Here is a 54,294-nt window from a genome sequence, read left to right as displayed (position 1 = left end):
TCAAGTTATAATTTTGTAGTTGAAATTTGAGTTTAATATATCAACTATGAATTTTTAAGTGTGAGATTACGGGGTGTTACCGTAAATGTAATGTTACAATATATAAATTATGAATTTTCAAGTGTGAGATTATGGGATGTTACATTAATGGTATCAGAGCAGTTCGTCCTTAGGATGACCTTTGTGTTGTGGGTCTATCGTGTCTTCTCTGTGAAGAATTGAGTTTAAGTGGTATAATTTACCATTTCCTCCTAGTCTAGATAGTTGAGTATTGTATCTAACTAGAGGTTTTGAGAATAGAAAACATCTTTATAGGAGTGATGAGGGTGCATACTCATGACTTTTACCAGAGATGATTTTCCTTTCTTAATTCTGAAGGTTTAGGGAAAGATAGAGTTGTGGTTCCAGTGTGGTTGTATTTAGAAATCTTTGTCTTCTTCTTGCCTTTGTGGTAGTGTACTATGCTCTATAGTGGTAGAGGGATGCATATTCAAGGACAACTTGACATGTATACCTTCATTAGAATTGGTTAAAGCCTTTGAGGCAAATTCTTGCCTCGAAGATAAGGAGATAAAAGACCAGAGTTTAGGTTTCAAAGGATGGGTGAAGATGTTGGTGTTTAGAAGTAATGTTTTGTGTGAAAAAGTTTTCAAGAACAAAATCAGGAGATCAGATATCTTACGTTTCACAAGAAGAGTTGAGTTCAAAGGCTAGAATAAGAGGAGCTTTGGGTAAGCATTGATGTAGCAAGGTTTAAGGAATCAGCTTGGTTCTGTATATCAGTGGTGTCAGAAGTGGATTTATCCTACGAACTCATTATGAATCATACTGACAATAATTCTCTGTGTGAATAGAGAAACTATCAGAGCAGTTCGTCCTTATGACGACCTAAGGTTGTGGATTTATCCTATGAACTCATTATGAATCATAATAACAATAATTCTCTGTGTGAACAGAGAAATAACACGCACCCAACCCAACTGTGAAACCTCTGATATGCCTAGCTTGGCAAGGGCTTTAGGGAGTGAGCTCATCTAGTTTCTAGTACGTGTATCGAATGAGCAAATTGAACTTAATTACTTTGGCATTACGATGCGTATATGTTTGACTGTTTATTGAAATGAATTATAAATTAATTAGGTAAATGAAGTCAATCTTTTGCTATTGATTTCCACATGATATTATCTTTGATTATTAGTCTATGTGGAATTTACATACATTATGTTTAGTATAGGACTGATCATGATTTCATAATTCACATGATGAACAAATACTACTTGTCATTGTTTTATGGTATCAGTGTAGCGATTCATGGTTGTTTTGAGTGAACTTCAATTCTATAAACATGTTTGATGTAGTCTCAACTATTACTTGTCATTGATTTGTTGAATTTATAAATTTTATGGTGTGGATACATGATAGGATTAGGAGTTATAACTGTAAGTTACTGCTGGATAGTGTACTAAATTATATTAGAATAGGTCTTAATATTATAAGTGTAGATACCAATTAAGTGAATTAATTAATAACTAGCATTACATGTTAAACCCGTTAGACACATATATATAGGTAAGTAGGATATGTTTAAAATGAATGAATCAAGAAAAAAAATATAAGATTTAATTAATTTCATCATCAGAGTAAAAATTTACAATAAGAGATTTTCCTTCCTAAGCCTTTGAAAATTTCACTTCTGGCTTGAGTCTTGTAAACACCCAAAATCAATACAACTCTTCAAGTGTCCAATTTTACCTTAGTATAGACTGGGGAAGGAAGATTGAACATCTATAGAATTATTGGGGAAGAAACACCAAATTGAGTAGAGTTATAAAAAAAAAAATCAAATGTCTTAACCATTACACCGAAGATGGTCTTACCCTTGTGATAAATAAAATTTATCTTACACTACTTAAACAAAATAAATAAACAAATTAATGCTCCTAGATAAAAACAAACCGACAGATCTGACAGTAAGGACGCAAAGTTACCTTACCGTGAATCAAGGAATCAACTTTAAACCAAAAAAAAGGATGATTAGCTAGTTTACGTTAGATTTAAGTCTATAGATAAATATATAATAATACTAGTAATAATAATAATAAAGATGTTCAAGAGTCGATCACAAGTGATCGTTAAAGATTACAATCCATAATAGAAATACATAAAGACAATTGTAGTCTCCTCGAGGAGACTAGTCCTCGACGGAAGGTAATCGTAAGGAAAGCTCAACGGAAGGAGCCTTCACCTGGAACTGAAGGGGAGGAGAAATCTCTCTTTTTTCAGGAATGAAGGGATTGGAAAAAGATCCAACGTCACCCGATCTGGAACCAACAATGCTATCCATGAAAGATCTCCAAATAAATAAAATTAGAAATGTTAAGGTAATAATAAAAAAAAAAATACAACATATCTTACCATTCATAAAAGGCGGCAAGAGGGGTAGTGGAGAGTAAGATGTGGTGGTGGTGCTTTGCTTCAAGCATCGTTGCTTTTCACGATACCCATAATTTTGAAACCAACAATAAACGATGTACTCTCCAATTTCCCCATAAACTTTAAGTCTCGTTGCAATCTCGTGTACTTGATCTCTATTTGGATTTCGTATCCCAAATGCATAAATGGCCTCTAGTAAAGCAACTTGTTCTTTAGTAGGACTCCATCGTTTATATCCCAGTTTGTCTTGAACTTCCAAATTTCTTAAATTTTTGTTCATTTTTCTAAGAGGCAAAAGTGAAGGAATATTATGTTTGTGTCAAAGAGGGTTGATACAATTAGTTTTCTTTTAACTCAAATTTGTCAATAGTCTAGTTTGAAGTCCAATCTAGATGTATTCTCCGGTCCTCGCAAAGGATCTTACTAGATCTAAGTCCAACAAGTTTATATCCATGATTTGTTTAAGTTAAATTAAAATTTTAGGGTACGTAGTATTGTTCTACCCGAATTCCACTATCATACCTTCAAACGAAGGAAGGTTAACAATGGATTTCTAGCTTATATACCCCATTATTAGTTTATTGGTATAAAAAAAAGGTGAAGAGTGGTGAAATAACAAAACAAATAAACAAGTATAAGAAGAACAAGGAACGAATGTAAATGCAAAATAACATGGATTAAAAGAAAGCTTAAAGGAAAGAAAGAACAAAACGAAAGATTGAGAGGATGAAACACTTACACGGATGCGAAAAACAAAAGCCACACTTAGAGAGAGACGCTCCTCACAGAATTAGGACACTCTCGAAGGACACTCAAGGAGAGTAAACTCACGCTCCACTATGAGACTCAAGTATCGCTCAACGCGGAGGAATACTCTATTTATAGCCAAACATTTTCATTGTAGCAACAGTTTCGGTTGTTGCTACCGGTTGTGTCACAGTGTCGGTTAAAAAATAATAATAATAATAATATTGGTATACGTGAGGAGTAAGGGAAATTATTGGATAAATTTCTTGTATAAGGTATTTTGATTTGTGAAAGGGCTAGATGTTTGTTATATTTATTTATTTTTTTAAAAAAAAAATGCTCTAGTATTTGTATGTAGAGTAATTAGTATAAATTGAATTGACTAGGTAACCTATAAAGGAAGTTAACAGTGATATACACTACATCTGATATATATATATATATATATATATATATATATATATATATATATATATATATATATAACTCATAGTATGACTTATGTGAATAAATTTTTTTGAAGAATCTAAATATATTACCATAATCATTTTGTACTAACACTTAACTATTAGAAGTTGTAATTGACTTGAAACTAAATAAATAAATTAATATATATATATATATATATATATATATATATATATATATCGTACTATCATAAATTTTCTTAAAGTATAGAATTTTCGAGGTCGAAAAGTTTTTGTTGTTGGGGAGAATGTAAGATCCATGAAAAATATTTACCTTAATTGTAACAATTTTATTACTAGTAGTAATAAATTTCTTTGTGAATGGAAAATATAATTAATAAGTTAAATATAGAAATTTTGGTAGCTTAAATGATAGAAAATTGTAGTGACTTCAAACGTGTCACACAAGGGACTTGACATCTGATAACAAATTTTTTTGCAAAAATTAAAAATATCACAGATTGACACATGGCATGTCGTTAACGCCATTAGCAATTTTTTTTTAAAAGGACCTAATTTAGATACTTTTCCAAAATTTTGGAGGTAATGAAACAAAAATGAGAATGAGGACCAACTTAAAACTTTCCAACCAAAGTGGAGATCAAGCGAGTAATTAAACCTATTTTATTTCATTAGACTTCTCGCTCTAAGGCCGAATCGACCACAACCTCAAACTCAAGCCTTCAAGACGAAGAGCTTGAGAAGGACAAGAAATTATAATTAGTAATTTGGTCTCTATATTTAAGCTTTTTATTCGTTTTTGTCTAAATACTTGTTTTTTACTCAATGAGTCCTTTTTTTTTAAAAAGACTAAATATGACTCATTTTGTTAAATTAGCATAACACGGTTTAAAATTGTCACATGCCAAAATCTAGGTCTGTATCATGTCAAAATTTGGGTCATATTCTACCTTAGAACCCTTCTTATTTTGATATATGGGAGTTTCAAGTAGAAGATAATATTAATTTTGACATGTGACAAACCCATATTTTGACACGTGACAATTTCAAGTATTGTCAATACCAATTTAATGAAAAATGTTACACTAAATGTTTTTTTTCGAAAGTAAGGACTCTATGGAGTCCATTTTAAAAAATAAGAACTTAATTGAGTAAAAATAATATAGTAACCAAAACGAATCAAAATCCTAAATTTAGGGACCAAAACTAATTAAACCAATTATAAGAGAAAGATTGATAGTGCTTTTTCATCTCCTATTAAACTTAAAATTCTTCCACTTATCATTATGCTTATTTTCACGTGTTTGATCTATATCTTTTCTAGATGGGTTAAATATGTTTTTTATCCTTTAATTTTAAGTGAAAATTGAAGTTAACCCTCTTCAAAACTTTGGTCCACTTTAGTCTTTCATATTAAGAAATGTGAAGATTTAGTTGTTTTAACCAACTTTTGTTAAATTTATGTCACTTTCAAACATGTTTCATGATAGCATTTAAGCTACATATATCGTTTAACATATTTGAAATGTCAAATAAACTTAATAAAATTTAGTTAAAAGACTAAATCTACGCATTTATAAAGTTTGGGGATTAAATTAAAATCAAGACACTACCACGTGGCATTATCCTGTGGCATTGCACTGTCATGTGGCATTGCCCTACCATGTGGCATTGTCGTACCATGTGGCATTGCCTTACCATGTGGCATTGCCTTATCACGTGGCATTAACAGTGCAACGTGTCATACAAGGGACTTGACACGTGATATAACTAATTTTTTTTGCAAAAATTAAAAATTAAAGAAACCACAGATTGACACGTGGCATATCATTAACGCCATTAGGAATTTTTTTTAGAAAGACCTAACTCATGCACTTTTTCAAAAATTTGAAAATAATTAAACAAAAATGAGAGTGAAGACCAACTTGAAACCTTTCAACCAAAGTCGAGATAAATGAGTAATTAAGTCTATTTTATTTCATTAGACTTCTAGCTCTAAGGCCGAATAAATTGCAGCCCTCAAGCTCAAGCCTTTAAAACGAAGAGCCTAAGAAGGATAAGGAATTATAGTTAGTAATTTGGTCTCTATATTTAAGCTTTTAATTCATTTTGGTTCATATATATGTTTTTGACTCAATTGAATTTTTTTTTGTAAAAAGACTAAATATGACTCATTTTGTTAAATTGGCATAACACGGTTTGAAATTGTCACATGTCAAAATCTAAGTCTGTAACATGTCAAAATTTGAGTTATCTTCTCCCTTAGAACCCTTATGATTTTGATACGTCACTAGTGCAGTCAAGGGAAACGACAACGGTTATTTTCACTTATAGACGCCGATACCGCAACCAAGGCATATACAGACGAGATAAAAAGTCTACCACTTTTTGCCTCGGTTCTGAACCGAGGCAAAAAGGTGTATGTTTTTGTCTCGGTTCAAATGCAACCGAGGCAGTATATGGTGTTCCTCTTTTCACTTTTTTTTTCGTGGTTGGGTCTTGTGCTTGAGTTTGAAGTTGAGCCGAGGCATTAGAAGGGTGTTTTTTTTTAATTTACACCAACACGTTAAAAGGACATCAACGAGCATGCACTCTTATGAGTCTGTTATGTGGAAATATTTTAATAGTTTCTAATGTTTTGTTAAGTCTAGAGTATGAATTTTACTTATCGTAAAAAAAACAAGGTAGGAAGAAAAATGGTCATGAATTATCCATACTCTCGAAGAATAAAGACTGAACAGTTGTAAAAAGCTAAGAAAGAGGGAGCTAGCCAATGCATTACTCTTAATAATTTAGGTAGAAGACGTATAATTACAGAGGAAAAGGGAAAAAGAGACTATGACTACATTTGTATAAACAAAATTAAACGGTTGGATAAACTAATTATAGTAAGCGCACCATGTAATTTTTTGGCTGGAATTTGAAGGCTATGTATGTCGAGTATTTCGAGTTGTTCTTGAATGTAATTGAGGCTTCCATTCTCCATCAAATCAGATCCATAGTTTGCCTCATAAACATCGTATGTGACTGTGGACATGAAAGAACAATCAAATGGGTTATTGGCAACCACAGAAGCTTCTGAACTGGTCGTAAGCTGGTAAGAAGAGGCTACATCAGGGGGGATTGAACATCCAAAGATGCTGGAGTTAGATGGTTCTATCAGTTCTTCTGTTTGAGAGTCATGGAAGTACTTCTCATAACTCTAACAGCAGTAGACCTAACTAATGACATGATTCTCCTATTATACAATTCAAGTAGAATTTTAGGCTTATATTGAGAAATAGTACAGTAGACAGAGTTGCTCAGTGATGTAATCTTGTTGAACCTTCTAGGATGACTATAATCTAGTAAGAGAAACAAAAGAATAAGAAAAACAAAGCAGGTGAACTTTCAGGCACAACTATTAATCCATGTGAATTTGAAAAAGAAAAAAAATACTATAAACACTAGTGAGTTTTGTTGCCTCAATCAACAAATATAGTAAAGATGCATCACAAAGGAAAATCCTCAAAAAATTTTAAAAATATGTACATACATATCCTGACCCTCCCACCCCGACGAAGATTCACCTCCACCTCCACCTCTCAACGCCTCGCCCTCCTCGACCCCAACAACAACAACAACAGCCCTGCCACTGCCCGCAAACCTCCATCCATCGCCGCCGCCGCCCTTAAAGCCTTCTTCTGCCCACCCGCCCTCCTGGAGCTATGCCGCACAAAGTCATTTTCCGCCTCCAAAAGCGAACCTTTCTCTACCTCCTTCGAACCTCAACGCAAATCTTGCGACGTTTGCGTCCACAATACCTTCTCCAACCTTTTCCACCAAGACCTCAAGCCCCAAAACGAAAAACTCCCACAAACTAAACGGCATTCGCCCACGAGAAACTCTGACGCTGCACCACCGCTAGAAAGTCAAAACGCGAACTAGATCCGCCATCCTTTGGCGAGGACGAGGGAGAAGGAGAAGAACTCGCCGCCGTAGTCATTGGGCTTGGCGATGACAGTAGACAGGCTGCCATCCGTGATAGCGACGCTTCGTGAAGATGGCCATGGAAGATGAAAAAGAACAAATAATCGATGAAGAAAGTTCCAATCGGTGGAAAATGAAGGAGGAAGTAACTAATCGGTGAAATCAGTGGAGGAAGGCATTTAATCGGTAGGGATGGAGATATTCAATGGTTCAAATGGCCAAAATGGGAAGAAAGTAGACGAGAGACGAAGAACCCTAACATAGGTGAAGAATAGGGGGAATGAAGACAAACCTTGAGAAAGCGTGAATGAATATGTGGGAGGAAAGTGTTGAGAGATATGAAAGAGACCTATATGCCTTGGTTAGAAGGAGAACCGAAACATAAATGTCGAATGTCATCGGTTCATAGAAGATGGAAGCAGAAGGGCTTTGTCGTAGATGATTTTATACTTCGTAAATAATTGAGGCACTAGAGTTCATAGGCTTCGGTTCTCACTTAACCGAGGTATATAAGTTCGCCTTAACTACAAAAATACCACTGTATTTTAATGTGTTTTAATTTTGTAAAAACTAAGACGTATTAGACACGTTAAAAGACTATTTTTAACCTCTGGAAAAGATGCATCACTAACTGTTACTGGCGGTTTTTACTCAAACCGCGGCTATTTCCAGGGGTTTTTCAAAACCGCCAAGAATTGAAAGTTTCAGGCTTCAAAGTGTACTAATTGAAACTAAACATGGTAGAAAGCGAAGAAAACCTGCTTGGACCCTTTCCAAAGCTAGGTCACCAACAAATGCTCCGAAATCGAACACATTCTTTTGTGCATTGTTGGTTTCACCAATAAGTGACATCAAAATTCCATTTTCGGACTCGTGAAAACAGTGCATAACACATTCCCCCAAACATACAATTATACCCGAAAGAACATTAACATAGGGGACAAGCAAATTGTACCACATACAAGCACTCAATCACACTAAAATAGCTCTCCATACCTGGAATTTCTTCTTCTCCATGGCCAAACCCAAAATCACAAGACACTAGAAGAAAACCCCATTAAAATCCCTAAAAACAGAACCCGAATTCAAACCCTAAATCAATCGCGAATTCCATCCAAATATCTACCGCTGATAAGACGCTGGAAAACGAGATTCTTGCGTCGTGAAAACACCACGCCTAAGCCACCGGAAACTCGCCGTGAAGACGCTAAAACATCGTTGTCGCAAAGTAAACGTCGTTGCCGCCACACCCACGGACGGAGGCCATCACACCGCGGATTAGGTATGACTCTATCAGCTTCTCTGCAACAGGGCATCCTTGTTTCTCTTCTTGACAAATTTGTTTCCAAGTTGAATTATCTTGATTGCGATCAAGCCCCAAGCGCTCCACACCATCTTTGAAGATGAACAAACATAGGAGGAAAATGATATGATTGAGGGAAAATGAGATCACAAAGGTGAGAAGCGGGAATGAGTTAATAGAAAATGAAGAGGCACGGGAGCAAACTAAGGTTAGTAGAAAATGAATAAAAAAAATGTTAGAAAGGATTATTATCAACAGCAGAAAAATTTTAAAAGTTAATAAAGAAAAAAAACATTACGACGGTTTTAGTTATAAATCACAGGAAATTATTGGGGTTTTAAAACCCCCGAAAAATAACCCCTCTTAAAATATATTATTTTTATAGTGAGTGTCACCTATTAGTGATGCCTTTTCATTTTTTTTAAACAAAATTTATGTGTAACTAATGAGACTCCTATCACATGGAAGAGATAGTATGATGTGATGTAATAATAACATTACCACATGACACGGTTGCGAAAAATATTATACGAAAATTTTTAATTTAGTTCATGTATTTTGTTTGTTATTTTATCTTAATTCAATCTTGATTTTTTTAAAATTGAAACTAAATTTAACTTTTTATATAAACATTATAGTAATATATATATATATATATATATATATATATTTTAAAATTGATATTTTTATTAATAATATTAATTTTATTTAAATTTTGTTTTTAATATTTATCTATTAATAACTTTATACTCATTCTACCACAAGATCCTCCATTCAACTCTATTTAACTTTTATATAAATATTACAATTACATTTTCTTTAAAATTGATATTTTTATTAAATATTTTTATCAATATATTTATTTAAATATATATTTTACACTAAACTTTATTTAAGATTTGTATTAAAATTGTAATTATATATTTATTTTTAATTATTATAAATTTTTTTAAAGATATTTACATTTGAATTTATAAAATTGTTATTTTAAATCAACTCTAATATTAAATTTGTATAGAAATTATTGGTATATAAATATTTAAAAAAAATTTAAATAAAGTTTAACAAAATATAAATTTAAATTAATTTAATGTTGTCAAAAAAATATTTAATAAAAATTTTAATTTTAGTAAAAAATATTATAACATTTATATTAAAGTTAAATTTGGTCAATTTAAAAATTAATAAAAGTTTTCTGTTTAAAAAAAAATGAAAACTAAATTTAAACAAATAACAAATACATGGACTAAATATATATTTTTTACATAATATTTATTCAAATAATAACATATAACATTTTCACGTTCAACTCACACTATCTCTGTCTATCATGTAAGAAAATCATATCCATATATACTTGTGTGACAACTAAATAATTCAAATATAATTATAGACTAAAATTAATATAAAATAACGAAGAAGAGAAAAAGGTATAATTTAAATTTCTTTAAAACTTAATATAATAAGTATAATTGAGATTAACAAATATAAGAGAAGTCAAACAATTACAGACAATACTATAAAAATTATAAACATAAATTATCAATTTTAATATTACTGTTAGTTACTTTAATGGATGAATTTTAATATATAAGAAAGTTTTAAAAGTAATATAATAAGTTAGATTTTATCTTAATTTTCTTTTTGAATTCAATGTTACAAAAGTAATATTTATGCGCGATTTTATTTTATTTTATTGCTAACATTTAATTTTGTTTGTGTCAATTAGTAAAATTGATTGAATTCACGTTTATATCAAGATGAATTAGAATTAAAAAAGAGTTAATTAATGATACTTGATTATGCATAAGTCGATATAAATCTCGTATAACTCTTTTTAAAGGAGCCAATTAATTAAAAGGAAATATTTTTCAATTTTTTTATACTGTTATGGCAGCTAAATGGTTATCAGATCACTATTATTTCCTTAATATAATAAAATATCAATTAAATTTCTTAAATAAATAATATGACTTGTCAAATATATAAAAATTTAAATTTAAGTTGGGTATACTAGTTATCAATTCAAATGTTCTAGAATAATTGAAGGTCAAATAAATACACCTCTTCATTAAAGTCTTATAAGATACTTTTAATAGAGTCTGTCATAAAACATAAATTACCTTCTTCCTTTTCTTTATCTTACAAATCTAGATCTTCCCATATACTTAAGAGTAATTCCCAGCTTTTAACTTCGTTGGAATTTTCATAAGTATTTACCAGCATATCCCATATATCTTTGGTACTTTTGTACGTTTGTATCTTTTTGTACTCATCTTCACAAAGAGAGCACATTAGTGTATTTCTAATTTTAGAATTTAAAAGGTACCTTAAGTTGTGGTCATTTTTCTAGGCAGGGTCTCTCCCTTTCAATTCAGCGATATGAAGTTTTCATTTTCCACAACATCTCATGTATCAATGTGGCAAGATTCAAAGAACACGGTCATTTTCCACAACATCTCATGTATCAATGTGATCGAACTTCTCCCCTTTGAATATATGAGGACGTTTTATGATAAATCCTTTGTTCTCCATTGTATTCTGGATGGTTTCCTCAAGTCCAACTATAAACTAACCCTAAAAGGTTAACTCTAATATCAACTGAAATCACATGTAAACTATAGAATGGTTAGGGTGCGGATGTTGAATAGAGTTTAAAAATTTTCACAATAAAGTGTTAGACGCTTTTTGCAGGGTTAGACGATCTGAACAATGTTGAACACTTAAGGATTTTTATAAAGCGTTTAGAAAACTAGTAAATAGATAACAAGGAAGAAGACTTGTTTTTATACTGGTTCACTCCAACAGAGTTACATTTAGTTCCCATTTAAACGTTCTTAAAGGGTTCCATTAATCTTTGAAAAGACCACGAGTTTAACCACTCCTAGTTTACAACGTGTATAGTCATTCATAGTATCAAATAGTCCAACTGATTATAACGTTTAACTCCCTCTGAAACAACCAAGTGTTTTAAATCACTTATGATTATCCAAAATAACAAAGTATTTTTGTGAAAACAAGTACAAATAATAACTCCCGTAGTGGGAAGATTTGAGAAATACAAAATTTATTTGAAAAACTTGTTACAAAGATCTCCCTTTTTCAGAGATCTTAGACGATGCAAAGGGAGTTTTGACAACGTAAGAGTATTTTCAATTAAGATTCTTTTTTTTCCTCTTCATGCGGTCTTCTTTATATAGATAGCTTCGAAAAAGATATGTTACTAAAAGACATTGACTTTGATGTAGGTGTATAGCCTTTTATGAGAAGTCAGATGCTACGTTGTGTTTGCAAAGTTAGCTATGCTGCTTGTACGGATTGAGCAGACAAAAAGGCATTGAGAAAACATTCTCATAATATCTTCTTATATCTTAACGTTCTTCTAAATCAATGTAGAACTTTAGAAAAACTTTGTCCTTTATGATCTGCACAAATAAAGAGAAACAACACAACAAACAAAGAAGTATTATTCATATATTGCATTCAAAACGTTAGATGTTCATTAGTGTTTAACATGGTACGTGTACTAACGTTTATACGAAGTTTGTTTAGAGTAACGTATATCGTTTAGGACTTGTTAACACGTATATTGTATTTAGTTCGATATCCTAGACAAACGCAATATCATTATATGTTTTTGTTAAACCTTAAAAGAATGATTCTTAGACAATCTTATCTTAACAAAAAAAATTAGGCTTAATTGCTTACTCGGTCCCTATGTTAAGTGGTTCTTTTGAGTTTAGTACCCGGTTTTAAAAGTGCATACATGGACTCCTAAAGTTGTAAAAATTGTATGAATCAAGTCCCTTCCGTTAAATTGGCAAAACTGAGTTAATTTTGTGCTGATGTGGCTATAAAATCTGACATTTTTCTTCTCTCTCATATGTTCCTTCTGCAACATCCAACCTTTTACTTTTCTATATTAATGATTTTCATAATTGTAGGACATTTTTTTTTCTTTTTCTATTACTGCAGTTTGGTGGTGACAAGGGAGAAGTAGTCTTGGGCGGTGGTGATGATGATGTAGAAGTGGAGGAGGAGGAATAGGGAGAGGATGGGAATGGAAGAGCGGTGTGTTGTGGGAAGAGACATTGATATTTGAGAATTCCATCATATTTGGTGGAACAAGACGAGGGAGCGAGAAGGAAGAGTGACCTCCATGGTGTGGAATTGAGAGAAGGAGGGTTTATCGAGAAGAAGAAGAATACGAGAAGAATGAGAGTGGTGATTAGGATTATTAAAAGTGAAGAGCTTTTGGTTTTGGTTTCAATCTCAACCATGGCAGCGCCATTCCTATAGTGCCTTCTTTCTCGGCGTTTCCACCATTTTAGTCATCACCCTCGTCACTCCATTCCTGGGATGAGACCTACCCTGCTTTCCGCGTTTCTTCCTCTAACAATAACACCATAATAATTAGCTTAATAGCACTAATGGTCCCTATTTTTGTCAGGTTTGTTCGAAATGGTCCTAGTTTTCTTTTTGTTCAATGTTGTCCTAAAGAATGTAATTTATGTTCAATTTAGTCCTTTTTGCAGACGACGTTTAAATCGTTAATGGCACAGTGTCAAAGTTAGCAATAAGTAAATGATGTAAGCTATTTTATCTAACGTGGTTGCCTATCGTCATCTTCATCTTAGCCACTTCATCATCTTCCATGTTTTAGAATTTGGGAACCCAGCCTCTTTCACCTTCGCCTTCTTCAAAATTCCCCTCCTTTTCCTTCACGCTCTCTATACCTACATCCACCCCGGTTCCCAACCCCAATCCAATGGCCTCAAAGCCACCATTCGTCGCCCCGGCATCGATGGCTACCAGCCCCTCTCCTCCAAAATCGCCACCAAACTCAAGAAGAGGAACAAGTCAAATCACCCCCGAATAATGGGTCGTTCTCATTCTTTTATCCATTTTGAGTCTTTACATGTGGGGGACGCTGCTCATTGAGGTCACGTTTAAGATATTCGCGTCCAGGAGGTCCGACAAGCAATTGAGCATTTTTTTTTTGTTTTTGGGGCTTTACTCATGCGATCCTTTATGCAAATCAAGTGTTACTTATATTTGTATCTTTGTTGTGGATAACCCCTTGGCAGAGATTTTTGTGACTAGTGAAGATGGTGCGGCAAAGAGTGGTTTGGTAATACGGAGAAATTGGTGGGGAAAATAGGGTTCTTTCCTTCTAATTTTGGAAGCTTTAGGAAGTGGTGCTTGTTGAGGTCTAGTTTGTTGCAGATTGTGGCTTTGAGGCCTAACTTGCAGATTATTGCAAATGGGGATTCTCCATACCCCCATTGAACCACCACCATGTGAGGAATGACAACTTCGGTAGCCTAAGCTATTGCAACAAGAAGAAGAAAAAGATTGGAAAGCAGACATGGCTCATCAGCCACCAAGATTGGGAAGAAGATTGCTTAACCTCGAACCTCACCATGGCTTTCACAGAAGAAAAGTAAAAATCCATAATTTCATAATCCACCCTCATCAAAAATTGGGTTTCATTAAATAAATGACATTTCTTTCAGAATCCGCCTCATTGTGCCTGAAGGAAATCCACGTGGGCAGTTAAATGTCATCTCACTTGGGTTTTGCACAGCTAGACAATGGGTCGTTAACGATTTAAACGTCGTCTGCAAAAGGGACTAAATTGAACATAAATTACATTCTTTAGGACAACATTGAACAGAAAAAAATTAGAACCATTTCGAACAAACCTCACAAAAATAGGAAACATTAGTGTTATTAAACCTTAATAATTCAATTATATATAAACATATTTATGTCATAGGGTAGGAGTTAAGGAAAAACTTTTAAACATACCATAATTTAATAAGGAGTAAGAATTTTAGGGAACAAATGTAAGTAATATAATAGATGTCACAAATAAGGAGAAATGATAATTTTTCTTAGCCTAGAGTTCTCGAATAATATAAGATGAATATTAAATACTCGAATTAATATATAAAAAAATTATTATTATAATTATATTATTATATTATTATATAATTATATTAATATATTATTATTATTATATTATTATTATATAAGATCACAGATTTTATATTATTATTATTGTTATTATTAATATTATATTATTATTATTACTATTATTATTATATTATTATTATTATATTATTATTATTATTATATTACTGTCTCGGTAGGAATTTGTAGGATCGAGAAACGTAACTTTCTTGACGTGACTTTCCTACTTTCCAATGCCTGTGTCGCTTGCTCCGTTTGGTTGTCACCTGTTCCGCTCGGTTGTATTCTTGACCAGGGGGAAGGTACCTGCAAAAGGCACTCCGACGCTCAAGTTAGGAGCGGTTTAGTGAACTGTTTATCACAGTTGAGTATTTTACTTCTGATCAAACGTGTTACCAATGAGGAGCATTGGTGTGTTGAAGATAATGATTTTGATGATGCTACAAAGTGAAGAATATGAAGACCCTTGCTATATTAAGTTTAAAAGTATTTATGTATAACTAAAGTTGGTCAAGACCGAGCAGTTAAGACCGAACGGTAGAATGCATGACTGAGACCAAACAAGGTATGACAAAGACAAACGGTCACGAACAAATGATCCAAGCGGTTAGAACCGAGCGGTCGAGGCACAATTGAGACCACGTGAGTCATGACCGAGACTAAGCACTTCGTACCGAACGATGGAAAATTGTGAAGAACCAAGTCGAATGGCAAAAGGTGATAAGGACTCGAGCCGAACACAGTTGAAGACCGAACGACGCAGAAACACAAGATTGAACACATGCTGAACATAGTTTTAGACAAAACGGCATATAGTAGTTGAAAGTTGAATAAGACAGATAAATATAACACATGTACAAGACCGAATGGCGGAAAGCTGTGAGAAAGAAGAAGAAGGAAGCCGAACGACAGAAGGAGTTGAAGAACTGTAGTCGACTGGTTTGAAAAGTCAATATCCAAACCTTCCAAGTCTCGCGGATAATCGATTATCTCTTACAATAATCGATTATCACTGGAAGTTGTAATGTGTTGTTTCAGTTTCAGACCAGTAGGCTATATACAATCTCTTCCAAACTCTTCAACAGTAACTTTGCGAATTTGAGAATACAGTGAAATCTGTGGAAGTTCTCAAATGTTAGCTTTTGCTCTTGCCAAGTCTTGTGAATAGGAGAAGCTCGCGCTTTGTGTGTCAAAGATCAGAGCTGTTCTCTTCAAGTGGGCTAAGTGTTCTTGCTTGTGTTTCGTTTGTCGAAGGAAGACTGTTTCGTTCGTTTGTCGATTAAAAGGTGTTCTTGTTTCTTAATCTACATTCACTATCTTGTAATCTGTACAAACTGTGAAACTATTTTTAGTGAAAAAGGTTAATCACTATTCAAAGTGATTAACGACTGGACGTAGAATCTTTTGATTCGAACCAGGATAAAAATCGTTTGTTTGATTTTCTACTCCATACACTCTTTATATTTTCTGCACATCAACTGTTTGATAAAACATTTATAAGAAAATTAAAGGAACCATTTTTAATTGACCGAACACATTTTCTGCAATTTTACCTTTAGATTCGGTTAGTTACTCATAAACAGCTTATCAATATCTTTAATCAGATATCTTTGATTACTTTATCGTCTGCTGGACTATTGGCCCAATAATAACTTAAACGTTAGTCCAATTATGGCCCAACATTGTTGATGTAATGGATGGACCGAACGGTCTTGAGTGTTAACCGTTTGTTTCATACTATATACCATACATATGCCCCTCAAGTCCGAGTTAACCGTTCGGGTTTAGTCAAGGTTAACTATAGGTCTTGAGAGAGGTCGTAATGTGCTTTAAGTCGTTACTCTTCTCTGGTCGAAACGACGGACTTTAGGCTAAGTGGTGACTAATGAGAGCTCTTTTTAGAACTTTTTCCCATGTGGAGCAGTGGATGCTAAGATCCTGTTATCTGACTAAACCTTCCTAGCAAGGCTGAACCGAGCGATGAGTGATAGAAGTTCTCTTGGAACTTATTCCTATGTTGAGCGGAGGCACTAGAAGTTTTCTTTGGAACATTTTACTAGGTCGAGTGGTAGACCCTAGGATTCTGCTATCTGCACAAGCTAATTTAAGTTATAAAGTCGGATGACCAATCAAGCGAAACCGCTTGTTATTTGATTGGACGTTTGAAGCCTAAAATGAGACATTTATATTAAGAGGTGTCCATGTTGAGCTATAGGTGCTCTACTGTCTTATAAACGTTCGGTTTTGGACCAAGGGTTCATGGAGAACATTCCCTGAGTTTTTTGGCTAAGAGTGAGAGTTCACGGAGAATGTTTCTCACCGCTCGGTTTAGGACCAAGGGTTCATGGAGAACATTCCCTGGGTTTCTTGGATGAGAGTGAGAGTTCACGGAGAACGTTCCTCACTACTCGGTTTAGGACAAGAGTGAGAGTTCACGGAGAGCGTTTCTCACCGATTGATTTTTATGGACAGGAGGAATTTATCCCTCGGTCTTCGTACTCCTCTTGGTAGAGTGGTTTGCAGGATCCTGCCATCTACACTAAAGAAATATAGCAACTCGAATTTTATATGGTGAGAAAAAGAGTAGCCAAACAAACCAATGCATTTACAAAGTTAGACCATTAATATAAAAATAGATTATGCTATAAGGTCAGTCGGCCATGGAAGTAAGATTGATTGGTTGAATTTTTGGAGACCAAAACCAAAATTCGTATTAGGATGTGTCACGGATGATCGGTAGGTGCTCTATTGCCTTTTGACCTGCAAAATAGATTAAGAGGTTGACTGTAATAATATAGATGAGCATCGTTCAATATCCGTCGAACAAGAATTGAGGTGTCAGGTTGAGGCTCGAACTAGAGCCAAGCTAACAAGGCTGAGTATATGTGGTCCAACTGATCGAACGGTAGAGAGACCAAGGTCTGTTCGGGCTATACCCTGTAAATACTAATTTTCTGCACAAACTTTCTTCGAGCATATGGATAAGAGCGATTGACCTGATGGGTTGCTGGCAATTGGTACATTTGGAAATAACAAGGAAGTAATAGAGAAGCGCATAAAGCCTGTGCTTCCGAACGGTCAAATGGATTGAACACTGGATGCCAAATTTGATTAGTACGTGAGGCCATGGAAGGTCGCAGTTGAGGCCGAAAGGCCGAATACCTGAGGTTGAATGACTGAATATTTGTGTGAGGTCGAATGACCTAATATTTGAATGGTTGAGCACTTGATGCCAAATTTGGCTAAGTGGTGAGTGCGTCATTGGATCCTGAATAAGTCTTGAATAATATTATAATATTGAATTAAGATATTTAAATGAAATCATTCAGCAAGGAAGAATAATTATCAAAATATATGTATTTTTGAACAAAGCCGAATGCAGACAGGTGCTGAAGTTATTTTTATGTTGTTGGTGAGTCTTTTCGTAGGTGATGCGTCAATCACAGAGGATGCTTTTATATGTTGAGATGGATAACATGAATATTCCAAATGGTTTAGAAGTATAAATTAAGTAATATAATATAAAATGAATTTAAGATGGTTATATAAAAATATTTAATTGTAAAGTCGTAGAAGCTTGCTGACGTTGATGGTGAGAGTTTCTTCAATCGGGATCAATATGTAGGGGCCTGGTCGACATGATGATGCTAAGACTGTGTCTTTGTCTGGTTCCTTACGATTTCAGCGGGATGCCGCTCAGCCCCACGGTGGGTGCCAAGATGTTTTGGTAGGGATTTGTAGGACCGAGAAACGTACCTTTCCTGACGTGACTTTCCTATTTTCCAATGCCTGTGTCGCCTGCTCCATTCGGTTGTCACCTGCTCCGCTCGGTTGTATTCTTGACCAGGGGGAGGTACCTGCAAAAGGCACTCTGACGCTCAAGTTAGGAGCGGTTTAGTGAACTTTTTATCACAGTTGAGTATTTTAGTTCTAATCGAACGTATCTGGCTTTTGGCCTTGACCTTATATTTATAAGTCATCTCATGGATCGTAAACTAGCTTAAATCCTAAACTAGCACAGATCCAATAAAATAAAAACAAACTTACCTTCAGATTTGGTTAGTTACTCATAAACATCTTATCAATATCTTTAATCAGATATCTTTGATTACTTTATCGTCTGCTGGACTATTAGCCCAATAATAACTTAAACGTCAATTATGACCCAACGTTGTTGATGTAATGGATGGACTGAACAGTCCTGAGTGTTAACCGTTCGGTCCATACTATATACCATACAATTACTATTATTATTATTATTATTATTATTATTATTATTATTATTATTATTATTATTATTATTATTATCATATTACAGTAAAATGTCTATTTACTTTCTGTTGAGAAAAAAAGGTCTATTCACTTTGCAAAATAGTACACAACAAAAGAAAAAAAATCTATTAACTTATTGCTTTTAATTAAAGTTGAGAGGAATAGAAAAGAAAGAGAAAACGATGGCACGAAGAGCAAAGGAAGAGAAAAAAAGTGAGCCACGTTAGCATGAAGTTAACGCCATTACAAACAACTTAACGGATAGGACTTCATTCATACATTTTTTGAAAACTTTGGGATCCAATCTATGCACTTTTAAAACCGGGTATTAAACTGAAAAAAAAATTACTTGACATAGGGACCAAGTAAACTATTAAGCCAAAAATTTATTATTGTTCAAATCATTATATTTTGGTGTTTTTAAGGTTGTTTTTTGTTTTTCATTTATGTTTCTTTTTTCATGTCACATGAGAGAATAGTACCACTTGTTAATTTCAACTTCACATTTTAGTGTATTGTATTCAATTTAATTCTTAAATTTATTTTTTGAACTCAAACGAGTCTAATTATATTTAAAATTGAACAATATTGTCTTTGTCCAAAATAAAATTCTTTAATTTATTAAAGTTAATTGGCTAATAACATAACATACATAAAAATTAGTTGAATTTAATTTACTAACCAATAAAAGTAAATAAATTATAAAACTTGTTTTATTTTATGAAAAATTGTAAAAAGATTTAATAAGTAGGCAAATTAAGTTAAAAAATGTAAAATATATTATTTCAAATTTAATGTGATTACTATTTGTTTTTGTTAAAGAAATTAAATTTGTAAATAAGTTTACAAGAAAAATACATTTTTTAATTTTTCAAATATTAAAATTTAAAAAAATTACGTAACAACTTTACATTTATATTCTTTTTTTTCTTTAAAGGGTGATTTAGTTCTTTTAATCAATAATTAACTTAGTTACCAAATAATTAAAAAATAAAATTATTTTTAATATTTAGGTTGAATAATTTGATGTATAAATTTTAAAACATTATTTTAATATAAATATATAAATTATAATTGGACTTAATTACTAATTTCATCTAATTTTGAACATAAATAACATTGTCTGATTTTATACAAAATTGAAACTCAATGATGCAAAATTCAAAAACTAAAAAATATACTTAATTCAATAATAATATTAATTTTAATTGTATTTTATTTTATATTAATTTTAAATAATTATATTTTTATGTTATTTCAATTTTAATCATACAATTATGATTTTAAATTTTGATTCAATAAATTTTCTTTTTACATTTATCAAATCATTTATTATCTTTCAAGAGTTTTATTCAAATTTTTTACTTTAATATTTTTATCTCTAATAAAAGAAACAGTATACCCTACTTTTCTCGATCTTTATCTTCATGTCCATCCATTTATTTTCCATAAAATCAACCCTGTCTCCTTTACTCGTGTGACAAGGGCTGTCATGTCATGAAGTGGACCACCTATTGTCCTTTTCAATGCTCACTATAATAAATAAGTTATAATATTGCTTATAATAAAAATTAGTATTTAATTAATAAATGTTTGAATTATATATATAGAAAGAGAGTGGCAGAGAGAGTTAGAATATGTAAAATTTGATCAATTCAATGTAAAAATTATGTTGAAAAATCAGGTGAAAAAGATCAATATGTTTGATTTTATATTTTCTTAAACAATACGGTTGAGCGTTGAGAACCACTCAGAACAAAATTAATACCTTATATTATTAATTATTTATTCAATTGTTAATATTTATTAATCCACTTAAAAAAATCAGACAAAATAGGGTTAAATATATTTTTAGTTCCTAAACTATTAAAGGAATTTAGTTTTAATCCTTCTTTCATACCAAGTTATATTTTGGTCCTATTTTATAAGAAAATCTTAATTTTTCGTCTTCTAAAACTAACGGCGTTAAAAATCAGTTGAGATGACTAAAAGTGGTGTGTCATATTATTTTTTTTTCTGACATTCTCCCTCCATTTTCTCACTCCTACTAACTTTGACGAGTCTTCTCCTGACTCAGTCCAATTGGACGTTGATTTTCATTTGACGAAAAAAGAAAATGACCTCAGCACGAGAATGGAACATTTGACAAACAGAATCAGGAGAAAACTCGTTAAAGCGAGTAGAAGTTAAAAAATGGAGGGAGAATGTGAGAGAAAAAAAATAATATAACACACCGTTAACCACTTTAACTGATTTTTAACATCGTTGACTTAAAAAACGAAAATTAAAATTTTCTTGAAGAGAAAAACTAAAATATAACTTAATTTAAAAGAAGAAAAAAATAAATTATAGTTAGAAATAAAAATAAATTCTGATGATAAGTTAGAAATAAAAACATATTTAAGTCGACAAAATGTGTCAGTCTATCTTTATCAGCTTTTTTTGAGTGGATACGTCCTCCTCCGGTAATGTCCTTTCAGTTATAAAAATGTTAGTTAAATATCTATATTAAATACAAGTTCAATAATTTAGCATGGATATAATAAATGATAATTTTTTTTATATTGAAAAAATTGCAAGCTGAACTTTATATTACGTATTTTTTTTCAAAAGACTGTCAAACTGAAAAATAAAAATTAATATTACGTTGAGAGATTAATTTTAATAATTATAAGTAAAAGATAATTTTAGTAATAGTTTACAAATATTCCAATCATCATACTTATACTCCATTTGTGATGACGACAGGTCCGTGAGTGTAGAGCTTCTCAGAGGAAGAAAAATCTAGAAAATAAATATGAATATTTGATGATAATAACAAAATTATAGAAGAAGCATAAGATTAATGAATTTAATAAAAAGTTTTAAGAGAATAATAGATTTATGATTTTTTATGAGATCTTTAATTTTTCAAAGAAAACAAAAAAATTATAGAAGAATATTTACTGTGAGCGTTTCACCAATTTTTGTCGGTAATTAATTACCTTAAAATCGAAATTTATTTGTGGATAATTTATAAACTATTTTAATCTTATCGCCAAATACAGTACGCACCGCTGGCAGGTCCATTTTTTCTTCTTCATCAGATTCAGGCACGTGGTTCTGTCGGTTCTTTTTTTCGCAGAAGTACACAAGACAGACATTTACCATTTTAACAACGAGTATCTTATATATTTTATTAAATAATTTTCTTATATTAAAATTTTGAGAGAAAATATATTACAAAAATAAAATAATAAATTTATGATTTTTTTTATGTTTACTTTCTCAATTTTACAAGCCCAAATTTACACTATATTTCTAATATATCGAGAACGGAAGGATCTTTAAAAGTATTTTTAAATGTTAAAATTGTAAAAAACTTTAAATATATTAAATATATTAAATTTTAAAAAAAATATTTTTATTGAGAAAATAAAGCTCTGCTACCGTATAAAACGTGAGTAATGACGTGGAATTGGTGCATGGGGTGGGTGGTGCATAATTTGTTTTGTTTGGTCTCATCAATCTATCTTTTCTATCTGTTGTGGGGCTGCTGTTTCTGGGAAGTTTCGAGAGAATTTTACGTGAGTCTGACGTGGTATTTTCTTTTCCTTTTCTTTTTCACACATGCTATTGTAATTATTATGAAAACTAGATTATAACTGGAGTATTTAGATTGATTATTAAATAATTGATGTAATAAAAATTGTGAATTACATTTTGTTTCGGTAATAGTTGTGTGAGAATACGTCGTCCTTCTTTATTATGTTCCGATCGGTTAACTTTTTAACTAATCTTTCTCAATTGGTGGTTGATATGCAAAAAAATACTTCAATACTCAAGTCAAATATGTTTCATAAAAAAATTTATATTTTATTAAGATAAAAAAAGATGATTGTACCTAACATCATTTGTATTATTTATAGGGTTTGTCAAGTCCATTGATTAGTTATGGATACAATATAATTTTAGAGAATCAAACTCAATAATTAATAATTAATACCGTATATTTGTAGAAGGTAAGTATATTTTATATAGTACATATTTCTTTCCTCAATTTAATAGATGTAAAATAACTTTTTAATATATCGTTATTTTGAAATATAACCTTTTTCTTCATAAAATTTGATAGCAATTTTTTATTTTAATTATATATTTTTAAAAATTATTTGTGTTATTAAATTTTTATTTTATAAATTATTTTGACTAATATAAGATCTATTTTAACATGTCTGAATTTTGTTATTATTTTAATTTATGAGATAACTTATTTTCTTATTAGAATAAATCAATATTAGTAAAAGATACTCTTTTTACGTAAAATTGTATCTTAAACTTCATTATTATTATTTTGATAATATTGTAAGATCTAGAAAATAGTTAAAAGTGATAATGGTCTTAAAATAAAAAATATTTACTTATTTTATTATTAAATTAAATTATAAACAAAAGTTTTTATTATTTGATTTTTATTTTATAAGGGTCATTATTTTCTAAAAACATTTTTTTAACATTTTTTGTTTTCTCTTTCTAGATCTACGACTTTATCTTTTTTCTTTGAAGATAGAAAACAGTACGGATTCTTGATACAGAAGAATAGAGCCTATAGATATTTTATAATCATTTTGAACAAACATACATAGAAATAAAATAAGATAAAGAGTAAGATAGAGAAGAAAACCAGAAAGATTTATACTAATATACCTCCACATGATATTACGTTCAATTTCTTAAATAATCTGTTTTAGAAATCACTTATCAACAAGACGAAAATCATTCTTTCCAGATTACAATAAATATCAACCTCTCTATGTATTACGAGTTTAACCATCTCTAAAAGGCACCAGTTAAACCTTTCAAAATTATTACAACGAGTTTAATATTCTTTATCAATCTCACCCGAAATCAAGAATTCATAATTACTATAAGGCTTATCTAATGATATTGTCTAGTGTGTAATGCTAACAAAAAATACTACTTTTATCAGTTAATATCAATTAAAAATAAAGGAAATAATACTTACTTACAAAAAAAAAAAAAACCTTATTTAATGTTAATCAAAATAATTATTATTAACATTATATAAATATAAGTGTGATGAGCATTACAAAAAGGATTTACTAATTGCATCACTTTTAAAAGTATTGCAACTAAAAAAAAGGAACAACTTTATTCAATATTGACATATCTAAAATTTAATAAACTTATATTAATTTATTTAAATAAAATATTTTAAAAAAAAGTTGGAAATTATTGTATTTTAATTTCTTAAAAGCTATGAAATTTATCTTGGAACTACATATTTAAAAGTTAAGTGTACGTTTCAAATAACAGGGTTCCTCGATCATTATTTGTTCATAATCATGTATGAAAATAATTTCTATAAGCAGAAACATATCTACAAACACAAAATTTAATTTAAATAAAAATGTCATAAAGTTAACGGGGTTCGGACCTCTAGGTCTACTTCTATATATACTTAACAAAATTGCATGTAATTTTTCTTTAAGAATTGCAAACCTTCATATAATTCTTTTGATAAAAACTGCAAACTTATACATATAATTATTTTTTTTGAAACATTGTAAACCTTTTAATTCCTTATTATACAAATGTTTTAAAATTGGACATCTTCTAATGACAAATAACTATTTACATCTCCTATTCTTCTCCTATTCTTCTCCCATTCACCGAATAGATTTAATTAATTATAATAACAGATTAATTATATTATTCAAGTTTATAATAGTTTCTTCTTTTTTTCATATTAGTAATGAAAACTGACATGTTGTATCGGTCCCATCTAACAAGTGATCAATATATTTCTTTGTTAAGGAATTTGTGCAACACTCGATGATTGCATTCAATAATTCAATTAAACCATAAAGTTCACAAAAACACAATAAAAATTCTTTTTGTATTTTTATCAAACAATTAGTGTGTAACAAGAAATTTAACATAGATTATTTATAATTGTTAAAGATTAGATTTCATTCACTTCATTCTCATGCATTCACAAATATATCAATTAAGTATGTGAAATCATGAATTAATGTCAAAATATAAGATTACTAATAAACCAAGCTCTTTTCCTAAATACAAGCCATTCAATTTTAACTCTAGATTCTAAAGATATATCAATATCTGAAGAATCACAAATAAAGCATGTGAACATCCACCTCAAGCATTAAACATGAAAATCAAATAGGAACATGAGTTAATATATATATATATATATATATATATATATATATATATATATATATATATATATATATAATTTAGTGCATGTTATATATATCATAACAACTTTTTTAAATAGATACATAGGGATTACATAGTCTAAGGTCATACATTTTAATAACAAAAAATTAAAAAGTTCTTGTTTATGATGTTTAAAAGGCATGTAACAACAGAAGTCGTAAATGTAAAGTCAGAGATATTGTCATAAACACTAACAAAAAGGACATAAAAAGAATTCAACTTACAATTATACTTTTCAAGGCATCTGTAAATAGAAGCAAAGTCATTCAAAATGAGCAATGCACTACATACGACTTAAATGGTATTTACATGTAATAGATAAGTTAAGCTTTTAAAGTGTTCTTTAAAGTGTTCTATATGACTTTAGATAATTTTATTTATAAATCCAAACTAATGTGAAGTTAGACTTGAGTATATGGAGTGCTCATTCCATATATTCCCTTTTTAGAATTCATAGATTTTCAATACAGAATGAAAAGAAAAAGCTAAAAGCAATACGGGAAATGTGCTGATTACCGAAGGCATATTATTGACAATCTCCATTCCTTCGGTAAGGGTCATTTACCGAAGGCTTTCTTGACATCTCTCATTAATTTATTTACCGACGGTCATGAGCTGGTGACATAATGTACCGACGATCTTTGGTCTTCGGTAATGTTTGCAATAGTTTAAGTTCTCGAATTAGGTATTCATTCCCATATACTCAGAATTTCCCCAATTTCCCTCCCCATTGCCCTCGTCTCCAGCTCTCCTTCCCTTTCCTTCCCCATTGTGCTCGTGCCGTGAATTAACGGTTTTGTTGTCGTCTCCACAATCTTGTGGTGCTCTCGTCTCCGTTGCTTGGTTGGTTCATTGACGGCGGTTTGGGGGTTGGGTGCTAGGTTCGATGACGCTGCTTTGTGGGTTATGGTGGTTGGTCGTTTGTGCCGATTTGAGGGTTCTATGGCGGTGCTGTGGCGGTGTGGCGACGGTGCTATGGCGGTGTGGCGACGGTGCTGTGGTGGCGTGACAACGGTGTTGTGGCGGCATGACCAGGGCTTCCACTGTCGCAGGGCGAGGCCAATGTAGGGGGTTTGTGATGAGGTAAGAGGTGTGCTCTGAACTTGTGAATGAACTGTGTGAATGAACTGTGTGCAAATGTATAATGAAAACCCCTAATTCACTTCCATTCCAAATGAAAGAGGTGTGCTCTGAACTTGAAATTCACTGAAACAAAGATTAACAAAAGTAATGAATTAGGCATTGGTGTAACTGCATTGTGGTTTGTGTTGTGACTACCTTAGGCATTGGTGTATATATTGCTCATATGATGTTCTTAGAAACTTTAGTGACTCTTGTAGACGTAGGTCTGAAAGTGAAAAAAAAAACTTATCAGATTTCATCTGTCACAGCATTCCCGGGTCATTGCTGATATCTAATCCATAGTTATGATTTCATCTTCTCTGCTTCCAAAACACTTTTTGCACTTGGCTTACTATCATTGGCTGAACTAGTAAAACCCTTTTCTATGAGTCTTTTTGTCACTTGTAGCACCCACAAGAACCTAAGATACTGAGAAACTGTTAAAGTGTCATCAACCAATGGTTGAATGATGCTTCACCAAGAAATACAACCAAACCTATGCAATAAATGGTAATGAAAACAAAGCAAAACCATTGTTTAAATGGGATTTTAGACACTCAAACATACCTGCCCTTAAGGTTAAATCATAATGCTTGCTTCCAATAACATAGTTTACAAGTGCTTATAATAATATTGTAGCTATCCATCAAAAATAGGGTCATCTATTTGGTAAGTGAATTCAGTGGACACCAAAATCACATAAATGTAACTTTTTCTATGATGATCACTATGATAGCAACCCCTTTATTTTTGAAGTATAAGTGATAGATCATAAAGGGTTGCAAACAAATCTAAAAACAAAAAAAAATGTAAAACAGATGACACTCAAAGTGAAAGACAAACCCAAATCACATCCACACAAGTGAGAGCACATGGTATGGTAGTTAGTTAAAGAGTTCCCAATTGAACTTGGGAAGACCTGAACTATTGGACATTGGGGGTGGTGGGGGAGAGGATGTGGATTGAACAGGGATTAATGGTGGGTCAAAATCAAACAATTCCCAATTTGTGGTAACTACAACTCCTAAGGTGGAATTCCTTGAGGGTTGATGTTGTTCTTCATGGTAAAGTTCTAGGAAATTTTCATTTGAGTTCCTTGGTTGTTTTTGTAGTTGTTGTTCCTGAATTGGTGCTAAGGGTAATCTGTTATGTCCATTTGAGTGCTTTTCTTGTTGCTCTAAATCTGGTCCCAGTTTTTGGCCATTTGAATTCTTCTGTTGATGTTGCACTGGTGCATGATGCCCATTGCTACCAAGCAAGGAATTCTTAATCTTCAGCAAATCTAGAGTTTCAACATACTTTTGAACTCTTTTTACCTTCAAAATGAATGTTTCACTAACATTAGAACTAGAAGTGCTTAAACAAATGTAATTTGAGATACACTGATAAACAAAAATCAGTAAAATGCATCTCAGTATCTGGCATTACCTGAATTTTCCTCTTTAATTTCACATCCCCTTCAACCATTATACCATCTAGTTTAAGCAATTGATTCATCAATAACTCAATCAGATTAAGCACATCTGTTTCTGCAAAACTTCTACCTTTGTTGATAATTCACTCAAATGCTGATACCTAACCAAATCCAATCACTGATCATTAGCAACACCAACACATACCCTTCCTCCAAGTCTATCTACTTCCAAGCTGATTTCTTAGATTGATTTTGCAGCTTTCTCCATCTTAGCATTCTTCCTTCTCTCTAACAACCTCTTCTTTTGACTAATAGGGTCTTCAACTAGCACTATCTTGGATTTGTCCTTCACCCCAACCATGTGAAGAAAGACCTTTGAATCCCTTTCCAGCTACTGTTTGATTATTTTGTTTTCCCAAATTCAATTCTGGATTATTAAATTAATGGAACAAAATCTAATGAACAAACCTAACTACAAAAACAACCTAGAACTCAAAATTTGGCTATAGGAGTTGCCAATTTTCACAATTTTCCTTGCTGGACAGCCCCTTTGAATTGACAAATTCTGCTCCTTCTTCACTTCCTAAGATGCCACCTTAGTTGGAAAAGGTTTCTAAAACTGGACTGCATCTCAAAGTCTTCAGAACACCACAATTTCACACATAAATTAGCACCAAAGCAGATAAAAAACTGCACCAGAAATGGTAACTGGACAACACCAAAATCTGACTTGAATTGGTCAATTTTAACATGCCAACAAGCTTAAAACCAATACAAATAGGTGTAGAATAGAAGTAGGCACTCAAATGGATTCTAAGAAAGGTCTACAATAGATGAAGAAAGCAAGAAAAACTGAAACATGTTTTGCTCCAAGCAAAATGGAATTTTATACCAACTTCATCAAAACAACACTTAAATTTTTCAACTCTTCACCAAAAAATTGACCCAAGATTGGTGGTTTTAAAAGTGAATTCATGCATAAGTGATTATGAGTCTTTGATAATACTTTTAGCAACTTCAATTCATCAATTTAAACTTGTTTGAACTCTAATTGGGTTCAAAACCAAACTGTATAGCAGATTCACCCTTTTAGTTCCCAATTTCACTAAAAAATGAGGTTTGAATAAGCTATTTTGCACATAGATGAATCTGGCTTCAATTTGAATGTTCTAACAAGTTTAAAACAACAATTAGGACTTGTTTAAACTGCCAAATAGCACAAAATCACTTGTGCACGAAAATTGACACCCAATACAACTTTTTCTTCTTCAAAATGACTACTAAATATGCACTAGACTGGTTACAATTTGCAAACTGCACTAAACTAGCCTAAGAAACTTATAAGAAGCTGTCCTAACAAGTCTAGAATGGTAAAACATAGCTAATTAGAAACTCACACTACAAAAACAACCTAATTCTCAAAATTTGGCTACTTAAACCTAAAAAGTGTACTAAATAGGTGAGAATGGGAATTGTTCTAAAGTAACCTAAGAGTGTGTATTCTACACATCTAACAAGTTTGAAGTTGTTAAAGGAAGCTAAGAAACATGTCAAAATAGATGAAGTAGCTAAATCTCAAAGTTTGCCTAGTTGTAACCTAAAAAAGTAGATGAAGTAGCTAAAAATCACTACTCAAACCTAAAAAAAGGTGTACTACAATTTCAAATTGCACTAAACTAGGAAAATAAACAAGAAAGAAACTATCCTAACAAGTTTAGAATGGTAAAACCTAGCTAATTAAGAACTCACACTACAAAAAATACCTAAAACTCATAATATGACAACTTAGAACCTAAAAGTAGTACCTAGAATACACAAAAAGTGCAAAGAATGCAAAGTCTATTAAAGTACTAACATCCTAACATGTCTAGAGTAGTGAAATGGACCTAGGAAACTATTTAAAAGCAAATAATTAGGCAGAACTCAAAATTTGAGTACTTGGAACCTAAAAAGTGTGCTTAAAAGGTGAGAATTTGCAACCAGAGCTAATGTACACTTATTTTAACTAATGTGAACATCCTAACAAGTCTAGAGTAGTGAAATGGACCTAGGAAACTATTCAAAAGCAAAGAATTAGGTACAACTCAAAATTTGAGTAGTTGGAACCTAAAAAGTGTGCTTATAAGGGTGAGAATTTGCACCCAGACCTAATGTACACTTATTTTAACTAGTGTGAACATCCTAACATGTCTAGAGTAGTGAAATGGACCTAGGAAACTATTCAAAAGCAAAGAATTTGGTACAACTCAAAATTTGAGTAGTTGGAACCTAAAAAGTGTGCTTATAAGGGTGAGAATTTGCACCCAGACCTAATGTACACTTATTTTAACTAATGTGAACATCCTAACATGTGTAGAGTAGTGAAATGGACCTAGGAAACTATTCAAAAGCAAAGAATTCCATAAACCTCAAATACCTAATGTTTGGTTCATAAAAATTTGGCATAATTGAGTCATTAAATGTCATTTTTCGTTCTGCTGTGATTCTGTCATGTTTAGATTTTTAAACAAGTCCAAATAACTGTATTAAAGTTGTTAGAACCATTTATATGAAGTTAGAATGATCTGTATGCAATTTAGTATGTCAAACCATCATATTTGAGTCATATTCGGAACTTGCAAAGTGAATCTGAGTTGCAGTTTGATTTTGTGCCTAATTAGAGTTCAAAAAAGTGTATTTTGATTCATTAAAACTATTGAAATAATTACCAAAGTGTCATAATGGCTTAGGCACAAAATCACTTCCAAAACCACCAATTTTGAGTCAATTTTGGGAAGTAGACAGGTTATTTTTAGTAGCAGTTTGGTTGGCTTAAATTTGAGTTTTAACACGTTTGTTTTCATCAAACAAAGTTCCTGAAGTGTTTTGTTTTGATCTATAACTGCTGTTGTGTGATTTTGAATCTCAAACCACCAATTTTCTACTGATTGCATTAGTTCAATTTTTCCATTTCTGAATCTGTTTGGCATTTGGTAAATGGCTGAACATCTTGCAATTTTATTTTCTTGTAGAAATTTGTTATCAAACCTGCAGCCCACCAGGGATTGGTCTGTTGATTGTGATTGTGTAGCTGGTTCTTCACTAAATTTGGTTTGTCACTAGATACTTTTATAGCTATTTGATTGCCTAAATTATGTTAATATGTATTATATATTCATGTTTTTATAGATATTTGATTGCCTAAATTATACTGATGTCTATATTGTATGGTGATGTATATTGTCTTTCATTTATTAGGCTACAACTTGATTAAGTTAAGTAGTCATTTAAAATCCTATGGTACTACACACATTCTCAATCAAATGAGAATGGTGAAAATATTATAAACACTTAGAACCTACAAAATATGTGGAAGTACTATGTAAAAGAGAACTTCAGTAATAATAAGTTGTCTCCCCCAACTTTAATACACATCCCCTTAGGATGTCTAAGGCATTTCAATACTAAGGACTTGTCTTTGCATATACATATTGTATGCTTATGATAGTAGTGTTCAAATTGCCATCCATGTTCGACTTGAATAGTAATAGCTTTATTACTTATGTCACATGGAGTGTTGTTGTTTTGGCTAAGTTTGCCTTTGTTTGGCTTGTCACAGAACATGGCCCATTTTCCCAACCACCGTGGATGGATGTACAACCGTTGTTATAGCGGAAGGAGAGGTTTGAAGGAATCTTTTGTCATCGGAGTTGAAGAGTTTGTGGAGATGGCTCGACGATATCAATATTATGCTCTTGATGGAGGGATTCAATGCCCATGCATTAAGTGCGAATGTACAAGGATTTTGAAAGATGAAGACGTCAAAGTTCACCTATACCAAAAAGGGTTCATGCCTAATTACACGGTTTGGACATTTCACGGTGAAGAAATTCCTTCCACCTCCACTGTAGCTGAAAAACGGCTTGCATCAGGTTCGAATAATATTATACATACATCTGAGATAGATCAATTTGCCTATATGCAAGAGATCGTCGACAATGTTCTTCGTCGACATGCTGAACAAGAAGCAAACGATAGTCATGATGAAGAGTCTCCAAATGAAACCACTCAGAGGTTTTACAATTTATTGACAAAGGCAAATCAACCTGTATTTGAAGGTTCATCTGAGTCTAAATTGTCAGTATGCATTAGACTAATGGCTGGTAAATCTAATTGGAACGTTCCCAATCAAACATTGGACTTCTTTACAAAATTGATGTTAGATCTGACACCGCCAAACAATTCTATGCCGAAGAATTATTATCAAGCCAAAAGATGTGTTTCAAGCTTGGATTGGAAGCCAAGAAGATTGATTGTTGTGTTAATGGATGTATGTTATTCTATGACAATGACAGTGGCAAAAATGATGCATTGTTGGTTGAATGCAAGTTTTGTGGCGCACCTCGATATCATACGATGCATGCTGGATGGAGGCAAAAAAAACCAATTCCCATAAAGCCCATGTTCTACTTGCCTATAATTCCAAGATTACAAAGAATGTTTACTTCAATGCAAACATCAGAACACATGACATGGCATGATGGTAACAAAACTGAAGGATTTTTGCGTCATCATTCTGATGGTGAAGCTTGGAAGCACTTCAATCGTAAACATCCATCCTTTGCTAGTGAACCGCGTAATGTGAGACTTGGTCTATGCTCTGATGGGTTTACGCCGTACATTCAGGCGTCTGCATCACCATATTCATGTTGGCCGGTGATAGTTACCCCATACAATCTACCACCTGAGATGTGTATGACAAAGCCTTACATGTTTTTAACGTGTATAATACCAGGTCCATCTAATCCCAAATCAACGATTGATGTATATGTGGAACCTTTGATTGATGATTTGAAGAAGCTATGGAATGGTATTTGGACGTATGATGTTTCAAGGAAGCAAAATTTCATTATGAGGGTAGCTTTGATGTGGACTATTAACGACTTCCCAGCCTATGTGATGTTATCTGGTTGGAGCACGCATGGTCGATTAGCTTGTCCACATTGCATGGAGCATACAAAGTCCTTCCAATTGAGTTATGGTCGGAAAAGTAGTTGGTTTGATTGCCATCGATGTTTCTTGGCCATTGATCACCCCTTTAAAAGAAACAAAAAGGCATTTCGCAAAGGGCAAGTCGAAACATATATGCCCCCGCCAAAGTTGACTGGATCACATGTTTGGAGAAGAGTGAAAGACTTGTCAAAAGTCACTGAATGTGGTCAGAATAGGATAGAAGGGTTTGGGAGTGACATAATTGGACTAAAAGAAGCATATTTTGGGATCTTCCTTATTGGAAAGACAACTTGCTAAGACATAACCTAGATGTCATGCACATAGAAAAAAATTTCTTTGATAATGTCTTCAACACAGTTATGAATGTTAAAGGGAAGACAAAAGATAATGACAAAGCAAGAAAAGATTTACATTTGTATTGTCGGCGAAAAGACTTAGAGTTGAAGGCGCAAGCTAACGACCGATTGTTCAAACCAAAAGCAAATTACAGCATGTAAAAAGACGAGGCAAGAATAGTTTGTGGATGGATCAAGGAGCTTAAAATGCCAGATAGATATTCTTCTAACTTGTCCAGATGTGCCAATGTTCAGAACGTTACTATTCAAGGATTGAAGAGTCATGATTTCATGTATTTATGGAGACTTTCATCCCTCTTGCGTTCAGTTGTTTGCCAATGCACGTGTTAAATCCATTGATAGAAATCAGTAACTTCTTTAAAGATTTGTGCTGCACGACACTAAAGGAAAATTCCCTAAGAAAGATGAAAGAAAATATTCAAATTATTCTATGCAAATTAGAAAGAATATTCCTACCTGCATTCTTTTATTCAATGGAGCATCTTCCAATTCATCTTGCTTATGAAGCTTGGCTTGGGGGACCGATGCAATACAGATGGATGTATCCCTTTGAAAGGTTTATGGGAGAATCCAAACGTTCAGTTAAAAATAAAGTTAGAGTAGAATGATCAATTTGTGCAGCTTACTTGCACAGAGAGACAACGTATTTTTGTTCACATTATTTCAAAAACTTCATGTTGTCCCTTACTAATGTTAGAAATAAAATGCAATGGCAAGCCGAACCATGTCAAGGTAAATTGTCAGTTTTTCGACAATCAGGCCGTCATGCAGGAAAAGAATTTACTCATTGGTTAACTGATGTTAAATTCAACTCTGCTCATGTCCATGTCTTAATCAATTGTAGTGAAGTTAAGTCGTACCTTGAGTATGTCATCATCCATATCTTACCTTTGCAATGCTGAAATTGTTATACACTAATTCATTTCATTCGTACCATCTCATTTCTTGTGGCTGAGTAAGTCGTAGAAGAAAATGCTTCTGCTAGAATACACTCAGAGTTTCCTCAATGGTTCAGAAATCAGGTCCGTACTTTTTCCCATGTTTTGAGCAAGGTTAATTTGACTCTTGCTTTGAAATTTTGTTGGTATGTTTGTAGGTTTTTAATCAGGAATTAACTCCCATAGTTCAAGAGTTAAGACATCTATCCAATTGGTCAATGAGATGTGTGAAAGAATGACACACTTACTTCACCAATGGTTACAAATTCCATACACCTGAGTGGTCTAAAGGAAAGAAAACAACAAATTAGGGTGTGTACGTAAAGGGCCTTACAAAAGGTTCCTATGATGATTTCTACGGCATCATTCATAAAATATATGAGTTAGTGTACAACAACACTACTTCTCGAAACAAAGTAGTACGTTTTTATTGTGAATGGTTTGATCCTTCTAGAGCTGGTACTAGAGTGGATCCATGCTTTAATATTGTCGAACTCAACCAAAGATTAAGATATGGACCGTTTAATCCTTTCATTCTACCAACTAATGTCAGACAGGTTTATTATGTGCCATATCCACCATTCTGCAATATTGACAAGTGTGGTTGGGTCATAGCAATACAAACCAAACCTAGAGGTCGCATTGACTCAAATGAGGTTGAGGAAGATGTTGCCTACCAACTTGAACAAATGTCACAACCACAAGAAATTATTGAAGTTGAACGTATAATCGCATTGGTCGACCCTGATGGTGATGGAGATTAATTAGAAGCAGCAATACAAGGTGATGGAGAACAAGAGGAAGAAGAACAAGAAAAAGAAGAAGAAGAAGATGATGATGATGAAGAAGAAGAAGAAGAAGAAGATGATGATGATGATGACGATGATGAAGAAGAAGAAGATGAAGATCATGATGACGATGATTGAATGTTGGACATTTATTGTAGCAAATTGAACTATCATTTCAATAGAGTTATCTAAAATACCATCTTAAAAGTTTTATGCAATTATTTTACATTCACTTTAATTTGTATTGATCCTTCCTTATTCATTTCAATTGTTTCGCTTTATTTGTAACCATTTCAATGCAGTAATGACAGGACAAGGTTCAGAACATCCTGATAAAGGAAAGGGGGTAGCAAGGCCTAAAAAGAGGCAACAACAGGCACCAAAGTATGTACTTAGGGTGCCTACTAAACTACCTACCACTGCTGCCCCTAGTCCATCATCTGTGGAGCCTCCTCCTACCCTTACAATACAGCCTCCTACCCCTGCGTACACCCTACTCCTACCTCTGCAATACACCCTTATCCCCCTACAACACACCCTTCTCCTACCCCTACAGCAGACCCTCTTCCTCCTCATGTGATTATAACCCCCACTCCTCCCCCTATGCTTATTACCCCCACTCCTCCCCCTGACTCTACTTTTATTCCTTCCTCATCTTGTATACCGCCTTCTGAGACTGCCACACCATCTGTTGATGCAGATTCAACTGGTGATGGTGAAGGTCTTGACCCGGCCCTGCATGATCGACCATGGATTGAGCCGTATGGTAAAGGGTAAGATTTTAATCCCTTGTTTAACCATTTTGATGTTTAAGGATTGCATTAATTCAAATGAGTTTTATTACGCAGGTTTATTCCATCCAGGGTTGCTTCCCAGGCCATCACACGTTCCATTACGCAACAGTTTTTAAGTCCATGGCCTACTTGGGGAGCAATACCTGATGACGACAAAAAGCCATTCTGGGAGCGTTTTCAGGTGAACAATCCATTAAACTAATTGTCATTCTTATTTTAGTATGTTCATTAATCAATGTTTGTTCTGTTTAATGTTACAGATGAAGGTGCAGTGGAAACTTGAACATGAAACACAAATACAAAGAAATTTCCACATGAAAGCATCTCATCGGCTATCAGAGATGTTTAGGGATGCCCGTAATGCAGGAGAGCGCCCTTATTGGTTGGGTGAGCAAATTTGGAACTCTTTACTAGCTCATTGGAATTCAGTAGAGTTTCGCAATAAGTGTGCCAAAGCCTAGAGGAACAGAGCTTCTGAAAAGGGTGGTACCCTGCATACTGGTGGGTCGATCACGATTCACGAGCATGCCATTGGTATGGTAAAATTTCATTACTTTTCTATTTCTTTCATATATAAGTTATGTACTTTCTATTTCATATGTACACTTGTAACTATAAATTATGTTATAGGCATAAGTTCTGGGATGAGCGGTCCATGTTGATGAGGTCTTTGCACAGACTCATGTTCAGAAGGGCACTAATGAATTCGTTGATGAAAGATCTCGGAAGACTCATGTAAGCAAATAACACTATTACTATTAGTATTTTTTCATTTATGTTATTCTATCATTCCCTAACATTGCTTTTAATTTTTGAACAGGAAGAATTTTCTATGAGACTTTCACAGGTTAGATATGAACATGGGTCAGCTCCTACACCGGATGATGCGAGTAATGGGTTAGCATACCATTGTCGGCCAGCCTGTTTAAGACCATATAAAGAGCGTTGGAGTTTACAAACCTGATTTTTGGTTGAAGTGGTAAGACCAGGAGGAACTTTCATATAGACATCTTCATGAAGATCACCATGTAAGAAAGCATTATTAACATCCAATTGTTTGAGTGACCAACATTGAGATGCAACTATGGCAAGAAGAAGCCGAACAGTAGTGAGTTTGGCGACGGGTGTGAAGGTATCTAAATAATCCAGTCCTTCAATCTGGTTATATCCTTTGGCGACCAGACGAGCTTTGTAGCGTTCCACATATCCATCAGAATTGTATTTGGTTTTGTGAACCCAACGACAACCAATAGCTATTTTGTTAGGAGGTAAAGTAGTTAGCTCTCGAGTGTTGTTAGCCTACAGGGCATCAAGCTCGGCACGCATGGCAGTAACCCATTGGGGTTGTTTGGAAGCAGCAGAATAACATGTTGGTTCAACATTGGACGAAATAGATAAAATAGTATGCTTGAAATGAGTAGAGAGCCGATTGTATCTAAGGTAATTTGTAATGGGATACCGAACAACGCTGTTAGTTTGAAAATATTTTAAATAAGCAGGGATCTTACGAGATCTAGATGATCGTCTTATACTAGCGGAGGTATCACTACCAGTGTCATCTACTTGAGTGATATCTTTCGATGTGCTATGAAAAATATCATTAGTGTAAGGACCGAATCGGTAAAGTATTAGTATTGGTAGAACCGAGCGGTAAAATGTCAGTATGAGGACAACTGAATGGTAAAAGATCACCATAATTATTTGTGTAATGATTTGGCAAGGGTAAAGATAAAGAGTTGTCAGTTTTATGAGTATGATGATAGGGAAAAACATTTTCATGAAAAAAAAAACATTATGGGATATGTCAACCTTGTGATTTTTTAGATTTAGAAATAGGTAACCTTTTGTGTGTTGTTTAAAACCTAAGAAAATGCTAGGGACAGCACAATCATCAAACTTATTTCTGTGAGCAGTAATGGTGTTGGCATAGCAAAGACAGCCAAAAACATGTAACATTGAGAGATCACAAGGAGATCCATGAAGTTGTTCGTGAGGTGTTGTAGGACAGGTGTAGGCATCTGATTTATCAAAAACACAAACATGTTGAGCTGCATAACACCAGAAAGCAATTGACAGATGTGAGTGAAAAAGTAATGCATGAGTAATATTTAAGATGTGTTGATGTTTACGTTCAACCACTCCATTCTGTTCAGGGGTTTCCACACAAGTAGTTTGATGATTAATACATTTGCTTGAGAAAAGATCATGCATAATGAATTCAACACCATTGTCAGTGCATATAGTTTTAACCTTTTTATTGAATTGATTTTCTATATAGCAAACGAAATTGAGTTTGTGGGTTTTGATAGAAGATTTATTTAACATAGGTACAATCCAAGTATAACGAGAGAAATCATCAATGATGGTTAACAAGTATTTAAAAGCATTCATTGAAGCAGTACTGGGTCCCCATATGTCAATGTGAAATAAATCAAAAGAACTCAGTGAATGAAATGTGCTAGCAGTATAAGGAAGTTTCTTTTGTTTGGCCTGATGGCACGCATCACAAGGAATTTGAGTATCATCATTTTTTATGTAAGCATGTTTGGTTTGTAAAAACTGTAACCTAGCATGTGATAGGTGTCCAAGACGAGCATGCCATAAATTTGGATGCTGAACAGAACAAATTACAGGACTACAATTAATGTTATTTGTACAAGTAGATGAGTCAAAGAGATATAAGCCATTGTGATGTCTAATCAAACTAATCTTCTCTTGAGTTTGTGTGTCCTGCACAATGCAGCCAAAAGGGGAAAAGATTAATTGACAGTTTAGTTTTGTTGAAACAGAGATAAGATTGAATGAAAAATCAAGAACATATAGCACATTAGAAAGATTGATTTTAGTGTTTAACCGAACGATACCCTTGTAATGAGCATGTATGATTTTGCCATTAGGTAAAGTTTTTGGAATGGGAGTAATCTTTTGATAAGAAGTAAAAGATTTTAAAGAAATACAAACGTGATCAGTGGCACCAGAATCAAGTAGCCAGATGTTACCAGAGTGCACTTGAAAAATCGAAACAATATTACCTGGAGAAGTGTTTGTAGAAACTGTTCCAACTTGGTTAATGTGCACATTAGAAATGTTGGACTCAGATTGTTTGAACAACTGAGCAAGAACTTGATATTGTTGAGGCATGAATTGAACGGTCTCGGCAGAAGGGAATTCTTGGTCCAAGTCGTTCGGCAGAAGAGGGTTCGGTTGACTATCAACATAAGAAGATGAAATAGCATTGTGAATTTGGCCGAGTTTGTTGTTGAAAAACTTGTGGCCAGGAGGATAACCGTGTTTCTTGAAGCAAACATCTATGGTATGTCTAGTTTTGTGGCAATATGTGCAGACCTTACGAGTGTTGTTATTTGTGGTTTTGACACTCCAGTTATCATGACTAGGGAAACCATGTTTTTTAAAATAGGTATTTTCTTGGTGGCCGACCCGATTGCAATAGGTGCAAGTGACAGAAGTAGAAGCATTCATTGAAGAAGAGAAATTAGACAAAGAAGTAGCTTTAACAGATGCAGTAATATGATCAATCATTTTTTGGCGTTCTTGTTGAATAACAAGAGAAACAAATTTTGAAATGGGAGGAATAGGGTCAAGAAGAAGAACATGAGATTGTATATTAGTATAGTGATAATTTAAACCTCGTAAAAGCTGCATGGCACGATCTTCATGTTTTCGCTAGGAAAGAATTGAAGAAACTGCACAAGAACATTTTGGCTTGCAAGTACAGATGGGATCTGGGCAGAAGCTATCTATCTCATCCCAGAGAACTCTGAGTTTCGTGAAAAATTCTGTAACAGAAAGCTCGCCTTGGGACAATGTAGCGGCTTCTAGTTGTAGAGTTGATATCCTGACAAAATCACGTTGAGCAAAGCGGTTCTTCAGATCATTCCCTATATCGAGAGCGTGATCCATCCAAATAATGCTTTCACAAAAGTCAGTAGAGACAGAATGCAAGAGCCAGGAAACTACCATGCTGTTGCCAGAATTTTCCTTGTATTCTCTTAAGCTTTTGTTCTATATAACTAAAAGTGATTTTGTGAACTGAACCAAGAATGCATAGTATACTCATATATATTTATTTAATGTAAAGGGAAATATAACTAGAGTAATGTTTTGTACTCACAAAAGTGTCCACATTGAAATACTCTTAGTCAAGGTTAATTATGATCAATTGTAAAAGAGAACCTCGTACATGCTTTAAATGAACTAGTTTAGGTTTTTTTTGTGAATGATTTTCGAAAAGCTTAATAAAAAGGAAAAAATGACTGAGTCTTAGAATCAAATAAAGAATTGTATAGATTCAAATTAATCAATTTCACAACAAATAAGATAACATTCGAGAGAAGGTAACTAACAATTACTCAATATTTTGGCATCATCAAGTTGAAGTTACTAGTATCTCTCCTCCTTTTGCTGACAATATTCATGACAGATAATACTAGAAGGAGGAAGTGTTGTTCCATCTATTACCAACAATAAAGATAACACATGGGAGAAGGTAATTAACAGTTGTTCTGCCTTGTTAAATGGAAAGAGACAGTTTAATACATAAACACAGACATCAACCATGAGTCGATTTGAGACATGAATGATGGAGCAATTACTAGACTGTGTAACCCCCATCTGCAACTATAACCTGTCCAGTGATGTATGATGCAGCCGGAAGGCAAAGAAAAGCTACCAATGCTGATATCTCCTCAGGCTCACCCATACGACCAACAAATGTTTGAGATGCTGCCTCAGTACCAACCTTGTATCCTTCATCCGAAGAATCCTGTTGGACCAATCATTGTTGATTCAACATAGGCCATGTCAAATAGTTAAACATGTTTCGCAAATTGTTAATCAACCTTGATTATATATTCCTTCTTAATAAGAAACTTGAATACAAAAAACACATACATACCATGAAAGACTTCGAAAGAACAGTCATCACAGGTCCAGATGCCACAGCATTAGCACGGATATTATCTTTTGCCCATTCCAGTGCTAAGTTTCTGGTGAATTGATTCATGGCTCCTGGGGAAAATGAATTATGTATACTCAGATAGATGGTCTCACTCTCAAATTGCATAGGTTCAGATCCCAGTTATGGAAAATGAAGAAAATGAAAACATGCCTTTAGAAGCTGCATAAACAGAAAGAACGGGAACAGCTTTTACAGCTGAAACGGACGAAATAAACACTATACTCCCGTAGCCAGATTGCTTTAGAAAAGGGTGTGCAAGTTGACACAAATGATAACAGGACTCAAAGTTGGTGCCCATCACGGTTGACATATCTTCGGCAGTGTAATCTAGTATTTTCTTTGATATGCATGTGCCAGCATTGTTCACCTGAAACATAAGAGGAACAGATTAAGAGTAATAGTAACTTTTCATTTCATTCACAAGAGGAACAGATTAAGTATAGAATCTTACAAGAATATTGAGTTTTCCCTGGAAGGTGGAGCCAACAGTTTCCATCAATCTTTTACGTTGGTCAAGATAAAGCAAATCACATACTGAACCTGTCACATTAAGTCCCTTGCTTTTCCACTGCTCCAAGCATGAATCAATGTCTTCTTGGCTACGAGCACACATATGAACAGCTGCCCCAAGTTCTGCCAATTCTTCAACAATCGCATGTCTGAAATGAAAAATAAAAAAGGAATTAATGGAGTGAGTGAAAGCAGATTAAGCCACAAATATGCTCCATTTAATTAGATATATGGTTGATGTAAGAGGAAACAAAACCCAAGGCCTCGAGTTCCTCCTGTGACTAGAGCAGTCATCCCATGCGTTGACCATCTTTTGTCTTTTAAGCTTAACTTTGTTTCAGCCATTATTTTGGTTGCAATGAGCTCCTAGCAAGAAAAACGGTTGTGAAAGGAAATTTCATAGGATAAGAAAATTGTGGAGACCGAAGAACGTGGAAGTAAAATATTTTATAATTGTGTGTCCTGTGTTAGATGTTGTCTTAGATTAAATGTAAGGTACATGAGTATATACTCATTATTTAGAAAATATTAGTGACTTATGTAGAATATTTTTGATTTTTTTTTCTTTTTATCATAGGCTTTTCTATAATGTTTTAGAATTTGTATTACATTTTAATACTTCTATTTTAAGATTTTTTATATTCTTCTAGAATTTGTATTACAATTTATTACTCCTCTTTGATGCAAATTTGACAACTCCAAACATTGTGTCCAATAGTTCAAATCTTGGTCTTGGTAACACTTTCGTAAAAATAACTTTCAATTGGTTTTCTGTTGTGCGACTAGAGCAAATGTCTCATTATAGTCAATTCTTGCAGTTGTTGTGAATAACCTTTAGTAATCAATCTTGCCTTGTACTTTTGTATAGTTCCATTAAGATTGAGCTTTATTTTATGTATCCATTTCACTCAAATGATGTCTTTTCGATGAGAACAATTTATGAGCTCCCAAGTGTTATTCTCTCAATCATTTTAATCTCTTCTTTTAAAGCCTTGACCCAAACTTCTTGCTTTGATGCTTTTTCAAAACAGTTAAGCCATTGCAAGTTTCATATACGTATACCAAAGATCTTACTTGTCTTGGAGTTGATTCAGGTGAAGAATCTTTTTGTTGTTGTTGTGAAGTGGAGAAAGTGTACCTGAATCTTCTGCCTCTTCTTAAGATTATTGCACTAGAACTAAAATGTTGTTTTTTAACAACTTTTTCTTTTTCCCAATTTCCAGAAGCATTTTCATCAACCTTAATATCTCGACTAATGATGAGTTTTGTTTTGTTGTAGACTCAATATTCTTTTGACTGTATGCTATATTCCAAAAATATTCCTCGTATAGTCTTGTCTTCACGCTTGTGCCTCCTTTGATCAAGAACATATATGTAGTAGATAGGTCCAAATACTTGTAGGTGTTTAGTGGATGACTTTCTTCTACTCTAAACTTCAATAGGAGTCTTGTCTTCGACTGCCTTAGTTGGACATCTTTTTAGAATGTAAACTGCAATGTAGATTGCCTAAAAAGTGTTATGTATACTTTTCTCTTTTAGCATTAATTTTGTCATCTCCATGACTATTTGATTCTTTCTCTTTGATACATAATTTTGTTGTGGAGTATATGTGACTATAAGTTTCCAATCTATACCTTCATCTTCATAGAAATTTTCAAACTTGCGAGATGCGTACTTCTTTCTACAATCACTTTTAAATACTTTTACATATTTTTCACTTTGCTTCTTGAAAAGAGCCTTAAATTTCTTGAATATTCCAAAGACTTCTAACTTTTTCTTTGAGAAATAGACTTATGTCACTATAGAGAAGTCATAAATGAAAATGATGAAATACATGTTGTGATGTGAAGGCATTCTCATCGGTCCACAAACATTGGTGTGAATCAACTCCAATAAATATGTTGCTCTCCATGCTTTGTCTAATGAGAATTGTAATTGGTGTTGTTTGCCGAGGAGACATTCTTCACTTGATTCATTATTCTCCTTCATGTATGAAAGATCTCTTATCATGTTTTTCTAATATATATAAGGCATGTGTGTTGAAGGGCCAAATCTCTTATGCCAAAGCCATAAGTCATTAACTTTTACCTTCATGGCAATATTAGTTCCAGGTTTGAGCCTTATAGGAAAACTTCTATTTCCCTTCTCCATTTTTACTTAGCAAATTCCTATCATTTTAGGTTTAAACCCTCTGATGGTCCTCATATTTGTTTAGGAATCTCAAGTGAGTTATTTTTATTGAAAATGGTCTCAATTGGGTCATAAATTTTGAAAAATCGTTACAATTAAGCCCTTTCCGTTAAGTGTTGACAGACGGCGTCAACAAATGCTGACGTGTTGCATAGTAAAAATGCTGATGTTAATGATTTTATTACGTGGACCTCCACATTTCTCGAACCCCTCTCCCATCCTTCATTGACGTTCTTCCTCCCACCCATGGGAGCCCAATCTTCCTCCATTTCAACCCATCGGTGTTGATCTGTGATGTCGTCAACCACCGTTGGTCTTGTCTTCATCTCCATTGACGCGCCACCATGAGGACAAATAGGCATCATGGCCAACATTATCATGGAGGTAGGAGATGGGCACAATGTGAGTTGCCAAGGGAAGTGTCAAGGATTCATTTTGGAATTACAAGTGTTGCAAATACAATAAGAATTTTCAGTGTTCCAATTGGGAGGGCTGACATTGTTTTGGGGCTAGAATGGTTAACAAGTCTCAGGGAAGTGCGAGCTTATTTTGGACAGTTAAAATTGACAATAAGTAAGGTGAAACAGAGCTAATTTTATCAAGTGATCCCACCTAGTCTAAATATGAATCTTCCTTGAAGGTGCTGCAAAAATTGAAGTAGGAAGGATAATTTTACTCGGTTAAATGTAAAAGATCATGTTCGGACACGCGCCACACCTTTACCTTCATCGACATGTGATATTGAAACCTAAAGGAGAACCAATGCCAAACCAACACCGTGACAAAAGCATAACACGATTATCTGGCCACTCCAACGATAGGAAAGCTCTTAAGTTTTTCAAAATTTGGTTCTGATGACTTAGAACTTGAATAGGAAGAGTGTTTTTTGAACAACTTGCATCACTAATTGAGTTTAATTAACCAAAATTCTGAAATCCTGAAAGAGGATTTCCGGAAGCATATTGAGGTGAGAAATCTTTTGATGTGACAGAAGAAATATGAGGAATTGTTGCTTCATCTTCCACTCTCCTCTGAATAATTTGAGATAGAATTGATAAACGGAAAAGGTCATATGTTAATTTCATCCCAGTAATTGCCAATTCAAAATTCATATGGATGTCAAACTCATCTACAATTTCTTGGACACAACTTGCAGCACTGAATTGTATTATACTTGGATACAACCTCAAATCGCGCACTGCCTCCATCGTCGCATCTTGAGCTTTGCGAAGAAAAAATCCAGAAACGCGAGCCCCTTTGCCTGGTTGTGACACAAAGTGAAACCGATTCGTGCCACTTGGAGATGCTGGAACTGTCATCAGCGCTGACACAACGCCTCTTTCTTCTCGTGTCTTCGATTTGGGCTTCTCCTTTGTGCGGGTGATTTTATTCTTTGTTCGATGGTTGATCCTGGGTTTGGAACCTCATAGGTTGTTTGTTCCGTTAGAGGAATCTCAGTGGCTACCTCAATTGCTTTTGTATCTTGCACTATCGCTATTGCTTGTTGTGCATGTGGAAATCATCATTATAAAACACATCAGTTAGTGAATTTAATACACAATGACACGTCCTCTAAAAAAAATTATAGCTCAACATATCTTGACGTCATTTGTCAACACTTAACGGAAAAGATTTAGTTGTTACAATTTTTGAAAATTTAGAACCCAATTGAGATCGTTTTCAACAAGAGGACACACTTGAGATTCCTCAACAAATACGAGGACCATCCGAGAGTTTAAACCAGCATTTTACTACCATAAATTTTTCATGTATTTTTCTCAAAATGAAGAGAACATCCATTCTCCATCATTGGACCCATACTTAAAAGATTCTATTTAAGATTGGGAACTAACAAAAAGTCATTGGTGAATTTTATACCTTTCTTTATCTCCACCATGATAGTTCCTTTACCTCAAGTCCATTATGGTGTCGTTTCCCAATTGAACTTTGACATTAACTAATGTCTTTGAAGATGCTTTGATCTTTCTTTATGTGATTGATGCATCCACTATCCAAGTACCAACTTCCTTCTCTGTAAGAAGATTCTTAATTGTCATAGAATAAGTGTTGCTCCTAATTATGTTCTTCCACAAATTTTTCTTAATGCTTATTTTATTACGATAATACTTCTCTATGTGACCAAATTTCTTGCAGTACTAGCATTATGGTTTTCCATGATGCAAACAATCTTTTTCCATGAGACTTGTCTTTTTACAGATGTCACATGGAGGATATTTTTCTTGATGGGTCATTAAGAAACTTCTAGTGTAAGATCTCAGAAAATAGGGGTTTCAAAAATAAAGTAGTTTTGATATTTTGGGTTTTTGTTTAGAAATTAGTGTTCTTTAGTATACATTTTTGTTAGACCATAATTATAATGTTATTTCTTTATTTTTATATTTTTCCTTAAGGGAAAAAGGGTTTTTTTACCTTTATTTAATTAGTGTAGAAATTAATTAAGGGGTGATTTTATGTTTAGAAACCCTAGAAACTCTAGGTCAAAGAGAGAAAATAGAGGAAGAGAGGAGATAAGCATTTTGGGAGAAGAAGAAAGAGAGCGACGAGAAACTCTCAATGTAAAGGAAGATTGATGGTGTTGTAGGGTTGTAGATAAAGTCTTATGACTGGCCAAGGTATGGGGAAGCTTACCTTTCTTTGTTTGTGGTTGTATTTTATACGTGTTCATGATTATCTTGATTGGTAATCCTTGTTTGATACATGTGTATATGATTTTGATTATTTGTGGTTATTGTTGGGTAAGAGTTTGTGTATGAATGAGCATATGTTTTATGTAATATTTGTGATGAGTTTTCTCTATGAATTTATTATGTATGTTTTGTTGGGTTATTTCAACAAAGGGTTTGATGCTATGAAAGAACAAAGTTATGATGCTTGGGGGTTTCCATGAAAATATATGTTGTAAGTGTTGGGTTATTGGGCACCATTCCTATGTGGAGAATAGGCCAAATAAATTGGACCATTATGTCTAACTTTGTCTTAGTGGAGATGAGTCAGATTATTAGGTCACATTATAGTCATTTGAAGAGAGGGAAAACCCAAGTGAGAGAGAAAGGAAAATAAGATGTCATTCTCACATAACATAAAACCTGCACTAGTGTTTTCATCGTTGCTAAGTCTTTCACCGTTTGATCGAGCTTATTTTTGGACAGTGGGTTTCAGACATATGGATCTTACGTTTGACCGTCTTGATAATTAATTGGAGCTCTAGTTCAGAAGAAATAGCCTCGCATCAGCAATTATGTTTTGGAGAATTTCATAAAATCTACACTGGTGTTTTTGTCATTATGAAGTTGTTCACCGTTAGATCGGACTTATTTTTGGATAGTGGATTCCAGACGTATGGTTCTTCATTCTAATCGTTCAGAACGTCAATCAGACGTCTGGTTTGGGAGAAAACAATCTCGCATTAGCGACCCTAATTGGTGTTTTTATTGGAGACTCTTTTGCACCCTATTATTGGGGGTACAACATGTCAATGATTGGATTTGGATGATTTAATTGATGTATTACATGTATTTGAGTATGTTTACATGAGTATGTAATGCTTGAATGCATGCACGATGTAACTAATCGAGGGTTGATGCATGTATGTTTGAATGCTTGAATCATGTTTGAGATGTGATTTGATTCGACAATAATCGATTATCATTAATTATAATTGACTATCCCCATGTTGGTTTTGAGTGTTGTTTTGAGAATAATCAATTATTTGGGATGATAATCGATCATCCCTTCCTACGTGATGTTTTTGTGTAATTTTCATTGAGATAATTGATTATCTTAAGTTATAATCGATTATCACACTACATTTTAGTGAAAATGGCGAATATGATAAAAAATGGACGTGAACCAAGCCTAAGGAGTTGTGGAACATGATGATAATAAGAGATTGAGGTTAGTGGTTATGTTTAGGGTCAATTTTACTTGTGGTTGAGAGTCGAGCATGAGTGAGTGTTGGGATGTACCTGAGTATGTGATTGATGAGCATGAGACTAGAGGATAAGTCTACCTGTTGTACCTTGTAAATCCTGGTTCTATCTGCGAATATGTACTTCCTTTTTCCTCGTATGCAATGGAAAAAGATGATTTATAGGGGAGTGATGAGTGCATATTTATGCCCACATTTTATATTTAATTTCAAAATTTTAGTGGAATAATTGTGCTTAAATGATTGATTTGAATTAGATTTTGCATGATTGGCTTTATCAGGTTTGAGAATTAGAGAGGCTTAAAATGTGATTTTAGTTGCATAAATTATTTTGGAGAGTCTAATGTTTGTTGATGCAGCTAGAATTAAATTTTGAATTGCAATTTTGAAAAGAAAGAAAAGGCTAAAGTGAAATTAGAGAAAATTTCTAGACTTCTGTACAATTTTGAATAAAATAAAAAGGGTTGAATTGTAATTTTGGGCTAGTTCAAATTTGTTAGATATTTTGAAAGATAAATTGGAGAAAATATATCTTAAGATATTTTATTTGATATTGTTAAATAATTACCTTATTTAACTTTATCAATAAATATCAAAAGATAATATTTGCCAAATCTTTTTGAATCTAGAAAAGATATTATCAAATATTCTCAAAAACCGATTAAGTCTGTTGAATATTTGGAAGATATTAGATATAAGATAAAAAAATTTATCAATAGAAGATTCAGAGTTCAAGCCCAATCAAGCCTATATAAAGAGACCTAGGGGAGGTAGAAATAACAACTCATTCATTCTCAGACTCCTCCACTTGGAAGCATTCATCCATCATTCCTCTCACTTTTATTTCATCATGTATTCTACTCCATTCATGGAGGGCTAAGCTCCTAGGGCTATTCCACTATAATTTCATTATGGATTCTGAGGTTAAGTTGAATTAATGCAATTGTTTCTTTTGATTATTAATTTGATTTATTTTTCTTTCTATGTCTTTCATCTCTCAATCATATTAAAAGTAACGATTTTTGCATCATAAGGTGTTTGAATCTACATGCATATTAATCATATGAGTTCAAGGGTTTCTAGGTTTGATTGAGAATTTACTTTGATTAAATTTAGGAACTTTCATATGATTAAACAGGTTTTTGCTATCAATTGAGAATGTACTTTGATTGGTGGTAATAATTTCAACTATAATTAATTGAGAATTTATTTTGATTAATTAGGTTTTAATTTGGTTAGGAGATTTGAGAATAGACATGATTAAACATAATAGAATTTGATTGAGAATGTACTTTGGTTGAATTCATTGTGAATAATCTAGAAAGGTCTTGCATTTGATTGAGAATCTACTTTGGTTAACTGCACGATCGCCCTCAAATTAATTAAGAATGTACTTTAATTAATTTGAAACTTGAACAATAATCAATTGAACAATGATATATGGATAACCGACGATGAATCTATCTTTGAAAAAGTAGTGGAATTAGCCTATTTAATCATAATTGTTTCTAAGTTTCCTCTTTGTTCTTCAAACATTAATTCCATTAGCATAATTTCTCACTTTTATTCTTAAGCATTGCATAACATTCATAAGAGTCAAATATTAAAAAGCAATTCTGTGTTCGTTGGGAGATGACTTAGGTTTACTTTAACCCTATCTACTTTATTGACTACTGACTTGCAATACTGAAGTTTCCTTGGGAAGTAGTATTAATTTGATAGCTTCAATGTCAGCGTATCAAATTTGATGCCGTTGTCGAGGAATACAGTTAGTATTTTGAATATTTTGATTCTTATTTTTATTTTTATTCTTATTTTGATTTGTATTTGTTTTTTCTTATTTAACGCATATACATTTAATTTAGTTTGAGTTATTTTGTAGCCTTTAGTTATTCTTATTATTAGCAAAATCTTTGTTCTTGTTTTAATTAAGAATTTCTCTTGAGAAATACTTGAGGCTAGTTTGAATATACTCTGACTAGGAAAGACTTGGTACTTAAGTTGTCCATTGTGACGCACCTCTTTTTGTTGGGAGTGGACCCAAACAAAGTCTCTCTTATCTCTTATTTGAAATCTTTCTCTAAAGCAAGAAAAAAAGGAAAAAAAAAGTTAAAGAACAGAGAAACAACTTCAAGCAGACTGCATAATGAATGACCAGAGCTAACTCGGGAGAATTTTATCAAATTAACTCGAAAGCTGAAAGGAATTTGCGTAAGCTGCGAAAAAATTTGAAATTTGGGTGTTCTACTAAGGGAACACCTCCTACATCTGAAGTCATACCACCTTAATTTTCTCCAGTCACAAATATATCATCTAATCTTTTACATTATCCTAACCCAAACAGAATGGCACAAAGAACTATCAGAGAACTAGCCACCTCCCACAATACAGTTATCCGAAGTAACATTGAATACCCTAATGACGAGTGGGAGTTGAGACTTGACTGTTAAATTCCTTACCAAAGTTCAATGGGTTATCAAGGGAGAATCCACACAAGCACTTGAGATAATTTCACATGTTGTGTGAAAATTTTATATCTCCCAGGATCACAATAGAGAGCCTTAAAATGAGAGTCTTTCCTTTTACTCTTCAAGGAGAAGCTCAAGATTGGTGGTATTATCTCTCTACACGGATTACAAATTGGGAAACTTTTGAAAGACTATTTCTTGAAAAGTATTTTCCTACATCCAGATTATCTACCATTCATAGAGAAAAAGTTCAAAAAAACGTCCAAGAAACTAACAGAAAAATTATTTACAATTTCACTTAATAAATCAATACAAAACAGAGAATGCTCTTCAATTGGGTGCTTCATGGCTTCCAATAAGTTAAAATGAACCTTCTCGTATCCTATCTCCATGGCCATTGTTCATGCATGCACATCTATCTTAGTCTGTGTTGTCATCATGAAAGGTCTTCCCAAGATAATAGTTGATGACTTGATTCCTTCTTCATCCTTCATATCCAAGATGTAGAAATCTACAGGAAAATTAACTTGCTACTTGGACAAGGACTTCCTCAAGCACACCTGCAGGAAAAATTAATTGTGCTACGATTGGCCAGTTGAATGACCACACCAGTAGTCTTAAGAGGTCCGAGAGATAGAGAAGTAAACATTGATAAAGGCATTACATTTATAGAAGCTCCTAAATCTAGCATGGCATTGTCAAACCTTAAACTTCCAATAACACAAGGAATGAAAAACATAATTGGATCCTTGCATTTATGTGGTATCTTAATATTCTTCTTAACCAAGCTAGACACGTTTCTTTCCAAATTCACAACCTCATTATCCCTAAAACGCCTTTTATTTGTGCAAAGTTCATTCAAAAACATGGCATACTTAGGGATTTTCTTAACAACATCTAGCAAGGGAATGTTGATCTCCATCTTTTTGAAAGTATTTAAGATCTCTTGGTCTAACTCCTCCATTTTTTGTTTCCTGGCTTTAATCGATTGGGATATGGAGGAGATGGAGATTAAGATGAAGAATTTTTAGAAGAAGAGTTAGAGGATACTAACTTGGATATATCAGTGGTAGTCTCATGTGATGGTTTACTTGGTCCTCCATTGTCATCAATTTGCGCTTCTTCTTTCTCCTTATCTTCATCCTCTTGGGCTCCTTTAGGGCCTTCTACTTGCTTATTCGTTCTCAAAATAATGGCATTTAAATTTCGTGGGTTGATCACTGTTTGTGCAAGCAGTTTATTTGATTCCTTAGCCTCTAACTTTTCCACCCTCTAACTCAACTCTGCAATTGATTTCTTGATTTCTGAATTTTGCTTAACTATTGTGTTCATGAAATCTTGTAGTGACATTTCAGGTTGAGATTGCTGCCTTTGTTGAGGTGGAACATAAAGTTGTCTGTTTTGCTGATATCTATTGAAGGATGAGTTATGATTATTCTGGTATGGTCTATTTCCTTCAAACATGTTTGTAGCAAAAGCTTGAGATGGGTTTTCCATAGTAGTTTCCATCAAGCTAGGATATTCATCAGTGTAGTGATCAGTTGAAATGCAAATTCCACATTTCTTGGCAATTTTTGGAGTTGAGGTTTTAAACAAGCTCACAATTTCATCGAGTTTGCTCTCTATCTTATTCAATCTTTCATTTATCCTCTTTCCATTAGGAAGGCTACATATGTCTGGTAGCGGAGGCTACAAGTGGGCTGTATGAGTGGCTATAGTCGGTAAGGTAGGGTACAAGAGTAAGATGAACTCTTTCCATTATGCTATTATTGTATGGTGATGCTCATGATGTTGTTCATGGCTAGGATAGTCAAGATGATGGTGTATCTATGATGATGTATCTATGATGATGATCATGGTACTAGAGATGCTTCAGGTTATGTTATGTTGATAATGATGTTACTATAATAGTTATAATAAGTAGTTATCATGGGTGCTAATGAGTGGATAGACCAAGGGTCTATATGTCAGATGTTAGTGTTAACATCAAGGGTTAGAGATCAAGGATCGAGGATCGAGTAATTCAGTATGATTGAATTGTTTATGTCAGAGGATTAGGAATCCTATTGTTATTACTATTATGTATGAGTTGTTTGATTATGGTTGATATAATATGAGTGTATGTATCTTGTTGTGTGTTTGATTATGGTTGGTATAATCAAAAGATATGTATCTTGTTGTGTCTTTGATTATGGTTGATATAATCAGTATGTATGTGTCTTGTTGTTATGATTGTTTTATAGGTGGCTTACCACACACATGTTTTTGTTTGTGTATTTGTGAATGAAATTATCGCTGATGATCGTATAATGTGTTATACTTGAGCAGATAATGTTATAGATGTTCTAGAGGCATGATTGACTCGAGAGAGGATGAGAAATAACCTTGGGATTCATTTAAAAGCTATTTTGTTTTACAAGTTAAGATAATAACATTTTAGTGTATCCTTCGTTATTTTGTTACTCGAAATAATGTAGTGGGATAAGAGGTTTTTTAATAACCCGTAACATCTCAGAAATTGGGGTGTTACATTTGGTATCAGAGCGAGGTTTTCAAAAAACCTTTTGGAGCCTTTGGGGAGTGAGCTCGTCTAGCTTTAGGTGTGTTCCTCTAAAGTGGGAAATATTATGTGCCTTGTATTTTGATTGTTGTGGTTTTTGGTTTTGTTGTGTAACCTTGTAGGTTATCATATGTTGTTTGCAAGGTTTAACTTTAGTTTTCACAATGATTGTTTGGTCGTTACCAAGTGATGGAGTTGTATATGGGATAATAGAACTTGCTGAGTGTGGTCTTATTATGGTTTGATGTAGGGTGTATTTCACTAAAATAATTTAGAAAGTATAGGGTCTTCTTGATTATATGCGAATGTGCGAACCTAACCCTGCTTCAATTATCTACATTTGTTGCGTGAGTGATATGAATTGGTAATCTATTTCGAGTTTGATGATGGAGGGTTTAAATATGGTAATTGTGAAAGAAATTGATGACATCGTGTTCATGGCTAGATATGATGAATCGAATGAATTTGTTGTGTTGTTATGTTATTCATTCAATTAACATAATGCACTTTGAGAGTTACTTGTTGAAATGTTTGCTTTAGTGAATTATAACTTGATAAGTGATACGCTATTAAGGTGTGTATGTGGTACTAACTGAATTAATGGTTGATTAGAGACAATATAACCTTTGATGCTTTGAGGTTCATGAATTAGGCTGTATAGGGTAGTATGGGCAGGGGTAAGTACTAGTAATACCTGGAAAAGGGTAGAATGGAGTGTTGTTGAGTCTTGGTATCATAGGGTGTAAATTTTTAAGTATACTGATGATGGTATCTTTAGATATGTGCTTATGTGTGTTTGCCTAAGTACGGTTTCATGTATCAGCTTTGATTAATTCTTTTGCTACGTGGTTTTAATATTAAATTAGATGTTTGGATGCTCTGTGTTACTAGATGAGTGAATATGGGTCTGGACATGAGTTTCAGATTCATGGTGTGCTAATATGGTTTTGTGGCTATTTTATAATGCATAGGTTGTCAGGAGCTTATTACATAAATTTGTGTGATGCTATTTGAGCTATTTAGAAGTTGCCTAGACTATTTAATTGTATATATTTCACTTAGTAACATGGATATAGTAGTTTGAAGTGAGTTTGAGATAGGATAGAAATTAGACAGATTTCTGGGAGAGAGCTGTGAGTGGTGGGATACTCAGAGAGCTACTCTTGACTTGTTCAAGAGTAGGAAGTGATCTAGAGTGGTGGCTGAGATACCCTTAATCAGAGGGCTACTCTTGACTTGTAAGAACAACACATTCAAAACGGTCCCGAAATCTCAAGGAAATAATGCAATCTCCCTAATTAGGGTACTTGTGGAGCATTAAACGAAATTCAGCAAACAATGGAGCAAGAATCAAACTACTTTGATGATTAGGGTACTTGGGAGCATAATTCAGCATTAGGTTGATTTAGTTCCACATTAGATTTATTAGTTTGATTTTGTACCATGAGATTTTGATAAGATTAGAGTTCCACAAGAATTAGACTTCCATTAAACGAAATTCAGCAAACAAAATTCATCTCAAAATGAAATGGCAGAACGCAATTGAAAACACAAAGATAGAAATGAAATTGGAATCAAAACTGTAAAACGAACTAGAATTAGAAAATGAAATTGGGATTGCGAAACGGGATTGAAATTGGAAACGAAATTGCATCATAAACAAGAACATAACAATATTTCATTCATCAACAACCAAAATTTGGAAATTGAAAATGAATTCAAAGTGTAGAAAACCCAAAACGAAATACAAGAAAGAAAAATGAAAGAGAACAAGAACCCTAAACAGGAGTAGCCCCTAGGTGACGCCCCCTAGATGGGGAAGAAGAAGGGACATAGTCTCAAAATTTGATTCAAGGGTTTT

General features: G+C 33.4%; 1 protein-coding gene and 1 pseudogene across 1 annotated transcript; both read right to left on the bottom strand.

Moving 5' to 3' along the window:
* Positions 1–27,380: 27,380 nt before the first annotated feature.
* On the bottom strand, positions 27,381–28,292 carry LOC124844087 (BAG family molecular chaperone regulator 1-like; annotated as a pseudogene).
* Positions 28,293–40,129: 11,837 nt separating this feature from the next.
* On the bottom strand, positions 40,130–41,691 carry LOC124844096 (tropinone reductase homolog). Its single transcript, XM_047320954.2, has 5 exons — positions 41,523–41,691; positions 41,208–41,415; positions 40,907–41,123; positions 40,694–40,806; positions 40,130–40,561 (listed from the first exon to the last, which is right to left on the bottom strand). Exons 1-5 carry the CDS (start codon positions 41,609–41,611, stop codon positions 40,391–40,393), a joined length of 798 nt encoding a protein of 265 aa, XP_047176910.1. The 5' UTR covers positions 41,612–41,691; the 3' UTR covers positions 40,130–40,390.
* Between the last annotated feature and the right edge of the window lie 12,603 nt (positions 41,692–54,294).

Source organism: Vigna umbellata, chromosome 5, assembly GCF_029865625.1.
Source record: "Vigna umbellata cultivar VRB3 chromosome 5, Vumbellata_1.0, whole genome shotgun sequence".
NCBI classification, from domain to species: Eukaryota; Viridiplantae; Streptophyta; class Magnoliopsida; order Fabales; family Fabaceae; genus Vigna; species Vigna umbellata.
Note: the sequence above shows the minus strand (reverse complement) of the source record. Positions and strands in the feature narration are given on the sequence as shown.

Excerpts from the sequence above, each read along its gene's own strand:
- LOC124844096 (XM_047320954.2), bottom strand. The coding sequence starts at position 41,611 with ATGGCTGAAACAAAGTTAAGCTTAAAAGACAAAAGATGGTCAACGCAT. Across the intron at positions 41,416-41,522 it reads GGAGGAACTCGAGGCCTTGG|ACATGCGATTGTTGAAGAAT; the intron begins GTTTTGTTTCCT and ends TTTTCATTTCAG. Across the intron at positions 40,562-40,693 it reads TTCTTTCGAAGTCTTTCATG|GATTCTTCGGATGAAGGATA; the intron begins GTATGTATGTGT and ends TTGGTCCAACAG.